General features: G+C 33.0%; 3 protein-coding genes across 3 annotated transcripts in view; 2 read left to right on the forward strand and 1 right to left on the reverse strand.

Moving 5' to 3' along the window:
- Positions 1-6,530: 6,530 nt before the first annotated feature.
- LOC133188717 (axoneme-associated protein mst101(2)-like) lies at positions 6,531-30,416 on the reverse strand. The gene is made up of 6 exons (XM_061324214.1): positions 30,359-30,416; positions 30,147-30,244; positions 29,011-29,428; positions 28,094-28,754; positions 14,783-14,836; positions 6,531-6,674 (listed from the first exon to the last, which is right to left on the reverse strand). Exons 3-6 carry the CDS (start codon positions 29,412-29,414, stop codon positions 6,531-6,533), a joined length of 1,263 nt encoding a protein of 420 aa, XP_061180198.1. The 5' UTR covers positions 29,415-29,428; positions 30,147-30,244; positions 30,359-30,416.
- A 17,588-nt stretch (positions 30,417-48,004) lies between these two features.
- LOC133188718 (potassium voltage-gated channel protein Shaw-like) overlaps positions 48,005-72,089 on the forward strand; it is a 29,633-nt gene continuing 5,548 nt past the window's right edge. The window contains exons 1-3 of the mRNA XM_061324215.1: positions 48,005-48,180; positions 63,363-63,405; positions 68,793-69,608. Coding sequence (XP_061180199.1) covers positions 48,005-48,180; positions 63,363-63,405; positions 68,793-69,608 — 1,035 coding nt within the window. The remainder of the gene's footprint in view (positions 48,181-63,362; positions 63,406-68,792; positions 69,609-72,089) is intronic.
- The window catches only part of LOC133188315 (leucine-rich repeat and WD repeat-containing protein 1-like), an 89,770-nt gene continuing 80,479 nt past the window's right edge, over positions 62,799-72,089 (forward strand). The window contains exon 1 of the mRNA XM_061323687.1: positions 62,799-63,039. The gene's annotated coding sequence lies outside the window, so the exon portion shown is untranslated. The remainder of the gene's footprint in view (positions 63,040-72,089) is intronic.

The raw sequence follows: 72,089 nt of genomic DNA on the forward strand, positions 1-72,089 counted from the left end.
TGGACATTCACAAGAGTGATGGTAAAAATAATATGTGCGTAGCATGCGTAGTAATTACAATTATTTACCGAAGCCCCCATTCAATTACAATTGCAGATGAATTAAAATACAATAACACGGGATAGAGCAATACTTTTTTTAAAATGTATTGTTGCGTGAACAGACAAAAACAGCGATTAAAATTCAAAATGATTTTTATGCACCAGTGTTTGGAATTAAGATTATAAAAGATCGGTAAAGTAATCTTACTGATTCGATATAATTAAAAACATAACTTTCCATTAATTAATAGCTCTTTGTACAAAATTGACATTATACGCGATCACAAATACTAGCTTTGTTTATGGCCACAGGTGGCTAGTACACTGGTGACCTCGATCAACAGCGTGGGATTCGCGCGTTGGGTTACATAACTAAACATCGAGCTGAACATGGAGACCGTAATATGCATATAGCTAATGATCGTGAATTATTCAATGCATACAGTTTAGAATCACTTACAAAGTTTGTTGTAATAATAAACGTAGAAAGATAGATTTAATATTCTCCGCTTTTGAACACTATTAATCTAATTTAAAAAAGAAGAAAAGAAAGACTAGTTGTAATAAATAATTTAATAGTGAACCATAAACCACGTTTTAAACCTTATTAAAAAGAAAATTAACATTAAATACCGCAGGGTATATTATTGATAGGAAGTCTGTTTAAGTTATACACATGAAGAGGTCTGATTTTCTTGCTGAATGAAAAACGTTACCTGTTTACCTGGCCTGCTTTCTAATACGTATTACGCAATACCCATGGTATACTCGAACAAAACAACATTTTCATTAGATCAAAAAGGTGTAAAAGAACAATTTTGTTCCCAAGATCCAGATCGAAATATTTACCGTTTTTGAGTTATAAAGCAAAAACTTTTAAGGGCCCAAGATCCCTAATCATAGGGGCCAGCCCCTTTTAAATAGTATAATATGAAAGCCCTTGCAATTATGCACAACTTTTGTTCTACATGTCTTAACAAAATATTTCAAGTTTTCAAGATATAAAGGAAAATATGTCAAATTTTTTGCTGTTTTCCACGTTCTAACTTTTGACCCCTCTCTAGCGCCATTTTTAATGCAAAAATCAAGAAAGAAAAACCGATGTGCACAACTTCAATGCTTCTTCTTTTCAATTTCAAATGGTATTGTGCTCCAATTATTACAATTTCCGAGCCTTTGTCTGGAAACCAGACGCATAAAAATTTCAATCAAAGGGGAATAATTCGTGACCAGAAGGTAATTTCCGAATTGTATTACAGTATTCTGAGAGTGTTTTGTAAAGTCTAAAAGCTCTGAAAATTTGAACAAAATCCGTTTAGAAATGAGGAAGATATAAAGCTTCAAAGTTGGCGTCTAGGAAAAAAAAAAAAAAGAATAATCTTAATCAGTACAATCAGTAGAAGGTCTTCCGTTGGAAACGGAAGACCTTAAAAAGAATAATAATCTTAACCATCAGAATCAGTAGAAGGTCTTCCGTTGGAACGGAAGACCTTAAAAAAAAGAATAATAATCTTAACCATCAGAATCAGTAGAAGGTCTTCCGTTGGAAACGGAAGACCTTAACAATGTTTTTATTAGTGGCCATGGCTTACCAGCTAGTCTATTGATCACATCCATATATCATAGTCAATAATACGGTAGCTAGCTATTTTACAGACCAATCAACAAAACCAATATTTGATTTACAGTTAATGCATGTGATTGCATGCTCCTTTGACCAATTTCTGATTAGTAGAAAGCTCAATTAATACGATACACAAAGATATTTTTAAAAGGAAATTTTGAATATTTTAACCACTTGGATATAACAGGCTCATTTTTCTTTTGCTATAGGTATAATTTACAATGCATTATATGCAATACACTGCTGCACTCTCAATGCAACAGATCATAGCTGTTACCTAAAAAATGTGTTATGCATGTTACATACAAGAAATTTTACTAATAAGGGAAAATATTTAGATGGAACCATATACAACTGCTAGGAAAAACATGTCTACATCATATAAACTGTCTTTGAGAACACTTTGAAAGACCCATTTTGTCATAAACCTGTCGTAGCCAAGAAACGTTTATAATCAATGGGCAAAACTCCTGTCATTTTGACAACTGCCACCATGGGGATTTTTTTTAGTATCTGGTCATGCTGTCCGACTAACTTACAATTAGTAAAAGGTGAGGAAAAAATATAGAGAAAAAAATTACCTTTTGGCTTAGAGTTTCGTGCTTCTGGAAAGTCAGATGTTAATAAATTCACTGGTCAGTTATAACAATGTCGTTATGTTTTGCCAGGTACTGATGACTTGAACAACAAAATAACGCCCCCTAGACATTGGATGTTTAGTGTCAAGTGATTCACAACACACTTTTTTTTCCACCACATTTGACACAAACCCTTTTTCCTCTATTTTTTTTTTTTGGCCAGTGTCAATACATATTTTGACTGAAAACAATGCAAAGCATCATATTCTGTCAATTTTGTCTGCACCATATGTTGGGTGTATAATCATGTACATCATGGATATATATATAATCATACAGGTATTAAAGACAGGCAAAGGGCCAAATACATCTCATGGATAGTTGTCTTTCCAATCTCTTATTTTTGCAATTTTTAAGATTATTTTAATACTTTATTCCTATCAGTATGTGGTGTCATAAGTAAGATATGATGCAGGCAATATTTCAATCGATGATCCTTTTGTGAAACTTATCAATCAAGCAAGTAATTTTAAGTTAATGTGATGATGTTAGATGGTGGAACATATATATACATAAAGATAAAAGCTATTGTTTTGTAAACCATATGACTTTGAGAGTCCAGATGACCTTTCATCAATTAAGTAAAGATTTTATCATGGTCTGAAGAAAAGAAATCTTTTATTGTATGTTTAAATGGTGTAAGTTAGGGCTTAGAGGAAAATACCTGTAGATATTAAAGAAGTATCAAATTTAATGGTGATTAAATTACCCTACTACTCATCAACAACAATACTATAGCTGTAATTTCATAGCTCAAAACAAAATCTGGCCTTCTTTTTCTTTTTGCATTTTTGTGCAATTGGCAATCAAAGAGGGAAAATTTTCAATATTTAACTTATCAATTTCTACCCGATAGGGAGAAATGATGGTATAGAAAAAAAGATCAAAGAAATCATGGAGGGCATAGACTTCTGTGATCAATATATATGTAATCAACAAACATTACCAGGTAGAAGGAGAAAAATTATTTTCTGCTCAATAAAATACCAGGGTTTATATGCCAAATGACAGTTAATGAAAGTGGCTCATTACGGCAGAGTTATCTCCTCTGGCAATTGGAAATCAACATGTGATAATTAAACCACTGGCCGATGAATTTTATTCTGGAAGAATTCAAACAGAAGATATTTTCATCTGACTGTATGGTAGTGTGAAATATAACAGTTATCTGAAAAAGTCTCTCCCTTTATAAAACGTCCTAACTTAAAAATTCCACCTTCAATCAGCATCTATACTGCAACTTAAATTTCTATGACAAAGTAAACCTTTCATATGTAAAATACCAATAAATTATTTAATATTTCTTTCAAGACACTGTAATCAGGATGAGAGGTGTATATATATGTTTATTATTACTATCTATGGCAAAGCTCCAAGTAATCTATCAAGCGATTATTGACAAATTACCTGCCCTTTTGTTAACCTTTATTAATTTGTACTACATTTTCTATGTGTATTCATCCATCTGAGCAACTTTTGATGAGGTCCATTTGCTGACTATAATGTGAGTTTACCACAAGGAAACCAAATATTTGTTCTACTAAGACTGATACTGCAGATCATGTGTTAGATTATATGTATATACCGTAAATCTGGAAATTTTTACTGTAGATAAATTTTTAGCAAATTTGCATGTGCATTGCATTCGCAAAAATATTTGTCTTAAAAATAAATCAACAACAAAAAATGTAAACAAAAAGTTTGCTGACAGCTGGTGGCAATTTTTTTTAACCCAGTGAACAGGTGTTCATAAGCATTAGACAATTTAAAGCGACAGTACGGCTGCAAAATGTGTGCTTTTTCATCCAAATTTACCCAATATGTCATTAAGAAATAAGGTATAAAGTTGATGTAAGCAGTTTGAGAAACAGAAATATTCTGTACTCAAACAAAATTAACGTAATTAGAATCTGCCGGAAAATCAAGGGTTGTACGAACTGGAGCAATCTTAGATCTGTTTATTTGTACCACGTGAATTCCAAAACGGCACGTGCCTACACTGTAGAGTTTACAGTTATAATGAATATTAGGTGAAGGCAATTTTCAAAAACACAAATTATCATAACTTTCTGATAAAATAATCTAAAATAATAATCGTAAAGATTTTAGTCTGTATTCAGGCAAATTTAACAGAATTAAAAATACACATGTTGACGTTTTGTGTATTGGGGTCCGAGAAAGGAAAAACCAACTAATCATACGTTATCGCGGCAAATGTCAAACAAAATATTTTTCTGCACAGTTAAAAAAAATTAGCATTTCAAATGGCAACAATGTTTATAAGTCAAAGATGTATTTTTTATGTTGAGTTTACACTATTTTTTTTTCTTTGAAAGCGACGGAAAAATGAGAAATGATAACAAGTATCAACAAACCTGTCGAATAGAACCTTCGCGAGCCCTGCTTGAGTGTCCTCGAGTTCCCGTTTCTTTCTTATCCAGCGATTATATTAACCCCCAAACTAAATTTTAGTCAGGAAAGTTGCTTTTTCAAGTTCTATTTTCAGTTTCTTTTTATTTTTAGTCGACTTTGTCAATGTAGTAGGCCTACCGGGATTCCCTCTCTAACCATGCTGTTTTGTTTATGAAAACTACGCATGCGTGCATAGCATGGAATGTGGAACCCCGAACACGTTGCGATGTATATATTTACGTCCCATAAATAACTATTAATTTTAATGAAATAATCCAAATTATTTAATTGTAAAAGTTGTAATTTTCTGAAAGTTTATACATTTATGAGTAGTAAAAAAATTCAAAATCTTGTCGGAAAATTTTATCTAGTCAGTTTTTTGATGAGATGCGCCGTACTGTCACTTTAAGAAATCTGTTTATACTACAAGCTAATTACCCGTGATAATCCGTGCATGGAAAGTGTCTTCACTACCTTCGTGTCTCTTTAATTATTTCTCCAAGAAAGAGAGTCCAGTTTTATTCATATTATGTAACTCAATATTAATTAGACGTTTTTTCTCTTCTTATACCCGGTAGAGAATGTTTTTATTAGAAGGTTAGTTAAAGCTGACATCATTTTATGTACGTGATTTAATAAAATGTTATGACAACTTTAAACAGTTTAGATGTTTTATTGCTTTTAATATTTTTATCTGATTATTGAACGTTGCAATCGTTTAATATTGTATGTACAAGCGTAATTTATTGTATGTATATATGCATGATTTATAATCTGATTATTGAACGTTGGCATCGCTTAGTATTGTATACGTACGAGTACATGCGTGATTTATTGTATGTACATGCGTTCCGTATAAACTGTTTTGAAAATTTTAAGCGCTTTTCAATTGAACACCAATGGCAATTCGCAAAATTTTGAAACGTAAAAATTAATCAACAGCTTTTTGACCCAGATTCGCAAAAATAAATCGACGTAAAAATTTCCAGATTTACGGTATACATATCACAGAAGTTTTGAAAGGCTTGACAGAAATTTTTTTAATTTAACTAAACATTAATGCTAATTAAATAAAATGTATGAAGAAATCAATATAAATTGTCTTAATCAGAAAAACTGCTCTTTGTTTACACATATTTTAAGTGTAATATGTTATGTGCACAAGTAAAAACCTCCACATGTAGATGTGCTCTGCATTCACCAATGCTCATACAGATTCCAATGGAACAGAAAGTGCCATTTTCTACCGTAATTATCTAAGTGGCACCATAAACAATACACAGGTACTTTAGCACATGTATAAACTTGGGGAGATTATAGCATGTATCCTTTTCAATTTAATAACCATTTAAAGTTTAACGACATAATTTAGTCCACATTGTTAAGTGTTTCAGATTAGAAGTTGATCCTTGTTTTTTAAATGCATATCAATAACACAAATAAGGTTAAACGTTTAGGCTTGCCAATGTTTGGCTTATAATTTACGGGCAACATTGCAAAGGATTTGCATACCGATATACATTTCAAATGCATGATATAATACTGTGCAAATACTCAGTTTACATGCAAAAACTATTAAATAAACCAATCATGTGATGAAATGGAAGTTGTCAAGAGTGAGATCTATTCATAATTCAGAGCATTAATTTCCAAAATAAATCAAATCAAGACAAATGAGCAATGCTGTTTTAAAATGCATTGTCAAAACATTACCAACTGTATGCATTATTTCCAAAAATTATTTAATGATTGGTAGAAAGATTAATCTAAATGTTTTGTCATACACATAAACATATACGGTAAATATTATATTTATCACTCTGAGTTGGATATTCTTACCAGCGAGTCATTTTCTGTTTTTAGGAGACCAATTTTACGTTCGAGCCTTTGTGTCTGAGCCTGAAGCTCAGCAATTCTTTTCTGAAGGTGGCGGTCTTTCTCTTCTGACGATCTTCGATTCTGCAAAAAAAAAAAAAAAAAAAATGAACAATTCAATTAAAACAAAAAGTCATAAAAGATCAGTCCCTTACAAAACCACCTCTTGTTTCATACAGTAATACAATATACCCACCATTACTACAGCTTTACGTATTCTATTATTTTCCAGTTCGATGGCATTATATTACCCATGCCTTACACTGGGTACATCATTTTGCAGGTTTAACCTATCAATGGAGGTTTTAATCTATATTCCCTTGAACAAATCAATCATGAGAATTGGAACACTATAAAGTCAAGAGATGTAGTGGAGTATACCGTTGACAAATGAAACAGGTAATTTGTCAAAACTTTTCCAATAATTTAAAGGTAGACCTTGCATAAAAAATGAGAAATTGTAAAAATCAACAGGAAAAATTTCTCAACAGTCAATTCAATTCTGATAACAAAGAAAAAATCAGGTTGGTGTGACTAAGAATATACACATGGGTATGTATATTTTCTTTGCCCACAAACTTTTGATACTTTTTCACACACAATCTACGCATTTCATTCAGTATGTCTCTTTTACAACCTACTCTTTTTCAATAAAGTATTGATCCAAATTCAAAGATTTATTTGAACACAAAAAAATCTTTAATTTTCTCAATACAATGACTTTTTTTTTTGACAAGCAGAGTTCTAAAACTTACATTTGATACAGTATTTTATATCAATTCAGTTATGTATCCAGGTAATAGAATTCAATTCACAAAACCAATGCAGTTAGGATTTTTTTTTTTTTTGTGGAAAGCAGCTGCAAATGAAGGTATGTATAACTATATAAATCCAGATTAAGATAAGTCCCTCTATACCCCATCACCTGTATCAGAAATATACGTACCACCTACATTAGAAATACACACAAGCTCAACCCCAAACATCCGGTACATTTTCTGTTTGATAAGCCATATTTCACTGAAAGGTAAGAGCGATGAGGCACACCATATGGTGACACTCTGATTCAATCAATAGGGAGGTACATTTATCATATAAATTTTATAGATTTTCCCATCATTTCAATTTTTATTCTTTAACCGACAGATTGACAGGTTGCAGGATTTTGTGAATTAGCATTTGTCCACTAGTTAGGTCAAAGGTCAAGGGAAAATACACAGGTGTATGATTGTTATTTAAAAGTAACTTTGGCAGCAATGTTTGCAGTCAAATGTAAGAAAAAAAATACATACTTTTGAACAGCTGCATTGTCAAGTCATATTGCACAGCTGCATTGTCAAGTCACTGCACTTCTCAATGACTGACTTCCTCCCCACCCCCCCCACCCCCCTTTTCCACACACACACATACACACACCACCACCATCACCACCAATACACACAAATTAAAATAGGTATCAAACATTCGAATTGGCTGATCAATTGTAAGTTTTAATTATCACAAATGATTTCAATTTTGCTCATATTGAACATTCTTAAGGTTTTCTGACCCTCTGATAAGAGAAATAACTCTAATTGGGATGTCTATTATTCCTGTATGAAATTTTCAAATTTAAAGGTCATTTCTGTCAAATTTTGCCTCACAAGGATTGCTGAAATTGTTCGTATTTTAATTGTGAACTGGATTTCTTTTTGGAAAAACTCCGAAGGTACTTAGAACCATTTAATGTATCTTAATAATTGCTATTGGCTTACACTAAAATATCAAATGTACATATAAGACATTAAGAAAGGGTCCCCCCATATTAACATTCATAACGTCAAATGAGGGGGGAGGGGAGGGTGGGAACAGGTGTGTCTGGTTCAAAATGACTGGTAAAGCTTTCACGATGCTGTATGTGCTATTGATATTTTCTGAGGTCAGAATGACAATCATCCAATGGGTGTTAAAAAAGACATGACAATAGAAGAAATAATAACCTGTGACATTACATGTTGGTGACTGGATACATACATCAAACACAGACACCTCACATTTTTACTTTTTAACATTATAATTACAGGACACATGTACAGTCAAGCCTCCTTATCTCGAACTCTATGGGACCAAAAAAAAAAAAACTTTGAGATATCTGAGGATTCAAGATATTGAGGGTAAAATACTTAATGAATAAGTAGTTGGGACTTCCAAATCACTTCGACCATGTCGACATATCCATGGTTATCGAGATATCAGTGTTCGAGATACTGAAGTTAAACTGTATATGTACATTGGAAAAAAAAAAGGTTAAAAGATTAATTTAGTTCTTCCATATATGCCTGGCAGGCTCAAAATGATGAGTGTACAACAGTAAATTTTTTATTGCTGTTTCAATAAATTATCTACATGTACATGTATTTTTATTTTAATGCTGCTGAACACACCAACATCTGTCCATGCAAAATAAAGACCAAATTACTAACCATCCCCTTTCCTAAATTTTAATCTACACTTATTACTGGGAATGAGTACAAGAATTTTCTGTATAACTTATCTTATATGTTTTACACATTAGCACGGCCCAAAAGGAATTTATTTATATTGACATCAAAGAAAAATGCTCCCTTTCATCTCTATAGGGCCATCCAATCTGTATATACTGTAGCATTCTTGGTCATTTTTAGACCGACCTGTCTGAATCACATGGAGACCTTAGGTAAATACCCAAATAAAGTACACTTGCAATAGAGATATTACTGGATCAATAATAATTACACGTAATTTACAGAAATACGGGTTTATTTAAATGTAACTAGAGACTTAGACGGTAAGCAAGATGTAATAGAAAGATCAATTAAACAGTCACCAGTTTATTCCAAGTACATCTTGAATATCTGTGGCTTAATTCAATATACTGGTAATGGATGCATGCATAGTAATTAAAAGCAAAGGATGAATGAGAGATTTCTATCTGGAGGTCCTTGTCCTTCTTTCAGTACACAAATCTACCAGGGTTTTTTTTTTTGGGGGGGGGGGGGGTTATTTTTATTTTTTGGATTTGGAATATATACCAAAGGCCTCTAAACATTACAAATTACAAATCAGCTAGGAGTGTTTTTTTTTTTTTGTTATATATCAAACATGACACACATAAATGCCAACACAAATACTAAAATATAATCAAACTAGTTCATTCTCTATGAATCACTTTTGGGTTAAGAGTATTAAAATATTCATGAAACTCTTCTGTCATTTTTCCAAGACACTGTTTTTATTTTTAAAAATATCCTTTCATTTGTCAGAGCTATCTCTGTTATGCCTTTTATCCAGTCCAGGTTTATAACGGTACTTCATTAACTTCACCGACAAAAGATTTCCTGCTTTAGTAAACATACATTATGTACATAAATCAACAAACAAGTTATCTAAAGGAAGTCAACAATGGTTCCTCCTAACTAAATGTACAAAATCGACCCAAGTTTTATCATCTATATGATAATGTGGAATGCCAAGTAGTTGGGATAGACTTTGTGTAACAATCATCGGGTTGAGTAAATCGTCAACCGTTAACATACAATGTTTAAACTGATCCAGAATGTGACAAATGGTCCGATTTTTATCAAAGCTCCATGTCATGTTTTGAAAATTTTAGTGATCAAGATGATTGAGAAAATTCTAGTGTTGGCAACTTCTACAGATTGAAAATTAAATATGGAATTTGTTTCTTCAGGGTATATGGCACTACTAAGTGGCAAACCATGTTAAAAAGGGCTTAAATCTACCACATTAGAATTTTTTCATATTTATATGTATTCAAAATATAATTTCATGTATTGAAGATTTAATAACTTTTGCAAATAATTTATTGTTGCAATGTAAACATTTATTAATAAAATTGATCTGAGAACAATTTAGATGATCATTTGGTTTGAATGTGAAATTAAATGCCACCTATGATAATTACAAGTGAAATATAACTGTCAAATTGAAAAGGGATCAAGTGATCTTGAGTGATGGGTTCCATATAAATATCTCAATGAAAAAGAAAAAAAAATTCCATACAGACAGCTGGAGAGAACTTAATACCGCTATGAAAGGATCCTTATTTGATCCAGTGCCCTACATTTACAGCGAAATATTTAATCTTGTCAACCTTATAAACCAGGCATCTTCAGAACAGATTTCGAATTACTGGGCCCCAAAATCGATAGATTAAACTGCAAGCAGGTAGTGAAGGCATTTTATGTGTATACCTGAATTGCTGAGCATCTGGCAACAGAAATACTCTTCTCCATATATATATTAGCACAAAGTGCATTTCAAGAATTTATCATAGGTGAGGAGACAAATATCAAATTAAGTGTGGTGTTGTATTTCACTTAATATAATGCAATGAAATACAAAGCAGGTTATTATACAAGGTCCATATACATGCACTACACCGAGGGTTGTCTCTTGGCATGCATGCAGCAAGTGCAGCAATGACAGGTATTTTGACAACATAAAAAATACCAACCACAACAAAATTCAATACAGGTAAATCCATTAACAAGAATGTGAGTGCACTGATGAAGTTGTAGACATGCAGGGGGGACCTACCTGAAGAACGGAGGGGGGAGGATGATACATCCTCTCCTCCCTTTCCTCTTCAACATAGGTTCGTGTCGGCCGACGTTCAAGCATACATTCCATTTTCCTCTATAGACTTGACGCACTCAACATTCACAAAACATTAATTAATTACACAGCGCTCTCCTAATTAATTAAACACTACACTCCAAATTCAAAACTAAGAAATCCAGTGTTTAGTTCCCCAGGCTTGGAATTAAAATTCTGTGTATTTCAAACTTCATCAAAGGGTAGGCTCATAGTGAACTAAATAAATTAATCCCCTTCTTAAATGGCACACAATCAGGAATAATAAAATAATCCTAATATACACCCTGAATTAATTTCTTTTTTCTGTATGTATATACACATATGCTAACACTTGAAACGCAGGACCGAAAAAGCCATGACTTGAAGCAACGATCCATGAAAAACACCTGGTTTATTTTTAGCCACAGGTACAATAAAAAGGTATATCCCAGACATGCAGTGACAGACCACAGCTATGGAATGTGTCCTCAAAGCAAGAAAAAAAAATCTTTTTTGATAACTTCCTGGAGATATCTCAGCTTAATTCAATCATATCATGTAAACAAGCATCTCTAAAGGCATTTGATTTAATATCATTATCTACTTTTCAGGTAAATTTTCCAGTCACTTCACAAGAAATTAACTGATAGGGAAGCTATGTTAGATAACTGTTGTACAAGTTACCCCCCTTTTGTATAACAGTGCCGACACACAAAAGTCTAGTAGGACTTCTAACAAACCGGTGACCCACTAAATCACTGTGGCCAAAGACAGGTGAAAGTTATTGCCTAATGATGTGATTACTTGGGGGTGTCTTATCAGCCATTTTTGTGGACAGGTTCAAATTTCTGACAAATTGATCATTCAAGAAAAGATAACTGTGTAAATAAACACATCTTCAAATGGTCCACTTTTGGGGCACATACAAAACCTAAGTGATAAAAATCAATGATTTAGTTTACTGGTCAGCTTATAAAGCCATAAAAAAACTGAAAAGCAATGTTGACAAGACTTTGTACGGTTTAAGGCCTCAGGTGTTGTTGAAGTCAGAGCAAACAGTATACGCAGATGAAATGTCAACAAAAAATCTCTCACATAAACAAACATGATTAAACACACACCCCAGAGGCCAGTTCTGCTTAGTCACTAGTGTCTTAGTACATGTATTTTTAATTCATAATTAGTTTCTTTAATGAGTTTTATTAATTAGGTCACTTAAAGAATCTCAATCTACTCACTCTAACAATATTCCATAAAAACATAAAATGAAATTAATTTTAAAAAAAACAGTGTTTTAAAAATTACATGAAACTGTAATATCTTTCAATATTATGCTTCAATTCTTGTTCAAAATTAATAATAAATTCATTTAAAAAAATCATATTACATTCGTCTATGATTTCCCACATGTACAATTGTACCTTAGAATGTGTACAGAGTAACTTGAGTGCTTTATAGAAGTTCTTCTAATCTGCTTGATTTCTCATTATAAGATGATACATACAAGTACATGTAACTATGGGTATAGTCAAAGTTAGGGACACTGTAACTGCCATTTAAGTTTTCCTTTAAATAAGCACCAGCCACAGCAATTTTGGACTATTAGTATCAAAGCATCAGGATCTTTTTAGTACAGTGTACAAGTGAATTTATATGTATTATATATCTTCCAACAAGCCTAAATATGTGTATTACTTAGGATTTCAAAAATCTTTGGCCAAACACTTGGTTAATTGGAAGAAGTTCTCCTGATAGTTTAAGGCAGAAATAGAATATGGTTTTAAAAAAGGGTGTGGTGAAAACTTTAAATGAGAGGTCAATAGGCCACAATGCTCACCTTCGTCACCTAACTCTTTCTCTCTCTCTCTCTTTTTCTCTCTCTCTGACAGATAAATACATTCCTAAATCTGGTCATTAAATAAACCTTTCCTTGTGGCCTAAACTAGTCAAATTACATTTTTAATTTGACAAAATTTTAGTCTTTTTGTTGTTTTTCAAGACTTAAAACTTCCGATCTTACTGTGTTCCCCTCTTTACCACCCCCTCCCAAGAATAGGACAAGTAAAGAATGCATTCAGACAAGTAAAATTTGTTGGCAATTTGTCCCATGAACAATTGGATATTTTAGTTAATGTTGAGCCCTGCTACAGAGAGATGGAGCATTATGGACATGGTGACTCCAGTTTGGTCCAACTCTGTTTGCAGATGTATAATATTCCCACCCTTCCTTTTTTAAGGCCGTGTCACACTAACATGATTTATGCTATGATTACCCACAAATTAAAAAAAAGTTGAAAATAGCCGTTCATCACCAGGTTAGTTTCCATAGTGTGTGGATTTTTTGCTGCTAGAAGGTTGTGCCTACAATATTTGTGGAACAAGCAAAGTTTGTACAATTTAAGTACAAACTAAGGCGACAGCTTTACAAACTGGTTATGATTTTTCTACGATTATGAAGGATTAAACGCGGTTAAATACGATACTCGTACGAAGGACTATGATATGACATAATACATATACAATATTCCTTTAACGATTAATGATGATTTCTTACGAATATACATGTAATGAAATGCATATTAAAAGGGAGAGTTTGTGAAATTATTAAACATCATAGTAAAGTAATTGGATCAGGGTAAAAGCGTGGAGCTTTTGATTATGTTCAAACTCCTCATGAATTTATTGAACACGGTTTTTATACTTTCTGTGACACATGTATTTTCAGTTAATTTCACTTTTCTTAGCTTCTTTCCTTTTATTTTAGGTGGTATTTTGATTTTGACAGCATTAACATCAGACAACATATTAACTTGTAGTTCAATTGCACAATATTCATACTCATACAGCACTTGCCATCAATCATCCTTTTTCATGTCATATTCGCGGGAAAGTCCTACTATGTTCCTATCAATTTGAAGAACACTCACAGTAACTCAAAAAACATGCTCATTAACTTAAAGGACACTCACAGTGTCGTGAGTACTTTGTATGTTGAAGATTTACTACAAATATGTGTATGAGTGCAGTGCAGGTGTTGTGTGATTACCTACAAATCCTAAAAAAATTGTGCTGTGTCCACTTTTGTTTTCAAAACTATCGCAGAGTTTTGCGATTTGCTGCGATTCAATATGATTAATAAAGATATCCTACAACCACCTCTACGATAAATCCTGAGTTGCTGCGATTTTTGAATTCATAATGAATTATAGCTATAAATCGTGACAGTGTGACAGGGGCTTTACTTGTTATTTATCCTTCCTCGGAAGTCAGGACTTGATCAAATTTGAATCCTCATCACCAAAAGATGCTTTGTGCAAGTTGAAAATGGTTTCCAATTTGTTTTGAAGAAAAATGTTGAAATGTAAAAAAAAAATGACAAAAAGAGATGACAAGCAGACAGACAAGAGACAATCTTTGATCGGATTAGCTCACTCAATGAGTTTCGGACTCAGAGGAGCCAATGAAGGGCAGCAACATAAAAAGCAAGGAGAAAAACTCATGGCAATTAAAGAGGAATAACTCTTGCCATCACCCAATGCAAGCACACAACATTTTGGACAAGTTCTCTCCCTTACCTTGACTGGTGTAGCTGTTTTGGATTTTTGAAATGATACTCTATTCTTATGCTTCTGAATAAAAGAATCAAGACACCATTACTTAAATATGCCATATGGAGAGCAATTGATGTTTTTTTTCCCTGGAAAATCAAATTGATCAACCAGAGAGTACAAAGTATTTTGATATGACAGTATAACATATTTATGTTCTTCATATGTATGTGTATACATATATCATGTTTACTCTCAGAGACCTACAGGTATATAATTACATTCATGGCATACATGTCTCTGATATGTATACAACTGTTACAGTCATTTTAGTCAACATATTCAAATTGTTAAAAGCACCTACATAAACAGCATTCTCTTGTTTTATCATCACTTAGAAGCAGGTAAAGTATTTACCTTACTTATCAATAATAAGATTAAAATACTAAAAGATTCTCAAAAAGTTCATTTAAGATTAACCTTACTCCAAATATGACTTAAAATCTAATATAATAAATGCATACACAAGTCTTAAATGTTATTTTTATGCTATGCTGATAAAATTTGATCTCATGGAAATTTATAAACAAACTGAATTCAGGCAATCTAATCTCCAGTCCATTAATTAATAACAGGCAGAATTTGAGATCAATTTACAGGTTATCATTGACTGAATATGTATAAACAAGCCATATATCACATTTGAAAAGCTGAAGAATTTTCTCCCCTTCTTCAAACCTCTTTGCTGTCTCTTCCATTATTTATCACATTGAGTTATCTGATTTTTAAAATTTGAAAGTCAATAAACACCGAGGCACACGCCACTTAACCACCTAGCTAAACATGAAACTTAAATGACATCATCTTCTAAGTCTCCAGTTAAATAACCCTGCACAAAATCAAAATTCATACCTCACTATCATTATTTTCTTTGTCCCAAGGCATAATTTCATATAACAATAAGTCTATTATTGACTTGGACAATTTTTTCAAATTGTGAATCTTCACTTATTTCTTTGTGCACATTGAATTTTCTACTGTGTATAACAGTAAAGATTTCTCATTAGACATTTAAAGTTAATTGTCTGTATTGAGTCTTTGTTCATAGCATTTATTTTTCTTTCTTTCTCTTTTTTCCAATTTAAAGGTCTATTTATTTCTAAAAGAAAACAGAACTTTTCCTGACTTAATATAGTGAATAAAATCTTAATACCATAGGATTAAATGACCCAATTTTAAAAGGAATTTGTTAAATATATTTAATGATTCATCTTTCATTTATTTTTTTTTTCCTTACAGTTTTCATTATAATAAAAATATAATGCCATGACATTGACCAAGAGATTAAATCTCTCAAAGGACTGAATCAGCAATTGATGTGCTCTTACAATGAGTGAACTTGAATAGTTCTCTCTCTCTTTCTCTCTCTCTCTCTCTGATTCTTCACAATCTTTATATTTCTAACATAAATACTCAGTATACAAGAACAAGATAGATAACTCTACTAACTCAAATCTTGTACTCTCTGCAGTATTTAAAAGTTAGGTATTGTATTTTATAATCATGGGTTCAATACCATGCAGTGTACAGGGGTGCATTCATGATCATAGCAAGTCTTTAATATGGAGCTAAGATCTTGAACAATCTGCTAGTCTAGCCATTGTGTAGAGATAATAAGCGTTAATTTAATTAATGCGCTTTCAGTAGAACTAGATATTTAGCCTATAGCAAATAAGGCTAGCCACTATAATCTTGAATGTAGCCCAAAGCCAAATGTTTGCTGGCCCTCAAGTCCTACTTCAGCTTATAAAAAAATAGAAATATGTCCATAGGACATTAATGCCCCACCCAGGGTTCATTAGTAATGCTACATGAAAATTTGTATTAGTGTATGAAGTTTGATGAAAATATCTTGAATAGTTTCTTTAAAATTGAGTTTTATACACAATATGCATTTTGTCGGACCAAATATAAACCAAACTGTTTGCCTGAGGCCACTAGGCCTCAGGCAAACAGTTTGGTTCGAGGGGTCGACAAAACACATGTTGCCCGAGAACACAGTCAATAAATGCTTTAAATTGTTAAACTTTTTTTGACATAAATGCATCTTGTGCTGACTTCCATGATGTAAATTTCTTTTATCTGCATTGCCGTTAAACTCACGATCAGTCAATATTCCGTCACTGTCAAACTCTAATGAATGCAAATAAGATTTAGCTGATATTGACCACAGTGTGACATAAGAGGTCCAATATCTCTGACAGGTCCAATATCTCACTCCGCAGTCAAACATCAATTTTTTTTGGACCGCTCAGTAAAACATTGGAAATGTTAGACTTTTTTAGCATCGAATTATATCTTGGACACAATTTTTAAATTTATAACAAATAGTAAAGTCAAAGGTCATTGGGAGGGTCAAGGTAAAAAAAATGGATACAGTTGATAAATTCTCACCAAATAATGTATAATGCATAAGCTTATATAAAAATAACTAAAACAGTTTCTTTGAAACTGAGCTCAACACAAATTTGAGAAAAGTGAGGTCAAGGTCAAAGTAAATGTTAGGGTCAAAAATGTGATGAATGTTAGCTCTCCCCAGTACATATTGGCATATGAAGTTTAATAAAAATATCTCGATTTGTTTCTTTGAAACTAAGCTAACCACAAATTTGAGAAAAGTAAGGTCAAGATAAAAGAAAAGGTCAAGGTCAAAAAATGTTGATTCAATTTCATAGCTCTCGTCAATATGTATGAGCATTTGAAGTTTGATAAAAATATCTTGAATTGTTTCTTTGAAATTTAGCTAAAAAATTGAAGTCAAGGTCAAAGGAAAGGTCAAGGTAAAAAAGTGTTGAAGCAGTGAATAGCTGTCATCAATAAGTATCAGCATATGAAGCTTGATAAAAATATCTTAAATAGTTTCTTTGAAACTGAGCTAAATGCAAAGTGTAATGGAAAGACAGATGGAAGGATGGGAGACAGACATGACAAACACTATATACATTTCCATATTCCATCTTCGCAAGCCAAGGGTATTCGGTCTGCTTCACTTTTGTTATGGAGAGCAAAGTGGACAAAAAACCCTTGGCTTGCAATTATGGACCATATTCATGCTGGGGCATAAAAGATGAACTAGAGTGATCCATCTTTCTTGTGCATTCTTAAATCTTGTACATATATAATATACTCCTCGAAAAGAACATTATCAGTCTTATTCTCATATCATTGTCATAAATAATTAATTTGAGATTACGTTCTATCAAAAGGCATTTGAATTCAACATACTTTCATTTACTACAAAGAAAATTCTTTTCACACCTTACAATTGAAAATACCTGAAAACACCTGATAAGCTTTAAATACTCTTGTACTGGGTTATCACAGGACACAGAAAGCATTGTGTTTGTCTGTTTGCCAAATTTCTCATTTCAATGTCCTTAAAAAAGCTTCTACTCAAATTTTTTCAAAGTTTCTTGTACTGCAAAACAATACATGAATATGCCAAACCCAGACTTCTGCAATTATTTTCACAGGCTGCATATACACAGATCTTATTAGGCCAAATACCCTTTGCCAGTTTGAGGGTATATATCAATGCTGAGTTGATTGAAATTTTCTGTGCCATTGTACTATGCAAAATTTCATTACAAATGTTGTTGCACCTTGCAACAAAATTAACGTACAATATCAAAAGGCATTCAAAATGAAGGAGGTTCAGACTAACAGTTCATCACATAAGTCACAACTTTACTGATGTCAGGAAAATTTATGGACAGTCAATTTTTTCAATATATACAATTCATTGCAGAGTTTGTCCATGGCCCTCATGGTTTAGTAATCATGTTAATCCAACTTGCTAAGGAATATCAATAAAACATTATGCCAACTTGATGCATATTTTTTTTTTCTGGTATAAAAGTCCTATTTGCAAACAACTGCTGATGGTTTTATAAAATAAACAAATAGGGTTTCTTTAAAAATTGTGTTTATAGTGCATAAACAGACACATAAAGGCATTAGGAACTAGAAATACCCCCATGGACCTAAATCTTGGTTCCCAGTCAGTTGATAAAAGATTCAGGGGTAGACAATAGAATTTTTTAGTACTTGCCCTCGGACAGGTTACCATCTTAAAATTGCTTGTCCTACCAAAAAACATGCTTGTCCCACCTTTTTCTCAAATAACACAAAATTAAAGCATTACCATTAACATTTGGGACCAACTTAGACCAAAAATCATTTAACTCTCCCATGGAGAATTATAAGGTGGAAATTTCTAATTCTAGGGAGACTTCTAAGTGTGTGCTGTGTGCATTGATTATTAAAGTTAAACTTAAAAATTTTAATACATGTCAATGTATATACATGTACATGTACATTCTCTGAATTAGTTAAATGAAAACAAAATATAATATCTACATTCATTTATTTTAATATGATAAACACTCCTGAATGTCGATTGAGCATTTGACTCCATGACTGTGTGTGTTCGCCAGTCAACACCAGTTTAATAACAGCAGCACGTGTTTGCGGTGGCGGATTTAAGGGGGGGGCACCCCCCCCCCCTAAAATTGTCAAAGTTAGCATAAATCATAGTTTCATCGAGAAAATGTAAAAATGTCTACTCGGTAGACCTCATTTTTACCCTACGAAATCTCTACAATCCAGGACCCACTGGGGGCCCCCAGACCCCCTGCCTACTTTTGGCGCCCCCTCTAACTTCAATTCCTGGATCCGCGCCTGGTTTGTATGGTGTGTATTCACAGAATGATTTTTTTTTAAATTTAGCGGTCAATGGGATTCTGTGTCCATAAATAAAAACCAACATACTCAGTAATCAAAGATAACTGGGATCACCTCCATGACTGTTATTTACAAGCAATTCAAAATCTCACACTAAATGAATTTCCTGGTATGTTTCATCCCAACATGCAATATCCATGTTGCAATGATACATGTTTGGTTTGGGTGAAGATTTACAGTTACTTGAGAATGGACCTGTTAAAAAAACTTGAACTGTTCAAACATGTGGAAAATGATCACAATCAGAAACAACATCCCAAGCAAGATTGCATCCATAATTCATACATTATGCATGCAAATTTAGACCTAGTAAGGCCTATAGTTACAACAATGAAAGAAAAATCATGCTACATGCATTGATTATTCACAATGGGCCATAATTTATGTGAAAATTTTAAAACAGGACATTTTCAAATAAGGCACATGCCGTGACCTTTGGTCATCATAGGATAGATCAAGATGCTCATTCTGTAGCACATTAAACTTTATTGATATTGTAACCCATCTGACTACCACATTTTTCTCCTCTCCTGCTACATTTGGTGCCATGACCAGTATATCCACTGTGCCATGACCAGTATCCATGGACCAGACCAGGATTCGAACATGGGCCTCCTGAATCTCCAGTCAGGTGCTCTACTAACTGAGCTATCTGGCAGCCGGCAATCGAACTCAACTGAACAACACAAAAGGTCTTTGCACCAGAAAGACACCAACCCAGGCTCTTCCCTGGCAGGTCTTTCATATGACACATTCTGGTCAAAGCACCAAATTATGCAACAGGAAAGGAGAAAATGTGTGGCTGGACCAGGAACCCAGGACCACTGCATCACTAGTAAGGTGCTTTTATCAACTAATATCCATGGCTCAAACTATTACATTCCTCCCTCATTAAATTGTCTTTGCCCTCGAAGACACAAGCCCAAGTTCTTTTTGCCCCTGGCAGGTCTCCCACTTGCAAGTCTAGGGGTGGTCAGCACCAAATTATGTAACAAGAATGGAAAAATGCATGGTAGGACTGGAAGTCAAACCCAGGTCTGGTCCTAGGGTTCGACACTAACTTGTTAAGGCTTTAGTCCAGCCGGACTAGTGCTTCATTACTTTTACTAGTCCGCACGTGATTTTATTAGTCCATCACAAACAAAAAAGAAACATCAATGTTCTTTAACATTAATTTAACGTGATAATTAATATACATATTATTTTTTGAAATAAACAAAGTATTTACATGAAATATATTATTCCACAGATTCATTGAAATCTCACAATCAGCAAGTACGATCGTATTCCCGATCTTAGTTTTTCTTTTTTGGTCTTTAAATTACATCCAAAACGTCCAATATCTTTCTTAAAAGTGTCATACTATAACTAAATCATGATCGCTAAAACCTTATACTTCATATCGAATCAGTCGAAAAATTAAGCGCTGAATTGACCTGGCATTGTGTAACTACCCGCCAAAAGCTAGAAATCTAAAAATACACGCGGGGTTTTCCAGTAAAAGTTGTCGAGAATCAGACATTGGTAATTTATTCATACTGTTTTTCCGAAATTTTTATTGGTCCGTTCAGACTAATTAGCCACATATTTTATTAGTCCGAATGAAAATGTATTAGTCTGAGACTAACGGACTAACGTTAGTGTCAAACCCTGGGTCCATCACATTTTCTCCTTTGCTGTTACATTTGGTGCCATGCCATGCCATGGAAGTGACAGATGAAAAAATTGCCAGGGAAGAGCCCTGGTTGGTGTCTTCGGGGGTGAAGACCTTTAAACAGGAAGGAATGTGGCAGTCAGGCAGGAACGATCACCAGTGACCAGGTGCTCAAGAGCACCTGACTGGAGATTCATGGGGCCCAGGTTCAAATCCCAGTGTGGTCAGTCATTTTTTTCTCCTTTCCTGTTACATTTACTGCAGCAAATGTAGCAGGGAATGAGACAAATGTGACTAACCAGACCCAGATTTGAATCCCAGTCTGGTCATTGCAATTTTCTTCTCTCCAGTTACATTTCAAGTTTGGTGCCATGCCCTGGAAGTGACAGGTAAAAGGAGCCTGGGTTGGTGTCTTGAGGGGGAAAAACCTTTTAGGAGGGAAGAATGTGGTGGTCAGATGAGTTCGATCGGGCCAAAATAAAATTATTGTTTGTTTGGAATTGCCTCCCGCCTCATTGAAATGACCCCTCCTGGAAAAATTTTAATGACCAAAAATAAGATGATTTTTTTTTATTCAATCAATTCTTGGCCTATTACCACATGTGCCACCCAATCACTTAATAAGTGTAGGATCTAAGCAAAACTGGGTTCCTGGTTGATGGGAGAATACCCTTTACAAAAAGGCAGAAAATAATGTGTTCATTCCTTATTGAGATTTTTTATCATCAATTTTTAATTTAACTAATTTTGAAAAAAAAAATCCCTCCCTCCCTCCTGGGTCTGAAACCTCCCAGGCAGCAATTCCAAACAATTTTTTAAGGATGGCCTCATGGTGGCCAGATAGCTCAGTTGGTAGAGCACCTGACTAGAGATTTAGGGGGCACAGGTTCGAATCCTGTGAATCCTCTGAAAATTCCTGTGAAAAGGTGAATGTGGCCCATCACATTTTTCTCCTTTCCAGTTACAATACGTACAGGATGTAGTGGTTTATATTTTTTATGATTTTTTCAGACCACCCCATTCAGACAAGCAATCTTCAAAATCTCCATGAAAGAATTTAATAAAATTCGACATCAGCTTTGATTGAGTTCATTATTTTGCTGTTATATAACAAACTCTGAAGACTATTGATGTCTTAAGTAAAAGGACATTATCCTAAACTTCATTATACTGACTGCTGATTGAATTTGTTTGCTCAATATATGAACATTATGTCAAACAATTGCCAATTCAATTGTCATAAATTATGTTTCAGGATTGGAGCTAAATATATACATGTACTTTTTTGTGTGTGCACACACACATTAGTTTCTGACATAACAATAGCACGATCACGATGATACGACAAGAGCATTTTTAGAACTTGGAAATATTAAGAGGCAGTCCACCGAAAAACCAGGCAGTATTGTATTAATAAGCGGCACACCGAATGTGAGGAATATTTGATATTTTATTAAAAACAATATCAATGTAGCCCAAAAGGAATAATGTAATTGAAGATTTGTTTGATAATTGCTTATTTAGTAAAATATCCTTGTGTTTTGTGTTTTTGAATGCCCCTATATAAACCATTGAATGTAGGTCAGAAACAAAGAACTGTAATTTCTAATACATTTTTAACAGGACTATAATTCACACTTAACTAAATCTAGAAATATTTCAACTTTTTGTTTAAAGAATAAAATCGGTGGGAAAAACACTTTTGATAGTAGTTTTCTGGCAAAATATAAGGACGTTTTTATGAAATTTTGCGATGCAAGAGTTATCTTCCGTGGCATCGGTAAATCTGCTCAACACCTTTTTATCGGAATCCTAGTGAAATATTTAGAAACAATACACTTAAGAAAATAATTAAACAAAAAACTAAATACTTTATTTTCAAAATATAATTCATTTTCGCCTCCAGACGTAATATTTAGATTAAAATTGGCTCTATTATTCAGGTTGAATCCACGTTTCCATTGATGTATCAGTGACGTCATATACCTGACTAATATTGCGTCACAATGAAATAGTTACAAGTTTCCAGAGAAGTTTGTAAATTCTTTGCGTAAAAGTGTAAAGAAAAAGATTTTTTGAAAAAATGATTTCTCTTTTTCTGTTTAATTACTCTTCAGAGTGCATTATTCTAAATGTTAAATAATATTTTAATATCAAAATGTATTTTAAACACGGGCGGCGTCTCAGCTAGATGACGTTTTGATAAGTAATTTTATACATGTCTGAGAACTAATTTTTTTAAACTGATGTACTAGGATAAGCGTAAAAATAATTAATGAAGTGTTTATCATGAACATTTCTTATAGAATTGGGAATCAATGATGAATGTTTTAGATTTACGCAACACTTAATTCAACGAAGTTGAGATGTTTACTTCATGATATTTGTAAAAACTTAAATATATTTATCTATGCAGTCAAATCAAAATAAACAATCCGAAGTACGATTAAAAATGAAAAAAAACCCTGAAAAATAAGTTATAAAAATATATTTATTGAGTTAAACTACTGCTGAACTCCCCACTATAATTTGGCTCTAAAACGGAAGATGGTTTAGTGAAACATTTCGGTTTTTTATTTTTATTTTACTTATTTATTTTTTTAATTTGGCGATTGAAACAATCACACACTCACATTTAATATGGAGTATAAACATGTGACTATGTTGGCCAATTCTAAAATGTTTTCGCGTTCATGAAACCAATTCTTAAAAATAATGATGTCATGACCCCCCCCCCCCCCCCCCCCCCCCCCCCCCCCCCCCCCCCCCCCCGCGCTTTTTGCTTGCGATTTATCGGCTCTTGAATAATTATACTATATATGAAAGAACTTATTTTCTTATTTATATAAAATCAAATTTTGTAAAAGAGGAAAAGGCTTTACAGATGACAGGTAAGAAAAAACTTGATAAAGTCGAGACTGTACACATAAAAATATTTCCTGTATTTAGGCAAGTTTAATTTCGCCACTGATAGAATTTACTCTTTAATTCCTGAGGAAATAAAAAAGGAATTTTACTTGGAAATAAGATGAATAATAAAGCTAGAAAGCTGTCTGCTCTCATTTGTTGCATAATGCATGTACAAATACTTTTTTTTAAATACGGAGTGTCTATTAAGAATTCAATCAGATGTTTTACATGTAATCTTCATGTACGTAAAAGACATTAGTAATTTAAATAATATATAAATTTGAATCTATGGTTACACTCATTTAAAAACAGTTAAATGACTGAAAAGAAATAAAAGACAAACATATTTTTCTGATAAATTTAAAATGAAGAGCCAAATTTAGGAAATGTTTCTAAATTTACAGTAAAAACCGATCCTGATCCGATCGAAAATAATGCAAAATTAACAAATTTATCAAACTAAAGGAACCTGCCACCTATATAACATGTTAAAAAAATAAATCAAGTAAGTTTTTACTCATATTACAACAAAAGAGCCAAATTTAACATTACAATTATAGTATTTTTTTTCTTTATATAATTCCGGTCGGGATCGGTTTCATTTGGAAAAATTATATATATATAAAAAAAAATAGGTAAATTTGACTCCTTTTATTTCTTTCAATATACCTGTTCCCACTGATTTTATTGAGTGATTCAAAAGTTTGTACTTTGTATTCATAATAACATAAGAAAAAAAATCTGTCCTTGTAATGTATTGGGTTTTATAACGTAATGAAAATTGGATACTGAATTCAAAAAGTTACTTGCTTAACTCAAATTTGGACCATATAATTTTTTCTAAAGAAGTATAAATTGGAGTCTTATTCATTAATAAAATATAAAGATAAGAGTCTATGCTATAAATAATATTCATCGACACATCCAGCATTTGAGTATCTGTTACATATAAAACAAAATAAAAACGTAGTAATTTTTTTTACCCTTATGTTGACCTTTTTGCACTTAAAATTAAGCATTTACCAAAAATAGGACTAGAGGAGCACTAAAATTTTTTTAATGTTGTCATGTGTAAACACTTGCTTTAATAAGTCTACATGCAAAAAATAATTAAAATCAATGACATGCGATGTGCCACCCATTGCCTGGTTTTTCGGTGGACTGCCTCTTAAGTCCATCAAACCCTAAACATAAAGGTCCCTGAATGGCATTGGGATCAGATACAGCCCAATAATTTTTCTCCATTAGATGATTCTTCATAGGGATTAACTGAATGGTCTCTGACATTTAAAAATTCCAACAAAAAAAGAATTTGGCGTGCTTCAAGTTGTAAACGAAACTTGTGTCTGAACGGAGGGTCATTAGTAAATAAACTATAACCAAACTTTACCCGAGTATTTGGGTTGGAGTTTAAACAGACACAATAGGATTTGGTGCGTTTGATTTCATATATATACACATATGTGTAAATAAAAACAATTGGCCTGCTAAAACCTTCTCGCAAAATATCTGCATTGACGCACCTTAAATTTAGCAGAAAAAGAACTGGCTCCTTTTTCCTTCATAAACACAATTACAAAGTCTAAATTTACTACCAAAATACAAACTGCACAGAATCACAAAAACTTCTGAAAGGCTTAAGCTGCTTTATAAATATTTTATGAACCCTGACTAAACACCACTAAATATTTTGTTAAACTTTTAGATATGTAGTACATCAGTGGCATTGTAGTAAATACACAGTACATTCTTTGATGTTCTAGAGATGAAAGTCCCAATACATAAAATTTAAACTGAAGTGGAACTATGATGAATTCCTCAAGATAGCGAGGTTATCAAAGCATCTTTAATTGCCTAAAGTGAAAGAGGAATCTGAAAATGGTGCACAATCTTTAATTTTCTTGCAATATATCTGTTACATCTATTCCTCAAATCCAATGCCATCAACATAGCTTGTCACTGACAATAATGAAAGACTGGGTCCTTTTTTCTCAAGTTTGTCAAGTTATCTCACAGTTAATGGGTAAATTAAAACTAAATGCCAGAAACCATACAAATGCATCACTTCAGGCAATCTGGAAGTCAAACAACTACAGTCCAACAACAGCAATGTTAAATCAGTTCTCCTATATGGGTCTGAATGCTGTCATGTCTTTGACAGAGACATGAGAAAAGTAAAGGCATTCCACAACAACTGTCTTCAAAAAATCCACCGTATCTTCTGGCCGAACAAGATCTCTAACAGAGACCTGCACAAGAAAAGCAAAACAACTGAAATCAAGCAAAGAAGATTGAGATGGCTGGGACATTTGATGAGAATGCCCCAGAGTAGAATACCTAAAACATCCCTACACTGGACACCATCTGGAAAGAAGAAGCGAGGCAGACCACGAACAGAGCTAGAGGAAATGGGCTACTCGTGGGGACAGGCACAGCATGTGGCAAAGGACAGAGGAAGACAGCGACAGCTTGTTGAAGCCTTATGTCCCATAGGGGACGAAGAGGATAAGTAAGTAAAGTAAGGTAAAGAAGAAATTATATGCCATGATTTTTTGTTCAATTTTTAAGTTAAATCTCTGTAAGAGTCAGGAGATTTATTCATATCCTGTAGGCACTTTTGGAGGGGTTAACTTAATGTTTGGTTTCTTTACTAAATAAAATTGCCAAAGAACATTTCATTGATTTTTCCCCCTAAATCACACTAGGATATAATCAACTGACCCAGCAGCATACAAGATAAATTTGAATTTTCTTGCCAAACAAGTAAAGAAAAAAAAAGTCCAGGAGAAAAGGTCAAGTTTGACTTTTATCCACTTCATAATTGGCTATACCTCTAGCCTTAGAAAGTAAAACCAAACATTAATTTGATAAAGCTATTAAACTTTTTAACTTCTCTGGGGGCTTGCCAAAAATGCTGATCAGGAATTTTAATGCCCAAATTATAATTTTCACAGGTCCTGTTATAAAATCCCCAGTACTTAACAGTATGTCTATCAAAACAAAACTGGCTAAAGTTACTGAAGTTTCACTGGTATATATGGCTTATCAATTGCAAAATGTTTTCATTAGAACATAATATTCTACACTCAGTGAAAGAATGGGCAATGTGACAAAGAAAAATTTTTTGGAGCTTTCATCTTCAAAGTTACAAGAAATTTCTGATAAACCTTTAATTCCAAACAAGCAAGAAAACCACATTAAAGTACATTTTGATGTACTTCCTTTAAATCGACATGATCACATGTGCTTTCATTCCCAATAATCAATCAAGTGAAAGTGTCAGAAAATCAATACCATGCCTAGCTAGGACAGACATAATGTGGCCATTATACAATTTACAAGTCAAATGTAAAGGTATGATGCTGAATTATACATGTTAAATAATTTCTGGTTCATTTCATATATGTCTCTGATGCCACATATTTTTATGGACACACAAGATGTTAGATTTATATACATGAAAATGAAAACTGTTTCTCTAAGGTGCAGCAACACCTTTAATATTAATATGATTAAAAATTCATAAATTCAGGTTAAAAAAAAACTCTTTCTGGTTTTGAACAGAATAAAGAATTAAAGAGATTTTCATCAACATTCGTACTGAGGGAAAGATCTGAATAGAATAATTTTCACATAAATAAACAAGCATTGAGTATTTAATGATTTTTACAGAAACCTTCCCTTGTAATCAAAAGTTTGTCTTTCTTTCCTTCAAATCCTACATATGTTTGGAAGTAGTATATATATATGAGTCATAAAGAGTTCTATTGAGAATATTCAAATGTCCAAGATAATACTGTCTACTTCCAATGGGTGTGGAAGGTTCAACCTATACCTAAATTCCTTTTAAAATTTTAAGATCAATTGCCATACAAGCAAGGGTAAAATTACCCAGAGAGTGCATGAATTTGAAAAAAAAATATCAACTGAACATGCAAGCATGTTTTAAATACAATGTACTTTTAGTTTACCTCTTTGCTTTGGTCCTCTTCATCAGTTTTTTCTTGAACAGTAATATAACGAAATGGTGATTTTCCATCCAATGTAAAAGTCTTTCCAAGGGGTGCGGATCCAGGAGTTGACCTTCCTAAAGAGACAGATCCAGGAGTTGACTTTCCCAGGGGTGTGGATCCAGGGTGTGGAGATGGGGTGGCAGAAGCCAGGTATTTTTCAATCTCTAAATCCTCGGCCGTTCGAAGGGCTAAGGGACGACTAGAAGTGCGATTAGAAATCTCCGAAAACGGAGTTCCCCTAAGACTAATTGATTCAGTAATAGATAATACTTCATCCTCTGAAATTATTCCCTCACTTAATGCCTTTTCAGCTTTTTTGAGTTTTTGTAAATTCCCAAATGCAAATTTTTTGGACTCGTTGAGTATCTTTCGCAGTTCTGCATCATAGCCCTCTTTGACCTCTGAGAACTCTTTTTCCTTGCGTGTTTGGTCCTCGCATTTTTTCTTGAAATCGGCTTCAATTTTCTTTTTCTCCTCCCTTAGCTTTTCAATCTCCTTGGACATCTTTTCTGCATTTTGTTCATACTGTTTTTTCTCTGACTCCACCACTGACTGAAGGGCCTTAGATTTCTCCTCTTCAAATTTTTCCCTGAGATTTTTGACCTCCTCTTCTTTGTATCTATACAATTGTCATTAAAAAAAAATTTAAAAATCACTTTTTTAATTTTAGTCTGTACCTGTCTAGTTCTTCCTGTATGTGGATAAGATTTTTAAACTTTAAATAAGTTCCTATGAATGAAAATCAAAACGTACAAACTTTTTTGTTTCTTTAGTTTTAGAAATTATGGAGTTTTAATCTATATGTACGTAAATAAAACTACCCATGCTGTGTACCGTGTTCAATATAACATCTAAATAATTTTGACATTACTTACTTGAGCACCTCTTGTAATTCTTTGTCCTTCTTTTTGGCTATATTCTCCTGTATAATTTCTATTTCTTTCTGTTTTTCCTGACTTAGCTTCACTTCTAATTTACTGATCTCCTTTTCCTTTTCTTTCTTATAAGTCTCCTGTAGAGACTTAATTTCGGATGATTTTTCTCGATAAATCTGTTTGGTCCGAGCTTTTTCTGCCTCCAATTCACTCTTCAGGCGTGCAATCTTGCGTTTGTAATCATCAACTGAGTGACTCCTGTGCGATTTTTCTCGTCTGCGCCCTTCAGATTTTGAACTCATGGTGCTGGTTGGAGTGGAGGCCCGGCTGATGTCATTGATATCAAAATCAAACTCCTCCTTCAAGCTAAGTCTTGAGTAAGGCCGCCTGTTGTGGACCTCCATTCTTCAGGCAGCAGCTAACAACAAGTACCATATATACATGTGTACATTCATACATTTCTCAATATTTTGAAACCAATATATTTAATATTAATATAGATTTATTTGAAATATACTAAGAAATTATTATGCCATTTTTTATATCATAAATAAATCTGAATTATGTGAACAATTGTTTTAAAAATTGAAATGAAGATGTATTTGAATACTAAAAATGGCAAATTTCACTTTAAATTAATAAATACATATGTAACTCTTGGGTTGTTTAATAAATACAATGTAGTAAACCATTTACAATGGCCTAAATATATACAGCATACCAAATACTTTTTAAAACTGTCTCTTTAACCTAACCTGTTGTGTAAACAAATAATGTATGAGTCAGTTCCTCTCATGTGAATAAATTTTTAAAAAAAATTGTAGTATTTTTTATAACACATTCGACTATTTATACTACTCAATATCATACCCTATGTAAATAATACTTTAAAATCTTATCCAAACACTCTTACAAATGAATTTAACAAAATTACCATTTTCCCGGATTTTCTCTATCACTCACGAGGTCTTTAGCGTACCTAACAACAAGCATTGTGGCGACTTAACTGTCGCACCGATGCAAACAAATTTTCGCATTGACAGCTCAAATACTACCCAAAATAACAATCGCACGCATTGTTTTCATACCAATCATTGTTAAATCATAGCCCATTCATAATCAACAACAATATTTACCTGTATATTTACAAAGGAATCAGTTCCGTACAAGCTCCGGCAAGCATCGGATGGAAAATAGATTTGGAATCTCATACATCAAGAACATCTTCTTGCCACTGTCAAAAATGAGATAAAGATGAAATTCAAAATAAAATTTCTACCCACCAATAATCTGCACTTTAAATAAAACATTTAAATGGATTTAAAAACTAACAGGATTCAACATATACCTATTCACATCGACACACACTGGATATCCGCCAAACTGCTTAAAAATTAGGTCACGTGATTGTGGTATTCTAAAACCCGGACACAATCCGGTGGTTTGCCAGCACACAGCTGATTAAAAACAAAGGCATCTCATTAATATTTTAGAAAAGCCGAGTCATATTTCATAATGAAACTTCAAATTTTTATCAAGTGAAATGCATGCAAAGGTTATTGAACCTTATATATTTTTCATTAGATAAATTAAAAAATTGGGTAATCATGACATAAAATTAAACGTTGACAAGAGATGATTTTTAATACATTCTTCAGTTCCTTTACCTATAAGAGTAGACTGACATGAATAAAAGGATTTTGATTTTGTTTTTTAATTGAATATTCTGTTCCTATTTTATATTATCAAACTGAATTCCTTAATTTACCATATTAATTATATTGATCAGTGAGTTCACTAGCTGTGTTGTGATACGCAAATACATGTATAAAATAGTCCACTTTTACTCCCTCTCTTCCATGGCAGCCACAGATCTGCTCTCTGACAATGTTATGAAAAAAATAACAAACAAACAAACAAACTTGTGTAGTCAAAGAGAAGTAACTCTATCGCATAGTAGTATATCAGAGAGCCAAGACCAGTTTAAAAGTTTCGCCAATAGATTTAAAAAAATCCATAATTAATATGTAACCGTTAGTTAACACAGTTTTCCCTAACAATAAGTTTAAAAAGGTACAGGGGCAAAATAAAAAAAAATAAGTTTGTGAAAAAAATTAAATTCATAGTTTGATGTAAAGGGGAAAAACGGGGGGGGGGGGGGGGGGGGGTCGCAACAGTTTTTGTTGACTGGTGTTGATTATTACATTTGTACATAAAAAGTGCAAAGTCAACATACTAGTACTTGCAAATCAATATTCGTTATATTTAATTTTGAGGGATTGGGGGAAATCTTAAATTAATGAAGACCAATGTTGAATTTAGCTTTTTGTCAGACATGGAACTTTTGATCCCTCCCCCTCCCCCCGGACTCGATTTGGAGAAATTATGTAGCTAAAGCCCCAACCACATGCATACGCCTATATTTACACACGGTGAACACATTTTACATATATGCAAATATTACATCTGGGTGTGTTTTTGCGCATGTGAACGGGGGGGGGGCAAGATTTGAACGTTAGTATTTTTACTCCTAGTGCAAAATTTATTTAGTCAGACTAGGTTCAAATTATCTTTTAATGAGTAAATTTACTCCTGGTGTATTTTCAGTCATGTGAACGCGTAGCAAAATTTACACAAGGATAGAAATATTGAAATTGTCTTTAAATAAAATATACTGTAGCATCATCGATTTCATTAAAAAATGCATCTTTTTATATGAGAAAGAACGATGACCAACTGTTGTATTGTTAAGTGCAATTATTATTTTAAGTCAACATTTAAACAATTAAGAAATGACAATGTTCTTCTTAGTGTATGAAAGGAACATTGAGTTGAAGAGCAACGAGAAAGCCCAAACAAGTATTTACAAAATACATCGAAATTGCAAACTTCATACTGATTTACGTACAGTTTGAAAGTGCATGTGAACGCATCGCAAAAATCGAATAAATTTTATATGAAGATTGCATTTACACATTTGCATGCACGTAAAATTTACACCTGTAAGTAAATGAGCGCATGTTAACGGGGCTTTACCTCATACAAAGTTAATGAACCTTTAAATCAAGGGCTTACGTCTATACGGTATTAAATCGTGTCTTTGCTTCGGGGTCTGGGGTTAAATTTAAGAAGACTGGCATATGCAACATTACGGTTATGCATATTTCAATCAAATTAAAACTTATTACTGGTTCAAACATTGATCAGCTGGTTTCAATTTTACTGTTTCAGGGAGCTACATATGCAACAATTTCATATAAATTATGTAGTTTATAACATTCCATGTTGTATTAGAAAATGCTTTTTAATGTAAAAAAAAAAAAAAAAATAAGGAAAAAATCATTACACTCAATTTGTTCAGACCGATTTTTATTTATCTTTTTCAATATAACTCTTCTAAAATTCAGATTATTAACAGGAAATAAACTAGTTAATTTGAACGAAGTATATATGCATATGCATCGAATAAAAGCTTTCCTTCGTTTCTTAGCAGAAAGTTTCCCCATCAATGACTACTGTGCAGTAAGTAAAATTAACATTTCTAAAGAAAAGTCATGGAGTAAAAATAAAAATTTATTCTTTGAACACAAAAGACAACAGAGAAATCCAAATGCAACAGTCACTTAATGTACATGATATCTAAGGAAGTCGTTATACATAAAAAGGCCTAATACAGTAAAGTCGAGACACGTTAACTTTGCTTGTGTAATGTGGTACAATGACCTCAATACAAGAATGAAATAATCAATGAATCAGACATGACGAACCACAAACAAACAATTTATTAATTCAAATACAGACTGTCAAAACATATCCATTAAATTTCACTTGTTCTTGGGATGGTTTGCAACTTGAATTTCTTGAATGTATTTATCATACAGCCTTTCACCCCCGCCTGGCATATTATAATGTTCTGCATAGTCAATTTTACAATCGCAGGGCTCTGGTACATTGCTCTGCATTGAAGAGTGCAGATTCACTGAACCATGACAGTTCATTGTATCAGCAATTTCTTTCTCTTCTACATCTGTTGAAATGTTTGTTTGGACGTTGGTTCAGATATTTCCAAATAATCGTCATGTCCTCCTTGAATGCCTTGTGTACTTGGACCGTGAATTGAAAAATCCACTGTTTCTGCTAAGGTCAATGATCCGTCTGAAGGCGAAGATGATGAACTGCATAATGTCCTGCTGCAGCGTCCGTTTTGAAATGCCGATACATAACACGTGGCATTGCTTGTTCTAAGACCTCTAAAAAATCCTCTGATAGTCAACTGGGCCATTTTTGTCCCCTGCTAGTCCTATGCACAATCAACAAATATGGTTTACACAACAGTGGAAAGACCTCTAATGTTGGTAAACATACTTTCACGTGATGAATTCATGCGTATCGAGGTCTTCCCTACGTCATAACTCGGTCGCGGGCGGATCACAAGCAGGCGCGCCAGGACCCCAGTATACCGATTAGTTCATGTCTATAGATTTGCGCTAAATTGGCTTAAGAAATAGAAAATGTAAACATTTTTCAAAATTCGCCGAATTTCAAGTAAATAAGTTTTTTAAGAAGGGTTTACTTTTAAATTGTTCAAACTGCGTTAAAACCACATGCTTTAAGTTTTCAAAGTTGTCTTTTCTTTCTTTATTCTTTCTTTCTTTTTCCTTTTTTTTTAAATAAAAAAAAATAACCGTTTTTGTGATATTTGACTCGAAGAACGTAATTATAAATATGAAACTGAAAGGTGAAAATCTCTCAGCTGGTTTTCTTAATTTAATAAGTTTTTTAATGCACATTTAAAAAAAAAAAATTATTATTCTTACTATTACTCAGTTTTGATATAAAACAGGAAAACGGCCCTATATGACTATAGAAACAAGAAATTGATAATTTATAAAGCAAGATTTCATTTAACGTGGTTGGATCCTGATATTTAAAGTCTTAAACATTTTTTGTCAAGTATATTTTTAGTTTCTACACACATAGCTTAATTAAAAATCAAAACAAAAAATGGGGGGTCAATATGCTTCTTTTGGCGCTACAGTACATTTGATATGACCTTTTTGCACTGAAATTTGTGTCTTGATCCAAAATAAATCTTCGACGTTTTCCCTCCAATGTTTTTATCCAAATAAATCAAGGGACAAAATAAACTATTATTCTATTTAAAAAAAAAAAAAGGACACTTTAAAATTGTGACTAAGAAAAAAAGTTTCAAATTGCTTTGCATAATCAATTATTTGACCTTTCTGCACTCAAAAATGTTATTTTTCTGGCATTAAAGATTTTTAACAAGCAAGAAAATTATTTTAAAGTCTTAAACTTTTGCTGAATTTAGTTATCTTATATACTCAGAAAAGAAAAACAAAAGTGGGGGTCTATGATGTAAATTTTTAGATATTACTAAAAAAAAGTGTTAATTTTATGTTAAAATTGGCTAAAATTTTTCTTGAACATTCAGAATATATTTACTTTATTTGTCACAATATCATGAAAGCATTCATAAGAAATAATTCAATAAATATTTCAGAACCAGCATAAAACATTTCACTGCAAAAAACAGCTCTGTGTGCAACCAGCATGGAAAAGTAGGAATCTAAACTTAACAGCACTGTATATATTTCAAAAGGGAAAAAATCATCATTTTCTCCTAAAAAACCTTCAGCCACAAAACATAGTTCCTGGCTTTATCCTATTTGAATGGAATTTAATTGCGGTTTTTTCATTGGATATAGTTTAATTTGCATCGTAGAATCCAGTTTTAATGTTTGAACTTAAAAATGATGCAAAATTTTATAAATAAAGGCCCAGACCAAAATCTGCTCAAAAGCTCAGGATCGAACCTCCTCAATTGTGACCAATGACCTACACAGCAAAATTCATACTTTAGTGTAATCTTAAATAACTTCTTTACACAGTTAATAACAGAGATGAAATTTTAACAACAAACATTCAAAATTAAGATTGTCCTACTCAAAAATCACAGTAGTTGATATTATGTTTGGCTGTTTTATTTTCTACGATGTGTATAGTTTGAAAAATATGAAATTTTTCGGAAAGTGCGGTAGTGGTCTTCTTTCATTAAAAAAAAAAAATCCTGTCTGTCTTTCTGTCATCTATAACTAATACCTTTATTAAATTTTAATTAACATTTTCGACTTCTCAGGAACCACTGGATCAACTTCGAATTAATTTGGCACAAAGCTTCCTTGGATAATGTAGGTGCATGTGCCTTAATAGCCCGAAAAAGCAGAAAATTTCTGTTAATACAACACTCGACCAAATGGTCCTGATGTTCAAAAATCTGGTAGAAATATCCTTGCTCATTAAAACTTTTATTCTGCTTGCCTTCGATATGCCAAGGAACAGAGAAGATTTTCAAAGAAATAATGCATTTTCACTATAGATTCAGCACAAATCAGACATGTAAAAGTCTTGAAACGCCAAGACTCAACTGTGACATAATAAGTCATTCAAAGGAGATTATTTGAAATATCTCATGCTCATTGTAGAACAAATTCTTTTAATTTGTGCACATATATACTTTAATTGTTTGGTGCAAGGCAAAATTTCGAAAATTAGGTCAGACAGAGAGAGAGAAAGAGAGAGAGAGAATTCAATACATCTCAACGATTCACAAAAGATAAAATCTTCTATATTATTTTATTTTTGACTAGTTTAAAGATCTTACAGTTTATTTATTATTGAAAAACATTTCTCACCAAGTGTATCGTAAATCGTATAAAAAAATTATTTTGTTTTCCTTTTCTGACATACGAAAGCCTATTAGGATCAAACTACGGTAAAAAAAAAAATTAAAAGGCGTTATAACGCCTTTTCAAAAGGCGTTATAACGCGAAAAAAGGCGTAATAATGCCTTTTGAAAAGGCGTTATAACGCGGAAAAAGGCGTAATAACGCAAATAAAGGCGTAATTACGCCTTTCCAAAAGGCGTTATTACGCGAAAAAAGGCGTTATTACGCCTTTCCAAAAGATGTTATTACGCCTTTCCAAAAGGCGTTATAACGCCTATCCAAAAGGCGTTATTACGCCTTTCCAAAAGGCGTTATAACGCCTTTCTAAAAGGCGTTATAACGCCTTTTTGGAAAGGCGTTATTACGCCTTTGCAAAAGGCGTTATTACGCCTTTCCAAAAGGCGTTATTACGCCTTTTAAAAAGGCGTTATTACGCCTTTTAAAAAGGCGTTATTACGCCTTTCCAAAAGGCGTTATTACGCCTTTCCAAAAATTTATAATATAATTTATAATATTAAATCTATAATCTAAATATTGCATAAATAAAGATGGCTTTGGTTCAATCTTTCATATATTTACTATTTTAAAATAACGCCTTTCCATTTTTGGATACAACTCCTTTTCAAACAGGCCGGTAGTACGAATGTGAGTGGGGGGGGGAGGGGGGGTCCCCCACCCCACTTTTTGGTAGAATAGTCTTGCTATAGTTTAAATATAAAAAATCATTAATTGATTGCTTGGTCCCTTAACATTTTGTTGCAGTATGGTTAAACTCGGGCAAGTCATTGCATTTAAAAAAAGTTTTACCGAAAAATTAAAAAAAGTTTCCCCTCAAGTTTAGGCAGTTTATTTTTTTCGGGGGGGGGGGGTTCTTGTTTTTTTGTTTGCTTGTCAATTTTATGGGACCCCCCCCCCCTACTTTAAAAGCACGGGCCTGTCAAAAACATAATAATGGCCCTTCAAAAGGCATAATGACGCCTTTTTGAAAGGCGTATTAATGCCTTTTAAAAAGGCGTAATGATGCCTTTTGGAAAGGCGTAATAACGCCTTTTGGAAAGGCGTAATAACGCCTTTTGGAAAGGCGTAATAACGCCTTTTTAAAAGGCGTAATAACGCCTTTTGGAAAGGCGTTATAACGCCTTTTAGAAAGGCGTAAACACGCCTTTTGGAAAGGCGTAATAACGCCTTTTAGAAAGGCGTAATAACGCCTTTTGGAAAGGCGTAATAACGCCTTTTAGAAAGGCGTTATAACGCCTTTTAGAAAGGCGTAATAACGCCTTTTGGAAAGGCGTAATAACGCCTTTTTTCGCGTTATAACGCCTTTTGGAAAGGCGTAATTACGCCTTTATTTGCGTTATTACGCCTTTTTCCGCATTATAACGCCTTTTCAAAAGGCGTTATTACGCCTTTTAAAATTTTTTTTACCGTATTTTGATCCTAATAGGCTTTCGTACTGACAATATACTATTTGTAAATACTGAAATGCATAAACAGTAAATCTCTGACATAATTGATTAATTTTTTCACGAAAAAGGTAAAGTACCTTATCTCTTCTGGTTATGAAGGGTTTAATATAAGGTAACTTTTTATAGTCTTTGAACTGCATTTGTTTTGCAAGATGATCTGTCTCCATCTCGATCGTCATTGAGCCTTTGTATTAATATTAGCGCCATTCCAATGATCGTTGTACTTACGTCGTTCAAAGGGAGATCATTTGAGTACATCCAGAGTTACCTTACGCAAATTTCACAAAAATACAGCTAAGCATTTGAAAGGAAAGTATAAATTCGAGATATCTAGAGGGAGGTGGTGGGATAATACATTTGAAGGCTATTAACAGAAATTTTCTTACCCAAACAAAATACATAACATGTCATCATAATTGAAAAATTCAATTTATCATATCAGTATACTGTTGCATGATAAAAGCAAGGACTATTCATCTTCATCTAATGTACAGCTAAAACAAAGTTTTAAGCTGATCATATCAAAATCCGTCTAATGTCAGATACCCACTGCGACGAAGACAAGATATAGCGACACAAATAAAGTTCTTACAATTTCAAAGAGGCATTGATACTGGAAATGGAATAGCATCATCGTAATGTACAAAACTGAATAATATATAAGTTAAATCATCTATTCTGGCTCCAATCATGATTCTTTCCTACCTATCCTATAATCAAGATGGGAATAAATGAAAAAAATATCCTTGATTTTTGTGCCAGTTAGTTTCATCGTGTTGTTGAATATTTTCTTCTGTATGCCCTTATCAGACTTCCGTCCAGTGTGTATGTTTCACTAAGAAGAACGAATGACAAGGTCAAACAAGAATTAATTATATATTTTCAACTACGTATTTGATTTTTCGTAACTCCCAATGAATGTCACTGTGACATATTCATACCTGGAGAGGAAGTAAAATAGTAAGGTCAACTAACTGAAAAGATTATTAAATGATGTTTATCCTATTTCATAACAATTGCAATAATAAGAGCATGTCACATAATTTAGTTGTTGAATATGACACGTCTGTAGGACCCTATCAAACTTCCGTCCAGTGCTCCAATATCACTGTGACAAATGGATGACAGGGTCTTACAGTCAGCTTCTTAAATGGTTTACAACCGAATAGTTCAAGCTTTTTTGCATCATTATCTAATATACAGCTGAACCTCTGTTGTTGGTCGTTCTAATTTTGAATGGCCCTATCAAACTTCCGTCCAGTGTCAAATATCCACTGTGACGAAGACAAGATAGATCGACACAAAAAGGTCATGAACTCTGATGCAAAAAAAATACTTGAATATTTGTCTTGCATTCGACAATATGGCGTTGCTGTTGAATATTTCAACTGTATGCCCTTATCAGACTTCCGTCCAGTGTATCCGTTTCACTGTGACGAACGAATGACAAGGATAAACAATCAATTTGGTTATACATATATTTTTATTATTATTTTACTGTATTCCTATGTCCCCGTGAATGTCTGAATGTCATTGTTACGTACAAGCGAATAATTGGTGGAGAGGGGAAATGGTATCTAAGAGTAAACTAACTGAAATTGAACATAAATGCTTTTTTTTTTACCCAAACCGTATAACTTTTATGTCATCATCATTTAGAAGTTGACTATTTCATGTCCGTATGATCCTATGAAACTTCCGTCCAGTGCTCCAATATCACTGTGACAAAATGATGACGGAGTTTTTCAGATGCTCATATAGTTTGTTGTTGTGTGATACAAGTTTTGGGTATTCATTTCATCTAATGCATTGCTAAAACTCGATTTGTTGATCACAATATTTTACATAACCCTATCAAACTTCCGTCCAGTGTCAGATTCCCACTGTGATGAAGACAAGATAGAGTGACACAAATAAACGTTTGTGAATTTAAAAGGTACAATGTACATTGATGTTGAGATGGGATGGCATATTGCAATGTGCATGTGAGAAAAAGAATACTAGTAAATCCATCTATTTTGCTTCCAATCCTAATTGGGATTTTTAATCTATCCTGCAATCAAATCGAAAATACCCTCATTAAATTTTCATTATACTAGCCAGTATCACCGTTTGTTGAATATTATCTTCTGTATGCCCTTATCAGACTTCCGTCCAGTGTGTCAGTTTCACTGTGACGAACGAATGACAAGGTCAAACAACTGAAGACTTATTTTATATTTTCAACTATTTGATCACATATGATAAAGATGTTGAATACTAGTTTTTCATGTCCGTATGACCCTATCAAACTTCCGTCTAAGGCTCCATTATCACTGTGACAAATAATTGACGGGGTCTAACAGTCAGTTGTCATGTGGTTCTCAGCTGAAATATAAAAACTTTTCGTATTAATCTTCATCAAATACACAAGTAAAACTCTGTAGTTGGTCATTCTCATTTTGCATGGCCCTATCAAGCTTCCGTCCAGTGTCAAATATCCACTGTGACGAAGTCAAGATATAGAGCTACACAGAATGTTCGTAAACTCTTATGTGAAGAACTATCCTTGAATATTTCTATTGTTTTCGACGATACTACCGTGCTGTTGATTATTTTCTACTGTATGCCCTTATCAGACTTCCGTCCAGTGTATCAGTTTCACTGTGACGAACGAATGACAAGGACAAACAAGAATCAATTTGGTTATATTTTTTATTAATTGCTTACTCAAGTTTCTGTATACCTATGTCCCTATGAATGTCTGAATGTCACTTTAACAAATGAATAATTGGTGAAGATGGGAAATGGTAGAGTAAACTAACTGACATTGAACATAAACGATTCCTTAACCAAATGTCATCATCATTTAGAAGTTGAATATTTCATGTCCGCATGACCCTATCAAACTTCCGTCCAGTGCTCCAATATCACTGTGACAAATGGATGACAGAGTCATATAGTATGCTGTTGTATGATAAAAGCAATGACTAAAACTCGGTTGTTGATCATAATATTTTGCATGGCCCTATCAAATTTCCGTCCAGTGTCAGATATCCACTGTGACGAAGACAAGATAGAGCGACACAAATAAAAGTTCGTGAATTTCAACGATACAATGTTCATTGATGTTGATATGGGATAGTAGTATCGTAATGTAAAAAAAAAAAAAAGATAACTAGTAAGTCCATTTATTTTGCTTCCAAATTTAGATTGTTTTTACCTGTCCTGCAATTAAAATCGAAAAAAATATCCCCATTATATTTTCATTGTGCTGGCCAGTATCACCGTTTGTTGAATAATTTCTTCTGGATGCCCTCACCAAACTTCCGTCCAGTGTGTCAGTTTCACTGTGACGAAGGACTGACAAGGACAAACAAGAATCGGTTTGGTTATAATTTTTGAATTTTTGCTTACTAATTTCCTACACGTCCCCATGAATATCACTTTGACAAATGCATTCCCAGTAGGAAGGGGAAAGGTAAAAAAACAACAGCTGAAATGCGTAGTATATAAATTATTTCCTGTCCTTTTTCAGAAGAAAAATTACTTGCATATCATCATCATTCGAAAGTTGAATATTTTATGTCCGTATGACCCTATCAAACTTCCGTCCAGTGTTCCAATATCACTGTGACAAATGGATGACAGGGTCTTACAGATGGTTATATACATGTAGTTTGCTGTTGATAAAACCAAGGAGTATTTATTTTCACCTAATACACAGCTAAAACTCTGTTGTTGATCATAATATTTTGCATGGCCCTATCAAACTTCCGTCCAGTGTTCCAATATCACTGTGACAAATGGATGACAGGGTCTAAGAGATGATTATATATCATGCTGTTGTATGATACAAGCTTAGGGTATTAATTTTTATCTAATGCACGGCTAAACTCGGTTGTTGACCAAAATATTTGCATTGCCCTATTAAACTTCCGTCCAATGTCAAATATCCACTGTGACGAAAACATGGTAGAGCGACACAAATAAAAGTTCGTGAATGTCAAAGATGCATTGATGTTGGAAATGAAATGGCAGTTCCTTAATGTACAAAAATACATACTAGTAAGTCAATCAATTTTGGCTCCAATCTTGATCGTTTTCTACCTATCCTGAAATTAAAATGGAGATTTATGGAAAAAAAAAGCAATAATTAATCAATGATCAATAATTTGATTGTGCTAGTAGATTTCACCGTATTGTTGAATATTTTTTTTCTGTATGCCCTCATCAGACTTCCGTCCAGTGCGTCAGTTTCACTGTGACGAACGCATGACAAAGACAAACAAGACTTAAAATTAATTCTATATTTTTAACTATTTGCTCATCTGTATCTTCCCGCGAAGGTCACTGTGACATATGAATATACCTTGGGAGGGGTCTAAAAGTAAGGTCAACTACCGGTTACCAAAAAGATAATTAATTCATTCATTTCATGTCCATATGACCCTATCAAACTTCCGTCCAGTGTTCCAATATCAATGTGACAAATGGATGACGGGGTTTTACAGTCACCTTCTCATATGGCTTATAGCTGAATAATTCAGGCATTTTGTATTAATCCTCATCTAATGCACAGAAAAAACTCGGTTGGTGGTCATTTTGCATGGCCCTATCAAACTTCTGTCCAGTTTCAAATATCCACTGTGACGAAGACAAGATAGAGAGACACAAAATGTTCATAAACTCTGATGTGAAGGGCTATCCTTTATATTTGTATTGTTTTCAATGCTACCATGTGTGCTGTTGAATATTTTCTCCTGTTTTTTGTTTGTTTATTGTTTAACGTCTCTCTCGAGAATTTTTCACTCATATGGAGACGCCACCACTTTTTGACCTACACTCGGCACTCAGGGCCATTGAGCAGTAAGGGATCTTTTTCGTGCAAGCATCTACTGCGACACGGGACCTCGGTTTTTACGGTCTCATCCGGTCTCCACGTCCCACAGTAGGATTCGAATTCGCGACGTAAGGATCAACTCCTTATTCCGAGACTCTAGAGCGAACGCTCTAACCACTGCGCCACTATTTTCTTCTGTATGCCCTTATCAGACTTCCGTCCAGTGTGTCAATTTCACTGTGACGAACGAATGACAAGGACAAACAAGAATCAACTTGGGCATATTAATTGCTTACTCAAGATTCTGTATTCCTATCTCACCATGAATGTCTGAATGTCACTTTACCAAATAAAATTGGTGGAGAGGGGAAATGGTAGAATAATCTAACTGACATTGAACATGAATGATTTCTTACCCAAACAGAATAAATGACATGTCATCATCATTAAAAAGTTGAATATTTCATGTCCGTTTGACCCTATCAAACTTCCGTCCAGTGTTCCAATATCACTGTGACAAATGGATGACAGGGTCTAACAGCATGCTGTTGTATGATAAAGGCAATAACTAGTCATCTTCATATGACTGAATAATTCACGCATTTTGCATTTATCTTCATCTAATGCACAGAAAAAACTCGGTTGGTGGTCATTTTGCATGGCCCTATCAAGCTTCCGTCCAATTTCAAATATCCACTGTGACAAAGACTAGAGAGACACAAAATGTTCGTGAACTCTGATGTGAAGGGGTATCCTTGAAAATTTGTATTGTTTTCAATGATACCTCCTTGCTGTTGATATTTTCTTCTGTATGCCCTTATCAGACTTCCGTCCAGTGTGTCAGTTTCACTGTGACGAACGAATGACAAGGACAAACAAGAATCAATTTCGTTAAGTACTACTTTTTATTTTATTGTATTCCTTTATCCTCGTGAACGTCTGAAATTCACTGTGACAAGTGAATAATTTGTGGTGAAGGGGAATGGTAGAATAAACTAACTGAAATTAAACAAAAATGCTTTTTTATTTACCCAAACAGAATAAATTGCATAAATTGCCATTTAGAAGATGAATATTTCCTGTCCGTACGACCCTATCAAACTTCCGTCCAGTGCTCCAGTATCACTGTGACAAATGGATGACAGGGTCACACAGCATGCTGTTGTATGATAAAGGCAATGACTAGTCATTTTTCATATACTGCATTGCTACATGTAAAACTCGGTTGTTGATGGTAATATTTTGCCTGGCCATATCAAACATCCGTCCAGTGTCAGAAAGGCAAGACAGAGCGACAAAAATAAAAGTTCGTGAGTTTCAAAGTTACATTGATATTGAGTTAGAAGTACCCTAATGTAACAAAAAAATGAATACTAGTAAATCCATCTATTTTGTTTCCATTGTAAATTGTTTTTACCTATTATGCAATAATCGAAAGAAAAAATACCCGTATTTTTTCACCGTGCTGTTTTCTGTATGCCCTCATCAGACTTCCGTCCAGTGTGTCAGTTTCACTGTGACGAATGACAAGGTCAAACAAGACTTAATTTTATATTTATAACTACAAGTATTTGCACATCTGAATCTCCCCGTGAAGGTCACTGTGACATATAAATATTGGGAGGGGTCCATAAGTAAGGTTAACTTACTAAAAAGATAATTAAATTAATTTCTCGTCCGTATAAGCCTATCAAACTTCCGTCCAGTGTTCCAACATCACTGTGACAGATGGATGAGGTTCTTACAGTCACCTTCTCATATCTTTTATAGCTGAAGAATTCAAGCATTTTGCATTTATTTTCATCTAATGCACAGAAAAAACTCGGTTGGTGGTCATTCTGCATTGCCCTATCAAACTTCGGACCAGTTTCAAATATCCACTGTGACGAAGACAAGAAAGATCGACACAAAATGTTTATGAACTCTGATATGAATGGCTATCCTTGAATATTTCTATTGTTTTCAATGATACCTCCTTGCTGTTGAAATTTTCTTCTGTTTGTCCTTATCAGACTTCCGTCCAGTGTGTCAGTTTCACTGTGACGAACGAATGACAAGGTCAAACAAGAAATTAATTTGGTTATCTTTTTATAAATTGCATACTGTATTCCTATATCCTCATGAATGTCTGAATTTCACTGTGACAAGTGAATAATTGGCGGTGAAGGGAAATGGTAGAGTAATCTAACTGAAAATTCAAATTGAACTAAAATGATTCTTTATCCAAACAGAATAAATGACATGTCATCATCATTTACATGTTGAATATTTCATGTCCGTATGACCCTATCAAACTTCCGTCCAGTGTTCCAATATCACTGTGACAAATGGATGACAGGGTCTTACAGATGATTATATAGTATTGTGTTGTTAAAACCAGTGAGTATTTATTTTCATCTAATATACAGCTAAAACTCGGTTGTTGATCATAATATTTTGCATGGCCCTATCAAACTTCCGTCCAGTGTCAAATATCCACTGTGACGAAGACAAGATAGAGCGACACAAATGAAAGTTCGTGAATTTCAAAGATACGCGTACAATGTACATTGATGTTGAGATGGGATAGCAGTAAAAAAAAAAAGATTACTAGTAAATTCCAATCTATATTGTTTTTCACCTATCTTGCAATCAAAATCGAAAAAATATCACCATATTAATATTTTCACTGTGCTATCCAGTATCACCGTATTGTCGAATATCATCTTCCGTATGCCCTTATCAGACTTCCGTCCAGTGTGTCAGTTTCACTGTGACGAACGAATGACAAGGGCAAACAAGAATTAATTTGGTTATCTAACCTAACTGAAATTAAATATGAATTATATGCTTTTTCTTACCCAAACAGAATAAATGACATGTCATCATCATTTAGACGTTGAATATTTCATGTCGGTATGACCCTATCAAACTTCCGTCCAGTGTTCCAATATCACTGTGACAAATGTATGACAGGGTCTTACAGATGATTGCTGTTGATAAAACCAACGAGTATTTATTTTCACCTAATACACGGCTAAAACTCGGTTGTTGATCTTAATATTTTGCATGGCCCTATCAAACTTCCGTCCAGTGTCAAATATCCAATGTGACGAAGACAAGATAGAGCGACACAAATAAAAGTTCATGAATTTCAAAGATACAATGTACATTTCATGTTGAGATGGGCGCAGTACCGTAATGAGAAATAAAATGAACACTAGTCTAGTAAACCATCTATTTTGCTTCTAGTGTAGAACCCTGCAAATCAATATCGGAATAAAGGAAAAAAATACCTTTGTTTTTTCATTGTGCTGGCCAGTATAACCGTTTGTTGAATATTTTCTTCTGTTTGCCCTCACCAAACTTCCGTCCAGTGTGTCAGTTTCACTGTGACGAAAAAATGACAAGGTCAAACAAGAATGTTTATATTTGCCCATTTGATCAGATTTCTAGAGTTTTTATGTAACTGTGTCGTATAAATGACAGAAAGTTAAAAAGCTGTGCAAAGGATAATTTTCATTTTTAACAAAAGAATGATTTGTAGTAAATACATCAAGATAAAAATGATTTATGGTTTTGATAACCTCTTCTTCCAGTATTTGAAATACCGATATATCTTCCCATAATATTAAATCGAAGACATTCCGAAAAAAGCTGCGAGCTTTTTTAATTAGCCAGATAAAATATTTTATTGAATTTTTTATGCCCCCACCCTTGTTTTAATGTTAAAAACCTCATTCTTCATAACATTTTAAAATATTTATAAGACGGTTGTGGAAGGTATTATTTTGAAATTAAATATGCAGAGTTTGTTATAATCAAAGACCCCGCCCTTTCAAAATTTTCCAACGATGAAAAAAAAATGAAATGTAGTTCAAATCTCTGAGTACTCATTAAGTCATGTCATACTTATTTTCTTTTAGCTTTGGGTTTTGATTTATCCATGTTAAAATTTATTCGCGTTCAGATTTTCGAAATAATAAATTTCAAACGTTTGGATTGAAATCTATCCGACAAAATAAATCGAACGTTGTTAGGACTTCATTATATGAATGAAGTAAGAAGCAGGCGATACATGTGTTTACAACAAAAGCCGCTAAAGAGCCATAACTAAATCTTAAAAAAAAAGAAGTTATTTGCGATATATTCACGCTGCGTTATGTGGATTTTCAAACTTGTTTCTAATTTAACACAAAACTACAGGACTTGTATAATCCTCGTTTTTCGCATTCATCACGGAAAAAACTAGATAAAAAAAGGTCATGTACTTACTATTTTGTGTGAATTTCTATTGATTATGATAAATAAGTATACATGTATTCTTCAAGGATGGAATGAAAAACAAATTCACTCAAGAGATTATATAGTTCTTTGATGAGTAAGAAATTAAACTACTCAAGCTCTAATTAGCTGCTTGTAATTAAATGAAAGAGGTAATAGGTACCTGGACACAACAACGAGTACTCCAAAGGAAAGAAGATAATTGCTATGAAAACATCATGATTGCTTAATTAAGGGGATTTCATTTTCACACAATTTTGATAAAATTATCAATTATCGTTATTAATAAAATAAAAAATTGTTAAAGAGGTAAATGGGATTTTGATTTCTATAAGTGGAGGTGATATTTGACAATTAATAAAATTTTGAAAGAAAAGATTGAAAAATAATATTCTACATTAAAGGTATAACAGAATATTAAGTTTATACTATAGTAAAGAAATTATAATGAACAATGAAAATGCCGATAATTCAATTTTACCGTTCTCTTTATTTGAAATAAAGATGAATCGAGACAAAGTATAATTAAGCAGGCGCGGATCCAGGAATTTTTTTCCATGGGGGGGGGGGGGGTCCATACCAATCAAAAAAAATTCTGACCCAAAAATTTCTTGACAAGCCAAAAAAAAAAAAAGAAAAAAAAGAAAATGTAAAATCCATTTTCAAAACGTGAAAAACACCTATTTCGTGATGGTGATGGTGGGGTTCACGTTTTCTGGGGGGGGGGGGGGTCCAAAGTCATTTTTTTATTTGCTTCAGTATATACCTTAAATAACTCTGCAAATTCCAGGGGGGTCCGGACCCCCGACCCCCCTCTAGATCCACGCATGATTAAGTTACATGTACCTCTGCTATTATGACATTTCGTATAATAATTGGGACATCTAGCTTCATTTTTATTTTAGCCTCAATTGAATTAATTCAAAAGTGTACGCCTATGGAGCAGCTTATAAAATAGTTGATTTAGTGCCCTTTGATAAACTTCGATTATATAACAGAGATGTATTCATTCATAATTGGTAAATTAGTTTTGGATATTCTGGCCGTTTTCTTCTCTAAGTGCCAATATATATTTTTTTTCTGCTGAATAATGGGTTACTGATGTAAATAAAACACATAGGGGGAGTCTGTTGATTATTATATGTACATCTCTTGGGCAATATATAATTCTGTATTTTCAAGAATTCCGTACATTGACGATCAATGATTGGGGTGTTTTGTAAATTGAATTTTACCAAATTTGGTAATGACCTGATGAATACCAGACCTAGGTGCTTCCTTCACATAGGAACTCGGGAACAGCGGTGGAAGTTTACTCGGGCCGCACTTCTCACTCGCGGGACACCGTGCTTAACCCTGGCACGTATAAAACTTGGGTCAGTCATATAATCCATGATTGTTTGGATTTTGAGGGATACGAAAAAAGGAAATTTACTAATACAGGACTCGATTGGAAGGGATTTGTGTGATACTCTGTGTATAAGTTAAGGAGAAAAAAATGAAAAGGACTAGTACCTTCACAGGAGGTAAAGAATCAGAATGCAGATCTCAGATTTTCAAATCGACTCAAGAGAGCAAATTTATAAATAGCAATGAAGATCATCTTCGCAAGAATTTATCACTTGGGTGTGTATAACAACAAATGATCTTCTGTAAGTGGCACTTTTAAGTTTGTTCGATTTCAACGATCGACAATGATTCTACATGGAGTGGGTTGTCGAACCTTTCGTCCCAATCCTCGAGTCCAAGATTTGGGGGATGTCATTCAAATGAACAGGATCACGAGACAAAAGCTAAAGATAAGTAAATACCACGTCAGCCACAAGTCTGTTAATGATGAGGGCGAAGAAATGTTGGTCCCAGATGCTGGGTACCTAAAGGTAAATGTGTTCGAATGGCTGCCTGTTTTACGTATTTTTGTGGCGGACCCTGGGGGGTATATTGCTTCATAAGAGTAATTTACTCCAAAAGCACATTATAACTCCTTTATGTAGAAATGATAAATATTTTAGTCCAGAAAAGAGGCAGGGGGGATTTCTTGGATCATACACAGTTACCCTATACTCTTTCATTAAAATCCAGCATTGCCTAGAAACTTATGAGGAAGGATGTACGCATATTGATGCTTTATACACTGTACATCCAAAGCACCGATTGCATGTACAATTTTTTTCCTCTCAATTTTTGTTCTATTAAAAATTCATTGCAAAAAATATCTTTCAAAATTCTTGTATAAAAGATTAAAACAATTTCAAATTATAGTTTGAAATTGTAGTAAAGAAGAAAACTATTCCAAAAATTATATTTTGGTCTTAGTCGTAAGTTTTTGCGTTAGACAGGGCCCAACATTGCAAACTACATGTAAGTGGTTACATTTGAAGACTTGAATGGAATCATCTGTGATCGGTCGCAGTCCATAGGCATATGAAGGGGACCTAGACTCTCCCTTTTTAAAGATTTCAAATTGATGCCTGATCTTACTTGTTGAATATTAAGATAAGGTTCACTTTTTAAAAGTTACAACCTGTACAGAAATTGAAGATATAATTGTCCGTCGACCCTGTCCTTTCAGCTAAGTGCCTAGAGAAAAATCAAAGTACTGTGAGTACTGATAGACGGTGGCATGAATGATTTTGTTTGTTTAACGTCCCTCTCAAGAATTTTTCACTCATATTAAGACATCACCATTGCCGTTGGTGGGCTGCAAATTTAGATCTATATTCAGCACTCCGGGCCATTGGGTAGTGGGGGATCTTTTTCTGACCAGCACTTACTGCGACAGGGGACCTCGGTTTAACTGTTTTCAATTCGTACACACGGCTTTTTTTTAATGTTGTGTTAATGTAAAATTTCAATAATATTTATTAATAGTCAGAATATTTGAGGGAAAAAATATTTGAGGATAATGGTTTCACATTTTAACTCCGAAATCAAATAATTATAATTGCTAAACACACGCTCGGCGGTTTCTTAGTTACATATATGCGACAAACACTAATTACGAGACGTTCCCAATTTGATACTCCCTAATTACGAGATACTCCATGCTAGGAAAGCGTCGATCTCCAAATTTCTCCAATTCCAAAATATAGTTCGAGGACTGCACATTCCTTGTTCCGGAATTGCATGTTTTTAAAATGTTTTATTTGAGACGTTTTGTGGAATTTTTATACAATAAAACTTTAAAAGTTAATTGTAATTTTACGATGTCTTTTGATTGTTTGAATTTCTATCATCTCTTGACGATACTATATTAGAAAGATATTTATTTTAGGAAAGAATAAAAAGATCACGACACCTTAATCAGTTAATAAAAGAGTTGTTGGAGGCAGATACGATGCCATAAAATTTGCAAAGTTTATTACGATTCTATCTATAAAAAAGTAAGCCATTGCCTAATTATCTCGAACACAAAAACTACTGAACGAATGCTAATTTATCAAAACTAAAATTAAAAAGACTGTGACGGACAAAAGTTACCTATATATTTCATTCGTATTTGAAAATGCTATCGTGCCTCGATTAAAATTTACCCTTTAAAAAGTTTAAGAAAAAAGGTACTCAAATGCATGTGCATGAAATATTAGGATTTTCTTGCGAATTCAGTGGGTTTAATTTAGGTCAGTCTTCTCCTGCATGTGTTCACAAATTAAATTTCGTATTGCGCAATGACTAGCAGGCTCATTGTATATTAAGATTACGTATGAGAAATAGCATCGTCGCAAACCACGGCCAAAATGTGCGATCTCCCATTCTGGAGAGAGCTATATGCGGACTCCGAACCGTGGTTTGAAACGACGGATAAATAGAAGCTGACAAATATTTTTGTTATTTTGTTCTTTTTTTTCTTTTCGAACAGTATATATCAAACAAAAAAGTAAGACTTCTGTACAATGTCGCACAATCTGCAGTACATAGCCAAAAGTGATTCATCATTTCCCTCTTTACCATATACTTTATGAAAAGTAAGTTTTTGTTAAAAAAATACACGTATTGTGGGTTCAATTCTACTTAAAATTTTAAAAACTTTTCGATAAGTTTCGAAAAATTGTTCATATTCCCTGGGGGGGGGGGGGGGGCAAAATTTGATTATTGATCACTGAGTAAAGATCTGAAATTATAAAGTCAAAATTTTTAGCTTCAAAACCCACGATTTCATTACTCGTTTTTTGTAAATCATGCATCTTGGAATAAAAAAGTTCAGTCACTACATGAATATATTAGGAACCTTGATTCCCTTATTAATTAACATTTAGGATAAACTGGTTTTGACACGTTTTAAGCAATAATTTATGGGGAAAAAATACTAAAACATGAGGATCCCAAAATCCATTATTTGAATATATAATTTCAATCTGTCCATCATCCTTAAATATGTTTTCATTTTAAATTTGCAATTATGACTGTATACCACAATCGTACATATAGAAAAAAACTGAAATGATTGAACTTCCGTTTCTGGCATTTCAGCATACTTTATTTTTTCTTCAAACCTTATTTTATAATAAACCTAATGTGGAAAATTTCATGCAATAAATTGTTTAACAACTTTGATTAATATATGTCCTCATCATACTACGGAAATATAAATTTACTTATTAAAAGACCTGTATCGTGAAAAATTGCAATAAACTTTCAAAATTTCCATCATATCATTTTACAGATTCTTACAACATTTATCTCATTCAAAGCCAGTATCCGTGTGGCGTAGTGGTTAGAGCGTTTGCTCTAGAGTCACGGACATGAAGGAGTTGATCCTTACGTAGCGGGTTCGAATCCCACTGCGGGACGTGACTTTTCACATTTGTGTCATGTTCATAAAAACGAAAAAAAATGTGTACGAATTGACTTTTGTAGTTTGCATACGAATATACGAGTCGGTTTGTGTACAAATTAGTATTAGCTGTAGGACGGCGTAATTTAATGAATATTCATGAAGCGAGAAATATTGATAACGACAAATATCAGGAATTAAGCTTTGTACCCATCAACAAAATGTCTTTGAAATAACTTGAGAGTATTTGTTAACCATATGCATTTTATTTTCAAACATCGAATCAACCCTATTTTCATTATTTTGACTCTGCAAAAATCGCCGCTAGGGTCCCCGTGATTTTACACTGTTGTTATTTATAGCCCAAAAGCAGCAGCAATAGACTGTGGCTATAAATAGCCACCGTCTAATGATGACTACGTTTTGGTTATGGACAATATAAATATACCAAATTTTGAATCATTCCGGTTTGTAAAAATACAGTTAGGATCAATATTGTGTATCATATATTGTCATGTAAATTTTGAGTTTACCGAGTGGCAGTAAGTTGTCATGTTGTAAATTTCATATTTACTGCCACCCGGAAAAATTCAAATTATAAGGTACATGTCGCGTTGAAGTAAACGTAGAGCGTATGACACATTGCAAGCACTTAAGTCGGATACATCTAACGTAGATTAGGACAGGCTAGCTTGCGTGTTTCCAAAGCCAAAAAGTAAAAAAAAAATGGTAAAAATTCAACAAAACTAAGAAAGTTGTTTCAATTTATCGCCTGCTTGTGTGAATTGTCAATTTAATCAAAACCAGTTCTGTTTGCGAACATGGTATCAGTTCAAGTCTTTGATTATAAACTATCGCTAGTATTGGAACTCAAACCTTAAACTGTCTTTCTTTAAGAGGAAGCATTCGCTTGAGAATTAGAACTGTTAATTATCCATGGCTCTCACTTCTCTTAAAAGAAAGGAGAAGGGTGGGGTGGGGTAGGGGGTTAAGGAGGTACTCCTCATGTAGAAGGGGATGGAAGTAGTACAAAGTATATACACTTCTGGTTTATAGACATTGTAAAACTCATTAAATGTCAGAATGTAACGATCATCTATCGGGTCAATATTGCAACATTTGCAATATTGTCTGTATGCGTGTCTGGAGACGATATGATCAGCAAAGCGTTCTGGAATATATCTGACTGTAAAGGCGAAGAACTCTTAAATCTGACAGCTCTTATAGCCTGTATTGTCAGAGTGGGCAGGTTATACTTACCAAATACTTATATAGGTCCTGACTAGAGCCACTCATAGACCATGAAGACTCATCTTTATTGATTGTTTGATCTTTCCTGCAGATATTGTATCCATAATGAGTAGATACTTTGGCATGCTTGAAAAATAAATTGAGACTGGAAGTCGGCCGAATAGAAAGAAAAGTGACTTTTTGTAAAGATTCGGAAAGTAAATCGAGAATTTTGAATACCCAAAATTACAAAAAAATTTGCAGAGACATAACACAGACTAATGCTAATATTCTTCCTCTGTCTGGCCTCCTTCATCAAGTTGAAGATTTGGCCAGTTGCGTGTGTGCATGTTTAAAAGAAAGTTTTGTTTTTTGTTTTTGTTTTTGTTTTTTTTTGGTTTTTTTTTTTTTTTTTTTTTTTTTTTTTTTTTTTTTTGCTTTTTTTTTCGGGGGGGGGGGGGTGTTTTTAAATAATATTGTCGTTTATCAATTTTCAATCTGGAGTTGAGTATGACCATAAAAGAGAACTAAGGCTAATATTGTCGTTTATTAATTTTTCAATCTGGATGACCACTTCAGATTGAAAATCAATAGACAATATTTCATTAGCAAAAAATAAATAAATAAATAAATAAATAAATAAAAATTAAAGATTCAACAGATGCACATACAATCTTATTTGACACAGCAAAACAATCTGCACATATACGTATGTAATGCCTACTTTGGTATCTGATTTGCTTATTACTAGCCATTCTCTGTAACCACTTAAACTTTTGTGGCACGCATAGTCACAGATTTTTTTCAAATTTGGCTAGAATTTACCACCTCATAAACTACTCCAAAAAATATTGTTAGATCAAATGAATGTTGAGTAGTTACCATGGAAACGGTGTCTAAAGTTGATTTTTTCTGAAAAATGCAATTTTTGGGAATGTTATTCAATGAAATGCGGCTAATTCAATTCACGTTACTCACAGAAATAAAAAGTATGACATCTGATTTTAAAAGTCATTTAAAAACATTGTTGGTATTCAGTCTATAAATATGAGAAATCTATGATTAAAATAGCAGACATTCATTTAAAAATTGAATTATCTCCCTTTGATAATTGTGAGCTCTTTAATGTGAGAGATAAAAAAATCATTGGACAAAACTGACTGAAAGTTGTTTACATTGTCAACATATATCCTGGATTTCAAGTAAAATCAAGTGTTTTTTTTTCTGTTTATTTAATGTGCATACAAATTTTAACCTCTTTGTTTATTTCCTGGATGCAAAAGAGTAATTTTTATGTGTGAACAATGGGGAAATGTACAAGACCACATGGTACAAGAAATCAGCTCTATCTTAAGTTTATCTTTTTATCCTCATTTTGGAACTCCTAAGACCTTGAGGCTCAGGCTTCAATATCATGAATGTGCACAGACTCTGATATCAGAATTATATTGAATTGGTTGTAAGAATAGGTACAGTGTCTCAATCAGAGTACGTGATATATTACAATGAATAACAGCCAGGAAAGCCAGTGTTTCCTTTTAAAAACGAATGTGGAAAAAAAACTGAATTATAATGTTAGAAAAGTAGGCTTTTGATTTTACCTAAATAATTAAAGTCTAGCTACATTTACATGATCGTACAAAACTGGAAGTTGAAAGTCAGATAAAAAATAGGCTTGGCAACAACAAAGTACAGGTGTATCAAGTTTATATTGAATGATGTGATGTAAGTTGATAATGTTGCTGAAGCAAGAATTTTCTTTAAAGGAAAGGTCTTTACCCAATAAAAAACAAAAAAATTGTTAAGGCCAATAATAAAAATGTTTTGTTTGATTCCTATCGACCAGTCAAAATTATACTTTTGGGGGGGGGGGGGTGCATAGAAATACAAATTGTCTGAATCATATTTAAAGTTAACAGTTTATCATATCTCTAGACTAAGATACATTTAGATTGAACCTTGTAGCAGTAAAATTAATATTAAATCAGTCTAGCTGTATTTTATTTACAACGAAAACATAAATAAATTTCTGACACCCCCCCCCCTCTCCCAAAAGTAAAAATCTAAAATTAAGCAAAAAATAAATCTATACCTCGGAATGGGGGCGGGAAGGGGTTAATCACTTATGAAAGAAATACTTCCTTTAATATTTATAAATAACGCTTCTTAACGTTTTACAAGGTATCCATGTTTTTTGTTTCGTTTGTTTGTTGTTGTTTTTTAACAAATGCCTCTTACCAATTGATGTGGGTAAGTGCTTTTACATGGTTCCTGGAAGGGGTGGAATAAGTCCTGGTCATTGGTTACTTTACTATATTCATTTTTTTAAAAAAAAAATGAAAACCGTAGGAAGAAGGCAACAACAGATTATTCATTTTCAACAATTTCAAGGACTAAACTTTAGAAATTATGTTTACATTACACCCCATAAGGTGTACGATTCCATCAAGCTTACCAACCAACTCAAATTTAGCAACCGACATAAATTCAAGAAAGCACAAAAACAGATTATCTGAACAGGTCCAGCAGATTTTTACAACAGATAATTATTGATTAAATTTTGGGAAATAGCAGATCTATTATGTGTAAACCCATGCATATTTGGGTTGAAATATTTATCATCAATGTCTCTAAATTTTCAAGTTTTTGAGAATAATATTGCAAAGTAAAATGGACTTAGGCTTTTTCTGTCAACTTCTCTGAAAAAAGTCACAGGAAAACATAATTTGACTCTCACTGGAAAAGTGCGGGCTATTGAATAGAGTCAAAAATGTACATTTTAGAACAGGGACTTAGTCTACAAAAACAACGAAAGACTGTTTTTACATGCATGTAGCACAATTCTCTACATACAAGTCACTCAATATGGTAAGTGTATAGGCTTTCAATATTTTGACTTGGCTACATTTTTATCAATAAATGACCTTTAAAAAACATTATCATAGCATTTTCACATTATGCATCAAGCTAAAGATAAGAATGTAATTTATTTACCATGCAGTTTCAGTAAAATAAATTGTGTATAAAACAGGATACGCTTTCACAATATCCAAGTATAAATGCTATACTAACAAGCTAATTCAGGGAATCTGTGTCCCCTGCTTAAGGAAAAAAGAAGAGCATGTACGGATCTAGAGGGGTGGTGGGGGTGAGGGGACGGGACACTTTAAGAGGAGCGGGCTGGGCCATAGGGAGTTATGATATAAAATTTCATTGCAAAAGCTTAAAATCTTTTTGAGATATCACTCGGAAATGGACGTTTTACACACAAACAGAATGTATAAATTTTTGACATTGACCTTTGACCTCTGGACCTCGAAATCAATAGGGTCTTTTTTTTTAGTTCATAGGAAGTTGTGCTTTAAAATATCGATGCAAAAGCTTGAAGGCTTCTCGAGATATCGCACAGAAATAAAGTGTTTAAACAGAATTTATGTATTCATGACCTTGACCTTTGACCTTAAAATCAATGGGAGTCTTCCCAAGGCCACAGGGATTTTTTATGCAAAATTTCATTGCAAAGGCTCAAAGGCTTCTCGAGACATCGGGCCGAAACAAAAGTGTTACAGAAAGACAGACTGATGGACGGTCAAACAGACCCAAATCAATATCCCCCATTTTCAGTGAAAGCGGGGGACAAAAAGGCAATTTTTATATACCATTGTGACCTTGAACTTTGACCTTCTGTCCGTATTTACCAATTCATGTGATGCCACATGTAGTTACTGTCCACCAGAACTGTAATTTTGTTTATTCATGCTGTTTAAAACAAAAGTATTAGTTAGGACACAGAAAAAATGTGCTTTGTTTCCTTAAATTTCCATCTAAATCGAGCTATATTGACCTTGACCTTTGACCTTTTGTCATGAAAATTGATTTTTCTCTTTGTTTTTGCTATTGTGTACCACAAAACTAAATTTGGTTTTAATCCATTTTAAAATACTCAGGAATTTATATGGAAACTGATTGTAGATACCTATTGCCCTTGTCTGGAATTCTTTAAAAATCTTAAGTTTGTAACCATGGTAACATGAAAACAAAATATGAATACCAAGTGTTTTTCTGTAGTTTATATTAGAACTATATATGGACGTTCAAACCAATGTATTTATTTTTTCCCAAATGTCCGCAAAATTTTATACCAGGCTTTTCAAAAGAGCCTAAAATCTACAATTTTTCCCCAGAAAAATCCTGCCTAGAAACGGGCGATATTTTTTCTATTAGGTAAAGTTACTCAAATACTAGAAATTATCTAAAAAACTACAAAAATGATGTATTTTGGCAAATAGATGAAGTCATGTAAATATCTTGTTGTATTAAAGACTTTTAATTTGTCAAAAATGGTCATTTTTCATCAAAATTTAGCATATTTTAGGCCATGAAAAATGTATGTTGGTTGCCATGGTAACCATTGACCATAGCAACCATTTTATTATGAATTTTAGTTTCATACATCAATATGGGAATGTGTGCCATGTTTCATAAAAATCTAAGACATAGCGTGCCACACTCCCTATATAAGAGTTTAAATGCTTACAGAGAATGGCTATTTAAAAAAAGCCTACTGAGCCTTGTTAGATCTCTTAAGAAAGGAAAACAAGATTTAGTGTAGAAAATCACGTGATGGAAAAATTGAAAATAACTACAGAATATTATAAATGCACTTCAAACGGAAAAATGCATCATTTGCATAAAAAAGGTGAACAATGATTTACATTTTTTTTTTTACTTTTTCGTACAAAAATTGCTTATATTGAGAATGCAAGTATTTTTAACAATTCCATCTCAATCATTACATATCAATTAATGTTAATGTATGTGCTAAACAGAGTGGTTTAGCGAGAAAGGTTTGTAAATGTAGAATATCAGTTGTCAGCGTAAAATGGGTCTTATTATCGCGTGTACTCTATACTTAGTGATTTAGATTGTTTTGTTTTTTGGGAGGGGGGTCCTAAAAAACTTTTTTCTCTGTTTTTTTTTTCCCCTTCAGTGTTTTAATGATGGACAAATATTTGGGCATAAATATTGGCGGCTTGTTATTAATGCTTTAGTAGTATTTAGGGGGGAACAGTATTTGGCAAACAATTGTTTGTTATACTTATGTCACTATTTGGAATAAATTCAAAAATAGAGTGTCATAAATATTGCGTAATTAATCCCGCGCTGTTATTCACTATAATTGCCAAACTCCTTTGTCAACCAATAATGTCCTCAATTAGATAATCCAAGCGCAAACCACATACGATAATGACATTTCACCTACTTTCTTGATGTCATTTTTTAATTATTTTTTTTAAATATCCCCTTACACTAGCTAAAAGTCTCTTGTGAAAAGACAAGTTAAATAATGACGAGGCACCTAAGCTTAGGGATTTTTAAAACGGCTTTCACGACACCAAACTGCCTCACCACACAGAACGATGATGGTCCTGATTGCGAATTAGACGAGATAAACTTAAAAAACAAAAACAAAGTAAGTAAAACTCGTATGTAACTTTATGGCCGAAATCGATCAAGTTTTACAACAAAAATAATCAAATAAGAAGGCAAATTTTAATATTTTTTTAATTGTCCTTTTCGTATCCTTATTGTGTTTAAGAATTTGACAATCCACAAGTTGTAAATTGGAAATGTGCTTCACAAGTGTGTATCAGAACTTCCTGATAAACCTGATATCAAAAACAACAATCTAATATTTTCTCTAAATCTTCGAGTGCATAACGAGACCCTATAGCAGTTTGAATTACAAGTAAGTTTAGAATTTAGTAATACTGAACAATCTTCAAAGTTATTGAAGGATTTCTCGTGAAATTTTTATCTTAACCTAAAGGAAGCTTAGCTGAGCCTAAAGTCTCTAGTTATTATTAGATTACCCCACTTCCAAATGTGGTTTCTTTTTCAATGTTTCTTTATGTACGTAAACAAATTTGTCTAGCGTTGTAATCTGAGCCGTTCTTTAAACTTTATTTGAATATAAAAGTTCGAAACATTTCAAACCTGTTTCCTTTTATTCAAAAGAAACAAATTTTGCATTCACTGTTCGAAATTTTAAAGGTTGAAAATAATAAAAGACTAATTAACATGTATACCTGAGCTTATCACTATATCATTTCATTTCGACATAATCACGTAAATCAATTTTAAAAATGGAAAATTAAAAATACATCTGGCTTAAAAAGGTCTTCATTTTAAACATCCAAACGCCAACGAGTGATTTAAAGTCTTTCAAAGTCACTCAGACAGAAAAATTCACACTACAGATACTTGTGTACACAGGTAGTGGGATATACAGATGTTTTACACAATCTCAGCGACTTTGGGAAAAAATTATGTGGAATTCAATGCTAGTTCGTGGATGCTTGTTCCACAGATTATTTATAACATACTTCTCGGACTGATCAGGATCTCGTAGATCCGGAATAATATCTCAAAGAAGATGCAGATGTCTGTAAGTTACAACCATGTACAAACGTGGCATATATATCACGTCATACTTACAATTAATTATGTGATGATAAATCTTATACAGATTTAAGTAAATCTTTGCCAAGTAAGGATCATTTGAAAAATTATAACTTAGTTGTCTCTCTATATACATGTACCGAGGAACATGCATACAATTAAAATGTACAGTATACTCGTATAATGAAAGCTATTGTTCAATACTCCCTCTGAATATTGCATTTATTTACAGTAGTGATGAAGAGTTGATATTTTTTTTTACCTTTAACTCAGTAACACAAATAGGGTTACATCTAGAGCGTACATCAAATTGCTTTATAAAAGATCGTTTTATTTCCACACAAAAATCAGCTAATTTTATTCATACAGATGATGTACCGGCATATATATAATAGAAAATATTTACATGTGCTATGATATTCTCTCTCTGTCTCCCTCTCTCAAATGAGACCTGGTCCGCAACTTTGCGATTATTTCGATAGCGAAAAACTCTTGTACATTACATATAAGAATATTTTTACTTCTTTTTGAAAGAACGATAATTGAAAACTTCAATTTATAATTTTTTTGGTTTTAAGACCAAAGCGGAAAATAAGTTCATATAAAAATGAAGTGCATAATAGAATTTGACAATTCTGGGCATTTCTATATTAAAGTAATGTGTGAACGTGTGAACACAAGCAGAACACTGTCCACTAGTACAGAAAAATATTCGGGTTTCAATGGAATTAACCCATTTTCAATACAAAGCGTGGCCGTCCATAAAGCTATTTGTTGGAACGGCCTCATTTGTATTCAATAAATACTTAGTATATCAATTAAATATTTGTTTATCACTTTGCCCGTGTACTTCACAATATCACAGGCACCAGTCGTAACTAATGAGAATTTTTCTTGAGAAAGTCATGTTAGCTCAAATAAGACATAGGCGCAAGAGAGATATCTTGATCAAAAAAGTATGTAGTCTGTAAATTTTTTACATTTCGACTTTATTCCTTTATCACTTAGAAAATCCAAACTGCCACCAAACTGCTTGTCTTCAATTCATTTGGTACGACGTGAAAAGGGAGGTAATTAGGTCTAAACTTGTGCAAATCTTACAGAAAATAGGGTGAGGTAACAAAAAGGGGGGGGGGTCAAAATTATGAACAGGAATATTTCAAGAAAATATTATTTTTCCTTCTCGAGAAGAGCAAGGGGGGGGGGGGGGCTAGGATAGGTCAGCAAATTAGGGGACAGTCTTATATATAAGTGGGACTAGAAAAGGGTCAGAATTTGAAGTTATAAAAGATAACTTTATAGGAAGACAGACTATTATATCGTCTCCAGAAGAACCAGATCACATTTATCTGATTAAGATCATAGCTTAATTTCTATTTAAGGTGGGATTCTTCTCATATTTCTAGAATTTAAAAATCATTTAATTTCTATAAAATAATTGATTCTGATTGGATAAAAAATTCTTTTGATAACTGCATCAATAGAATCTGGAGTTCACTTGCACTTGACAGCCGGAACTACTATGGCTAACTTGACATGTATATTTCAGCTTCCATATTACTTTGTGAAAGAAAAATGAAATAATTTTACTCTATTTTCCTGAATTTCAAAATTTGTCCGTTACGTTCCTGAGTTATTTTCTACTTTCGTTTCTTTTCGAATTATCCCCCTTTGCTAAACAAATCAGATCGTCTGCAAATGACAACAATGCAGTTGCGGGAAAAAAGGAAAGAAATCATCATACATACGTTAAATGTTTGTCTTTGAGATAACTGGTATGAACAATAGAACTGTGAAGAAATGTTTTTATGCTTCCAAAGCGGGGAAATGCCGTTAATCTGATAATTCTTAGGAAACGAATGCATGAGAAAAACGACGCTGAGCGAGGACGGGTATTCTTTCAAAGTTAAACAGTCGGCAACAGACTCTTCCAGATTTTGAAGCATGTTGTATTATGCATGGACATGTTGTGATACGTATATATATGTTCGATTTGAAATTCAGATGAAGAGATGCGCATATGAAACCGAAAATTTCTGTGAACTAGAAAGAGTTCTTAAGGTTATATTTGAGTAGCTTCCCTTTACATTTACGAATCTAAAGATATCAGCTTACAGGAGGAACATAGCAAAAATTAATAACACAACAGGTAAGTTTTTGTGTTAAAACTGTTTTTGTTAGAAAAACTTAGTAATGACACGACAATATTTGAACATGTTGTTTGTTCGTAATACTCTGCGTCTGAAAATTTAGGCAACTAAGCTAGGCCTATATGTTGGACAGTCATTCGATCGTTCTAAAGTTAAATCTCATCATTGAAAGATAAATATCAAATGATAGGAAATAAATCTTATAATTTTTTCTTTCGTCGATATATCATAGAAAGCTTGGACGTAAAATTTCATCAATCCAATGCGCGTAGATCTGTACATTCAGCCATTTTGAATTTCAGCAACGTTGTTGTAATGTATTCCTACGCACAGTCTTCGATGCTTAAATTAAATATTAAAGTGAAAGAAAGTTTCATTTTATTATTTTTAAACCATAATTAAATGATAAGAAATGAAAGTAATATCTTTTTCTTTGACCGAAGTATCAAACAAAAATTTTGACGGAAAACGTTTTCATCAATGCGCTACGCGCATTGATGACGTTTTCCCTCCAAATTTTTGTTTGATATTTCGGTCAAAGAAAAAAATATTACATTCATTTCTTAAATCAACGAAATTTTCACAGAATCAAGAAAACAATATCACTAGGTGATGGTATCAGTTAGATTAAATTTGACCGTTTTATATTAGAGGCAAGGTCAAGTCAAGGTTATTACCTTTTCCCTGGGCATTAAGAATAAAAAATTACTGTTGCCAATCATGCGATGCCTACTTCTATTTCAAAAGATTAAATGTTTTTCTTTTTGCATAAAGAGATATTACCATATAGGGTCTATAAGATGATATAACCAAATTGACATAAATAATTTAACTAATACGGATATTGGCTAATCCGAATTTTCTCTATTTTTCTTAAATTTTTAGGATATTTTAGTTATTTTTATATGCTTCCTATATTTAATTTTTTCTTATTTTCACATATGGTAAAATTGACACAAAAAGATACAAAATGATATAAAAACAAAACGTTTTGATCGCTAACTAAGAGAGAAAAAACACTTTTTACGGATTTTTGGCTCAAATATGTACTTAGATTGGAAGCTTTTAAAAGCTAACATAATTGTAGTTTGTTTAGAAAACCATATTTATTTGATATATTTTTAACAAACTTTAGTCCCTTATCATTAATTAAACTTACATTTAAAAATTTCTTCAAGTCTTTGATTGTGTAAATATTATAACTAAATTCATTGTTCTATAATAATTTTGAGAGGCAGAAAATAAGATATTTTCATATGCCGCCATTCCGCCAAAAATATAGTCCTTGCTAGATTTCAAACTCAGTAAACCATTTCTATTTAAAGTTGTACAATTGTGATGAGGGAAGGAAAATATGATCTTTTAAATCTCTTACATCTAAATATATAAAACATATAAGCAAATATACTTTGAATATTTCATCTAGTCAGAAACCCGACAAGAATCCCTCCTTAAGGTAAATTCAAAATCCAAACTATGGAGACAACGGTGTTTGCACAGTGGGATGTCAATTTGCATACTGTCAAAGAAATCAAAACCATTTAGCATTTGTGACTAGTAACCTTTTGTTTCATATGTTAAATATTTCAACTTACAGAATGAGATTATTGCCCCCCCCCCCCTCCAGCTTGTAATCCTGTCTTCTCTCCTGAAAAATAACTTTTGTACAATATACTGGGCCCTTTGGAATATCGAGTATTTATTAATATAATGCTTCTTCACAAAGATTGGACTTTCTGAATTCTATCAGCAAACCTCCGACCGCTGAATCATCGTCATTGTACACAGTACTGTAAAAGTCGCGTCACATTCAAGTACACTCTTGTCGTATATTTTTGTTTCTGTGCCAGACAAACTCTAAGTTAACCCTCTCCATGCCTCCTTTCTCTCTTGCTCGTCAACATTTGTCTCGTAATTGTGCTTTAGGCATCACAGACGATATAAAACATGGCTACCAATTTTCGCACCGAATGTTAAAGTCCTCAAAATGTTTGAATATATAGGCCATTGTCATAATTTGTGACACCTAAATGGAAATTTTATTATGGTGTTTTTTATTCAGATAATGGATTTTAATTTGATTGCTACTTCTGCACCGTTTCCTTGCAGCAAGGTAGGCAATTGGTTTTATTTTCTTAAAAAATACACGTTTTTGCGAGTTTCTTTTTTACTGCTTTTTTGGTCATTTTCTCGTATCTTCATCACAAAGGCACATCTAAGTAGGGTAACTCTCATCACTGGCACTCGCGGTACTACATCAAAAGATAACGATCAAAAGAGTAAAGACAAGAGCCTTACATAACGTCTGTTCCTAAAACAATACATCCGTGACGTATGAATGTGAAGTGTCTAAACGCTTGTTTGTTTGGCCCCATATTTTATTTTTTTTTATGTTGCTGAAACAAGTATAAGCATAACGCCTTTGGGTTAATGAAGGGTCTCCTCTGCGCTTTCTACCATTCGCAAGGCGAAGGACTGGGTAAGTGTTTGGTCGGAGTGAGTTATTAATTAGACACAGTAATATAGTTGTTTTTATTAATTAGCAAAGAATTTTGATGTACTTGATGTTGCTTTTCCTGGGTTTTTGATGAACCACGTGATTTTCCATTTATTTGTTTGATGTACAAAATACAGAGGGAAATCAGAATGAAATAATGTATATTGATAAGGGAACTGTTATCTAAAATTCATTTTCTTGCAAGTTATCCTTGCTTTGAACTAATTCTTATTCATCTTCATTATTCTTTCTAAACTCAAATTTGTTATTTTCCCCGAAAAACAAGTCTAAAACAAAGGCCTTAACAATAAAATGTAAAAACTTCCGTGCAACTAAACAGCAAATCTACTGTTTCTGTAAAAATTCCTTCATACGCGATATGCAGAGTTCATATATTACTTTACAGTGCTCATTATAGTATTATGCACTTAGGCAATTATGCTTTCTACATAAAAAGGGTGCATAAAACTAGAGTGGCTTACTTTAGCCTCAAATACACCCTTCTCACCTTGATATTTTAATAAAACCTTTGATATCGCTTTGAAGCAAAAGTAAATGTTTATAGAACATTTAAACGTTTCTCACACATTTGTACAGTTGTATTTTTGTTTAAGCTCATTCAGGAAATGTATTTCAATTATGTTTGACCTGATATTAACTTTCACCCAGACATTTTTTATCCAGCATGTCAGTGCTTAATGTTAACTATGTCAAGATGAAAATTATTAGGTTATATGCTCATGATTAATTAATTTAAAAAAAAAAAAGCTGATACACATTACTTAGGAGTGCATTTAAATTATTTATTTTATTCAGCTTAAATTAATACACCCAGCTGTTTTGCCCTAGGGATACGAAATATTATTTAGAAATCACACCTTACGTAAATTTATGGTAATCATTGTACCTTTAGCACAGAGGAAATTGTACATATTTGTAAAATGAAATGTAATTGAAACAAACAACCTGCATTGAGAATAGGTGTGAATTTACTATATATTGTACGAATAGCACTAGTCTATGCAAGTGATTTTTTCTGTCAACTTAATCGATGAATTGTGGAATTGATCAAAGAAATTTAACTTTTTTTTATTTGAACATATTTTATTATGTATTGAAACATAAATGGATTGGGCAGCAGGCATAGCCTATATAAGCCCTCTCCATAATATTTATATATCATGTATATTATTTATATATATCCATAATTTAACTTTAAAAATAAATTATCGAAATATGTTAAGATTTTTAAAATGTTTATAGTTGATTAAGAAACAGAGCTAAACTTTTTTGATGGAAATTAATGGACGAAGACGCGATGAAAGTCTGTCACCCTAAGTATTTTTTTTTCGGCATCTTTTCATTAATCGCGCTGAGGAACACTTCGTAAGGTCAATCGGAGATACGTTTTGGTTCCAGATATGCCAGAACACTTTCTTTTTATGATGCACGATTGCTGAGAAACAATAATGTGCATACGCTTTACGTGCAGATGTAGATAAATTACTTGAATGTTTGACAGTTTGTCGTTGTCTTATGGGCTCCAAGAGTATGCAAAGATGTCAAAACCCTGCTGTGAGGTTTCATCATGATCGTAAATAATTTGTCTAATGCCACTTGCTTTATCCATTCAGTTCATGCATGTGTTCCAAGTATCTTTATTATATTTTGGTGCTGAAAATCATCAGTTGAAAGAAACTTATTCTCTTTGACTGGCAAATGGATAAACAAACAACGACGTTTTACCATGTATTAGTTTCCTATAGTAACAACATGATCGCACTTTTTTATGTTGTACTTACATTCCCAAGTAAATGAAATTACAGAATCTATAAATATTGATAATATTGCTTGTTCAGATGCATAAAGTTAGAGTACATCCTTTATACCATGAAGTAAGTCCTTAGTAACGTTACGAACTGATGAACACCTTCATTGAATCACGCAATGCAACAGGTATAACATTTTTATCATCTTAACAGACCAAAACCATTTCAAAAAATAATTTTGGAAATTTTACAAGAGGTTTATTGTTTGCATTTAAATATAGATTTTAATCCTTTTTCTCCTTTCCGTTTTTTTTTCTTTTCTTAAGTGATCACGAAACATTTACTTTTACTGAAAGAGTACAACTTGGATCCAATCCGAACAAAACACAAGCTGATTAACTAATTGCTGTTCCGACAAAACAGTCTCGACCAATTGTTAGATAATGTATGGTATCCCCTAAAACAATATCAAATATATCATATTTGATATTATATAAGCCAGTTACTAGGAGAGTATTAAAACTGTATTTCAATAATTAATTATACACTTCTCATTTTCGCACAATTTTCAACATTTTCCCTTAAGTCCAGCTTCTTAATTTAATACCTACTTGAACCAATGAAGTGCACGTTAGAGCATAATCAATTTAAAGTTCATATTAATAATAGCAAGAATTAAAAATACTTAATACATTTTTTGAATTAACAAAGGAAAGGTGAAATTCACGAACGAAAATATACTTATATCTCTCAGAACTTTGCTAGGAATGGAAGAATTACATGTAAGTACTCGTAATTATAATTAAAAACATTTATTTTTTTCCGAATTAAATGGTTATATATTAATTTTGTATATAAAATAATTAACTGCCCCGATAATTCAAGCTTAAATTCTCGTACGGCTCAATAGTTATACATACGGGAACATATAGAAAAAATTTATAAAACAAAAAATTTGAACAATAATGAAGTATTATAAGAGTGAATATATACACAACTTTGGTGTAGTTGTAATTTGCACTTATTTTACCAATTGAAAACAGATGTATATAAGGAATCCAAAAACATGCAATGTGTCAGAAAAAAGACCAGCCTTCGCGCGAGTTTCTCTGTAACACATATACGTTTTTATCATAAAACACAGGGAAACATGCGGTTTTTATTATCGTGACATATAATGCAGCACAATAATTAGTTAAATATGATTTTAAAAAAAACAACAACGATATTTAATAAGTTGAGGGAAGTGGGGAACGTTGCGATACAAAGTAATAATGATAATAAAAAGAATACCTAAAACAGTCCTCTAGACGAAAACTACTTTTTTTATTTGTACATAATTTTTTTCACAGAATCAACATTATTTTGGCACATGACTTCACAAAACTTCATAGTATTTGGGTTAGAACACAATTTTTGGTTCAAAAAATCTTTCCTCAATTGATTTAAAGCACTACATTCTAAAATATAGTGATATTCATCTCCTATCTGATTACTATCGCACAAGTCTACAAAATCTTTCATTTCTTTTGAGAACCATTCCATCTACCTGTTTCAATTGGAAGGTGGTGGTTTGTGGTTCTAAATTTAACTAAAGTTTTGTTGTTTTTTTTTTTTCTAAATTTACATGATAATAGTGTTAAATATTTTTCGCACTCAAAATTGGTTTTAAAAATTCTTTAATTTAAACTTTTTGAAGATTCTTGAACTTCACTATTCCACTCTTGAATGCATTGATCTTTTAATCTTTGTTTAACTGTAGCAGCTATCCATTTTACATGAAAGAAATATTGCTCGTACCATATATTTGATAAACCACATCTGTCAAAAATATTTTTTTCAAATGAAATCCAGGAGTTTGTCATTTCTCCTTTATCATATTGTTTACGTAATTACATACATACAATTCTACACAATTTGTTTTCTTTTCCATACACAAGTTTTGTCCAATATTTTATCATTCTTGAGTATATATTTATGTATAATGGGAACCGTCCAGTACACAATACAGGCAAATGATAAAGATACTATATTTTGGAAACATATAAGATTTTAAGAAATTCGTGACCGAATAAAATTGAAATTAAATAACCAAAAATGAGACATCATTAATGGCATTTAACAAATTAGTGTTTCTCTTTGTTTAGTACCTTTCAATATACATGTATATTGATAAAGCTTCTTATTTTTTTGGGAGGGGGGGGGGTTGGTTCAGGTTGATTTTCTTAGATTCAAAATTCAGTTGTTGATATATACTACGAAGCTTTGTCTCGTTGTCAACATCAGTATTTTTTCTGGTCAGTATAAAATCATATTGCCCTCAAAAGTCCATAATGTAAAAGTACATATTGACTTAAATGTTCGCTATTTTTTTTTCTGAAAGATATGCCTGGGTAATAATTATGAAAGAAACAACAAAGAAACGAACATCAGCATTTTGCGACAATTGGTCATCATCTATCAATTAGGAACAATAAAATATATCGCCCGGTAATTATTTATCTTCCCACGAACCTATATACCTGTCTTCAGCCATTAACTTCAGTTTCTGTTTACTGTTGTGGTGCTTTACCAACATACATGCATGTTCCTTCACCTGTAACATGCCAGGCGAATTTTTTGTTTTATCCACCTTCTCTAGATCCCCGCCCTATACTTTTGAACAAATGCTATATATTTACCCCCAAAAGATAGTAAGTTTAAATACATTTTTTTGAGTTCCCCCACTTTTAATTATCATTTATCATACAAATATGTTTAAATGCATAAAGAAAATGTACTTTAAAAAAATATTTTATTGGGTTTATAATGTATAGTATATATTAACTCCAAATGATCTAATTTGAGTGCTCCTTCATTAATCATTTATTCTTTTGCAAAATTGCCCGATCTCCCATATTGAAACTTCTGTTACCTTCTGGGACTTTAAACAACCGATAGCAATGATTACAACACGAAAGTGTAAAATTAAATTAGCGGTGATAATAAAAGTCAGTAATATATATTATCAGGAGGAAAACAGGTATAACAATGAGGACTTATTGGGCCAAGAAAGTCGAAGCAAACATATTTCAGGCTATTGTGGGTAGAGGGGTCAGCATTCGCGTTCAACACTGGCCAGAGAAACCAAAACACTAATTTTCTTGGCCTGATGTTTTCCCTCGCGTCAATACCGTACAACTTGGAGGTTGTAGAAACAATGTAGACACCCATCGACCAGTTAGATGGTTTAAGTCATTATACACCTGAAAACGTTGATTTTCGTCTACCTATAACGAAGAAGTTCTTTAAAGATTGACAGTTTTAATTATGTGCTAATTTAAATCCAATCTGCATTGCTTAAGACATTGGATTTTCATAATTTGCTTAAAATAATATACATGTGTCTTGGACGAACGTTCTTCAGCAATGAAATGGAAGTGAAAGCGCGCAACAGTTTCTTTTTCTTCACGTCGCTTCTTCTGTTGAAATAAGGATTTCTAATACTTATCATTCCTAAGCTTGCATTGATATTCAAAATGTGAACATATATTGGTAGATTTAGTGTACAGTAAAAAGTTCTAGATCATGAATTACTGTATTTCTGCCTTTCCTACTCAGACTCGGCGAACGTCCATACCACTCTCCAGGGATTCGACGAAACGGAGAAAGCAATGTGTCAACCATGGACGGTATAAATCTACCCGGCTCATGACACCGCACTCAGATGAAAGTGAAGAAGAAACCAATAATTGCGTCAACTGTGATGCGCAAAGGTCTACAAATAACAAACACAGCCGTCAGGTAGAAAACACAAACAGAAAGAGTTCAGATGGCAATATGGCGTTCCCTGCCCTCTCTGTGATGGGTGGCGGGGGACAGGTTGTCAGATCCCGAAGTAAAGTCAGCATCAATGAACCCGATGACGAACAACGAAGCCCGTACCGAAACAGCATCAACTTAAAAAACAAGGAAACGGTCATTCTCAATGTTGGTGGACAAATTTTCGAAACATATAAACAAACACTTAGCAGATTAAAATCATGTAAGCTGGCCAGTGAATCAGAACTTCGAAGATATTATCGTGAAAGCAAGGACGACTACTTTTTCGACAGGGATCCGCAGTTATTCAGTGTTGTGTTGAATTATTTACGGACAAATGAACTTCATCTGCCAACGTATCTTTGTGGCCCAGCAGTCCAGAGGGAATTTGACTACTGGGGGATCGAGGAAGAGGACATAGAACGATGCTGTTGGCAGCCCTACAACACGTGGAAAACTCAAAACAAGTCTTTGGAGAAGTTGGAGTACGATCGAAAAAGATCCATGACTCAGCAGCATTTAGAGAAAGACAGGAACAGCCCACATTTCTGGACCCGATGTAAAGCTGTAGTGTGGAACTTCCTTCAAAACCCAAATACCTCACTAGGTGCTAAGGTAAGTCACTTGGTTAATTTCTTTCATTTGTACATTAAGGCAATATACAGGGTGTTTTTGCATAACTGTTGTACTGGAGAAACGCATGAAAAACTACCCCAGTCCCCCACGCTTTCCAACCTATACTATCTTCTGTTAGTGTAGCAGCGCTGGTAATTATGGTACTTTAGAACTACTCTATATGTGGTTGGGAGAGTAGAAGCAAAGAAGCTTAATTTACTGTTCTATAGAAGAGTCAGTCCCTTTTCAATTTTTTTGGCTGCTTTTTTTGTGGCAAAATATTTGATTATTGCGTCCTTGATATAAGTAATGAAGAGTATTTTGGATTAAACAATATATTTGCCTTGTGTTGTCAAATGATATACTCTAGTCTAATAGTCAGTAAACATTGATTAAGTATCTAATAGTGTATACATCTAGTAATTTAGTGCATTTAAGTCAGCTACACTCTGTGAAATCGTTAACATTCTTCACTAAAATTCTGTTGATTTTCAAGCGATTGATTGCTTGACCAGTTATTATTTGTATGCATTTACATACAACTCAATGGAAAAACAAAAGCAAACAAAAAGAAAACAAAAATAACTAGCAGCTATAGGTGTCATTCCAATTACTTCATTGGTCAATATGCAGAGAATATTGTCACTTTTTTTTCCGTTCATAGTAACATCTTCGCAAGTGATGGTCCTAATCTGCGTTGCATCATCAAATAACTAGACCTCTAGAAAATAACGATACTATGGTGTGTGGTCCATTGTTATATTTTTATACAGTTTTGACATTAAAAGCAGATGGCTTTCTTTGATTAATCCACCCTTTGTTTCCAGACTCGAAAAAACAAAAGAAAATTAAGAAAAACAAAAACAAAAACCGTAAATGGCAATATATATGGAGTGAAAAAATCTTATTTAATGTTTTAAAAATCATTTTAAATTTTAAAATCATTGTAACAAGTGTAAAAATTGCTTCAAATTCAATATCTTTTTGAAAATGCTGTTACTTTTGTAGATACAATGTAAATTTAGAGTACAGTGTACATGCATTGAATTTATTGGTTGATGTGACTGTACTGTATACTTTTAGGGATATAGTATTCTGCTCACTGCTGTACATATATATATATATATATATATATATATATATATATATATATATATATATATATATATATATATATATATATATAGGAAATGAATACGTTTAAAGCCAATGATAAACAAGAAAAATTAACCAAAATCAATCCATGAAGCATTTATATATGTATGTATATGTATAAATAAAAGATATCTCCGAAAACATGACTGACGTGTCCATCAAAAAATAACATTTATCAGGTGATAATGGCCACAAACTCAAGGTTTACATAAATATATTGTTATTACATTGATTTTTCCTGTGAAGTGAGAAAAAATATACCTTAATTTTCCTGAGATGTACACACTAATTAGCAGTGCACGTTATATAAATAGATGTTTGGCTCTCAAGCATCGCTGGAACTGCTGATATCTTTGTTAGAGTCTTTGTATCGATAAGCTAAATGTAAATCAAAGGACTAATTATAGACTGTTCAGCTTTGTTTCGTAGTATATCATCGCTATTTTGTAAGGTAGGACAAAACAGGGGAATTAGCACTTTTGAAAATAACCTGAATATCATATACCGGTATATGGGGTTGAGGAGATAGGTTTTTTTGTTTTTGTCTGTTTTTTTTCTTTTTCTTTTGCTTTTTTTTTTTTTTGTGTTTTTTGATGCGAAAGCGCGAAAATAGCAATAAACGAAACAGAATCATACAGTACAAGTTTAAAACATGTCACTGGTTCTGAAACTTGATGGAACTTGATTAATGACTTATAGCAAAGATAGAGATTCAAGGTCGCATGTTATTAAGTTATGCGGGATTTGAACAAAGTAAATGCACCAAAATATCCCTGACATATTATCATTTGGACATAATAAGGTTATAGTCACTGTGGTTTTATCTACTAAATTTCAAAACACACTTATTATCAAACAGAGTTAAATGTAAAGGAAAAATTATTCTATTATTAAATACATGTATAAATGCTGAAAACCTAGTAATAAATATGTATTACATTACATGTTCACATGCATGCATATAGAGGTGAGGACATTGATTTTTTATTAATGCGAAAGCGCAAAATTAGCATGAACAAAACCGAGACTGCGAATACACTACATACTGTATCTATTTATGATAATTATGTTAAAATTTGATTGAAACGTGATAAATTAATAAAGATGGTTGGCTGAAATAGATTCAAGGTCGGACGAAGTATTGCTGATATTAAAAAAAAAACATCTAGGTCATGTGTGATTTGAACTTATAGTAAATGGACCAAAATATTCATAATGCAGCACTGCACAAAATGATTTGATGAATAAAATCACAGTTGGTCAAACTGATATCAAAACACCTGAAACAAATACATGTATAATAAAATAGAGTTAAATGTATTTCAC

This window comes from Saccostrea echinata, unplaced genomic scaffold (genome assembly GCF_033153115.1).
Source record: "Saccostrea echinata isolate AGI-Se365-2 ecotype Australia unplaced genomic scaffold, CSIRO_AGI_Sech_v1 ptg000016l, whole genome shotgun sequence".
Lineage (NCBI taxonomy): Eukaryota > Metazoa > Mollusca > Bivalvia > Ostreida > Ostreidae > Saccostrea > Saccostrea echinata.

Excerpts from the sequence above, each read along its gene's own strand:
- LOC133188717 (XM_061324214.1), bottom strand. The coding sequence starts at position 29,414 with ATGGAGGTCCACAACAGGCGGCCTTACTCAAGACTTAGCTTGAAGGAG. Across the intron at positions 28,755-29,010 it reads GAATTACAAGAGGTGCTCAA|ATACAAAGAAGAGGAGGTCA; the intron begins GTAAGTAATGTC and ends ACAATTGTATAG. Across the intron at positions 14,837-28,093 it reads AAGAGGACCAAAGCAAAGAG|AAGCATAAGAATAGAGTATC; the intron begins GTAAACTAAAAG and ends TCTTTTATTCAG.